Source organism: Zingiber officinale, chromosome 11A (genome assembly GCF_018446385.1).
Source record: "Zingiber officinale cultivar Zhangliang chromosome 11A, Zo_v1.1, whole genome shotgun sequence".
Taxonomy (NCBI): domain Eukaryota; kingdom Viridiplantae; phylum Streptophyta; class Magnoliopsida; order Zingiberales; family Zingiberaceae; genus Zingiber; species Zingiber officinale.
The window spans coordinates 62,056,974-62,129,062 of NC_056006.1; the positions used below are offsets into that span (position 1 = coordinate 62,056,974).

Sequence of the window (72,089 nt, forward strand, 5' to 3'; positions counted from 1 at the left end):
TTTCTTAACAGAAATCTACTTAAGGATGTGTACATGACATAACCTGAGGGGTTTTTTGATCTAGAGTATGTTGGAAAGGTATGTAAGTTGCAACGATCCATTTATGGATTAAAGTAAGCTTCTAGAAGTTGGAATCTTCAATTTGATGATGCAATCAAAGCATTTGGTTTCATCAAGAATGATGATGAACCTTGTGTCTACAAAAAGGTTAGTGGGAGCATAGTCATCTTTCTCATACTGTATGTAGATGACATACTTCTCATTAGAAATGATATCCCTACTCTTTAGTCAGTGAAGATTTGGCATGGGAATTGTTTCTCAATGAAGAACTTAGGTAAAGTAGCCTACATTTTAGGCATCAAAATCTATAGAGATAGATCTAAGAGATTGCTTGGTCTAAGTCAGAGTACATATATTGACAAGGTGTTTAAACGTTTTTCCATGGAGCATTCCAAGAAGGGATTCCTGACAATGTCACACAGTGTGAGTCTTTCGAAGACTCAATACCCCTCTTCAAAGGAAGAAAGGGACCACATGAATCAGATTCCTTATGCATCTTCTATAGGGTCTATCATATACACCATGGTTTGTACTCGCCCAGATGTCTTGTATGTGTTGAGCATGGTGAGCAGATATCAGTCAGATCTAGGTGAAAGTCACTAGATAGTAGTCAAAAGTATAGGGGTGAGCATTCGATTAATTCGGTTAATTTGATATTAATTTTGTATAAATTCTTTTTATTGTTATTTTAAACAAATTTAGTTAATTCGGTGTTAACTAAAATAGCTAATTCGGTTAATTAGTTTTAGTAAAACTTTGATTTGATTCGGTTAGCCAACACTAAATCGGTTTTCGGTTAATTCGGTTAATTTATGGACCGAATTAACTGAATGCTCACCCCTATAAAAGTATTCTTAAGTACTTTAGAAGAACTCAAGATTATTTCTTGATTTTTGGAGGCGATGAAGAGCCTGCTGTAAAGGGTTACACTGATGTTAGCTTCCAAACTGACATGGATGATTCCAAATCGCAGTCAGGGTATGTATTTTACTAAAATGGTGGTGCTGGGTATTAGATACTACATCGGTTCCATCTTATTCGAGAGATCATCGATAGATGAGATGTGAGGATATGTAGAGTATCAACCAATGCTAATATTATGGATCCTTTGACCATGGCTTTGGCATAGAGGAAGCATGATGGTCACACTAGGTCAATAGATATTTAGATATTTCAGTGATTAACACTAGTGACATAAGTAGATGGGTATTTTAGTAATTGACTAAAATACTAAGGATCTTAAGAATAATGGGTTACTCCAAAGTGTTGGTGTCATCTTTGTAATGATTGACACTAGTACTAGTAGGAGATTGTTAGTATTAGCCCTAGTATCAATTATGAGATGATTGTAAATGGTTCCTTTTGTATCATATTTCATTATTAGTAAAAGGTAAAATTGGTTATTATATTTATTTCAATTCCATGTCGAATGAATAAATATAATAATGTCCTAGAGTAGGAGGTTCTAATCTATAACATATCAATTAGTTAAATTAATAGTGAGATATTGTAGATATACATAGAACACTATTTTTAACTATTCCTAGTCAAGCGTTAATATGGAAGAACAATATTAATGCGTTGAAACTAGCATGTAGGTCAACGAATGACTTAATCTCACAAGTCATGGATATGAGATATCAGGTTGACACATGGGTATATATTAGAGAATATGTACTGAATGACCCGCCATGAGAATATTTCATGGATTATTATATGAGTGTCATAAACATTCTCATGTGACTATTGGTATGAATAGTCCTTAGACCTGAACTCACTACGGTTCACTACATAAGGCGTTGGATACTTTGATATCGACAAAAGTCACTTGTAACAGAGTGGACTATAAAATCGATAACTAGGTATGCAATAACTTATGCGGAGGGATGTGAGTGATGTAGATGAGATCTATCCCTTCTATATGACGGAAGTGATATCTATGAGCCCCTTAATTAGTAGGACACAAGAAAGCATGGTCATGCTCAAATGAGTTAATATGAGATATTGAACTTATTTGATTGAGTGTGTCTACTTAAAGATCAAGAAACACAAAGATTGATAAGAGGATGACACGGTCTATGCCTCATTGATCAATCTAGATATCAAGGATAGAAGGACCAATTCATATAAGATAATAGCCATGGAAAGGTTATGTCAGATCTCGACATTCTCATCACTTGGGTAGCAATGATGTCTTTCTAAATGCCACTCATTGTTTATGTATCTAAAATATTGATTTGGATACATTGTCAACGTTATGAGAACCTATTGGGTCACACACAAAGAACAAGTTGATTTGGAGATGGGTTCATATGATGGATCATTGGATTAAGTCTAATCCGAATTAGACTTATTGAGTTAGACTCAATTAGATCCAATTATTGGATTGAGTATAATTTGAATTAGATTCATGGAGTCAATTTGGATTGACAAGGTTCAATGAGTTAGACTCATTGGGCAAACTTGAAGTCACCATGGAAGATGATAGGTCAATTTTGAAAATGACCATTGACTCATGAAGAATACAAATGTTGATTTGAATTCTAGAAGGAAGACCAAAAGACTTTTCATGAAGGATGATTAAGATTAATTCATGAAGGAAGATAAAAAGGCACATAACCTTTGATATTCATTAGATGGATATAAATAGAATTTTTGAATGGAATTTTCATTAGATGAAAATTTGTTGTGTCCATTGAGATTCCTCCTCCTCATCTTCTTCCTCCTTCTCTTGGCCAAAATTCAACCTTGTGGTTGCTAGCACAATCAAAGGTTGTTTCTTTCTTCAATTTGTGAGTTTGTGAGACAAACGAAGGCTTGTTCGTGTGGATACCATAGAGGCATGGACACATGATCGTGCTGAGATCCTAGCTGTCGAGAGATCGAGTACACGCATCAAAGGTATAACCCTCTAATTAAACTTAGTATACATTGTTTTCTTCTTTCGCATGGATCTTCTGGGAGAGGATCTAGTAAATTTTCTACTGTATTTTTGGCGTGTTTAGCGCACTAGATCCCTACACTTAATGGTATAAAAAAATAATGCATGAATAATATACTGACAGTAGATCAAAGGATGCAGTCTCAGGTAAAATACTTACTAACCAACGTAGGTGTCCCAACATACTCACCAGCTAACAAAAGTATAATCGATAACACTACACTTTACTAACCTGCTCAACCAAGTATAACTAACAAATTGGGAGTACATATAGTACATCCAAATTTTCATGAATAAATACATGACCGACATATAAAAAGCACATAACAAATACTAACTACAGGAGAAATGCTCTATCACGGATGGTCCCATGGGTAGTTAGGATAAATGATTAGTCATTGTCCATGGGAGAATGCTATGTCAAGGATGGTCCTGTGGGCGGACAGGATGAGATAGCTATCTAGCTCCCCTATCATTAACTGCGGGAGAATGCTCTACCATGGATGGTCCTGTGGGCAGTCAGGGTATGTTACTAGTCACTATCTGTGAGAGAAACCTTTACCACAAATGGTCCCATGGGCAGATAGGATATATACCAACGGTTATTAATGACTCTTACAACCACGCATGGGAGACAGAATATACTAATGGTCGTTAACGACTCTCTCTACCACGAATGGAAGACAATAGTCGATAGGATATAATAATGATTACTTACGACTCTCTCAACCATGAATGGGAGACAATGGTCGACAAGATATACTAACAGTCACTGATGACTCTCTCAATGATGAATGGGAGATAATGGTTGACAGGATATACTAATGATTGCTAACGATTTTCTCAACCATGAATGGAAGACATTGGTCGACAAGATATACTAGCAGTCATTGACGACTCTCTCAACCATGAATGAGAGACAATTATTGATGGCATATACTAACGGTTGCTGACGACTCTCTCAACCACAAATGGGAGACAATGGCCGATAGGATATACTAACGGTCGCTGACAACTCTCTCAACCACGAATGGAAGATAATGGTCAACAGGATGTAGTAACCAAGGGTATAGTAGGATTCTTAAAATACTACACTATGGTATAATCTTACTAATGTATAGACATGAGCCTATATAACAAATATGGTCTACTAGGATACTCAGTATCCTATACTATGATATAATCCTATTAATATATAGGCAGGAAATAGATAATCAGGTTCCCAAATTGCTAGCTATCTAATATTAATATCTCAACTAATTCCATGGTATCATCATACGTATAATAAACAACGGAGTCAAGATCAAGTAATCCTAGGGGTTGATCTGAAGGAAATAGCCTAGTGGGATACATTACCCCTCCGTTAGGGAGTGATTCCATCAAATATAGGTCAGTATAATCTTACTAACATATATGCCCTCGCACCAGTTTACAATTATAATACAAACAATATCAGTGACCTATAGGTACGAGCCTAAGTATATAATCATACTACAATACAAATGCACGAACATAAGCTTATAACTAGACTACGATTTGGTAATATCATGCATATATATAAATATAGTCATGAATAACAAACAAGACTGCATAGCTATCAATAACAGGTCAACATATAAGGACAAACAATAAGGTATCAAACTCAATAGCAATATATGATAGATTTAAGGTAAGCGAGTAACTGTGACCTAATTAAAACATGGCAATAAACAATCATACACTATAATCAAAGCTCTCAAAAGATAAGTAGTATTTACCCACCTCAAATGTAGATCATGTCACGCCCCAGAGGAGTCCCTGTCCAAAGAAATTTCGGCAGCATCTCCCCTGTACGGCAGACAATCTGAAACTTTTCTACAATAGTATATACCTCAACCACATGCGGCTGGAATAAACAACAATAATAAATAGACAATCACCACGCAGTTAATATAATTCTCAGCCTCTGGCTGACACAACCACGCAGTAATAAGATGACTCGAAATCAACCCTACTCAACTACACTCGTAAATCTCAAATCCGAAGAACTCACCTCTTCTGCCGTCCAGGCAGGCATGTAGTAGAATAAATCCAAATCATACCAAAAATCCATCAAACGATAAGAATCCATACAATATCCATAAGTAAAACAATACAAGACTAAAAACAAAGTTTGATAGAGAAACTAAGATAAAATCACAACTCAAGACCAGCAAAGGACTAGCACTACGTGCAGATGGGGACTAGCGACTGGAACTGCTCCGGACAGCCTCAACCTGAAAATATAACAACAATGGAGGCGGGGTGAGTCCAACACTCAGCAGGTAAAACTGATATGCAAAATAAAGTAAATAACAGACAACACTAATCATGCGTGCAGTCTCCTGAATACGAGAAGGATAAATGCAACTGGAATAAAAACAGGAGAAAACTGTACTAACCAGGATCAAGGTATAAAGGTAACTGGGTCATCAGACCGAGAGTGTCATAATCCTGTATGCATGTCAATCATATGCATCCAATAAATAACATGTACAGCAAACCACAATAAATCGTATCATATGATGCCATGACAATAATGGTCACCCACGGCTCGACCATCTCACACAATGGTGAGAGTATAGTGCGACAATCGTGCACTGACATCTTTGCCTATGGAGTGGCCAGGGATGCTTTCGGAGATTACACATACCCGAAATAATAAATGGAGCTTGATACTCTCATCGTACATTGAGGAGGACTCGTGCCATTAGTCTACTCCTACCACTCGAGGCGGACCACCGGGCCCAGACAAAGTCAGCACTGCCATAACTACTTCTACACTAACACCAGCGGATCCAAACTGTTTGGGATACACTCGGAGTCACGGACCGCGGACAGCGAAGCCAAGCAGACACATGCACTCTGATATACCACTAACCCATGAGTGGTGGTGTATGCATGTCGGTGATGTGCTCACAATAATAAAGCAGACAATGCATCATCATCGCAAATGATGCATGACACTAAACATGACAATCTAATGAACAACACAAATAATCATATAAATAAATACAGTGTGTACGGGGCGATATATCAAATAGAAGGTACACAAGTCGGATAGGACATCAAATAAACACTAGGTCACCTGAACATAATGTATAAAATGGTTGTGTCACTACCTCTAGAGCATGTACGATCGGGTAAATAATAGCGAGTGCATAATAAGTAAACAAGCAATATGTATCCGATCATGTGACCACAAATAAATGGAAACACAATCATTCATTGTATGTTAAACACTTTATTATGCATATCGAAGACATAAGTCAAAGTACCCAGCTCGATAAAGTGGTACATCGAGACTCGAGATACTCGAATCTCGCGTCAAGATCTGTATTACCAATTGCATATATTTTTTATTTAGCTACATTCTCATAAATAGTAACTCTCTAAATAACTCTCCCTAAATAGGGCAAACGACCAACACATAAACCCAACCCTATTACATGATCAATAGCATATATATTCCTCTACAAACAGAAACTTAGCTGTTTATCCTTTGTTGGAAGTAGGATCGTCTTCACTGGAATCTACTTACGCATCAGCGATCGATGTAAGAAAATATATTCACTACTGATCAATCCCACAATACAACACAACATTCTAATAAAAAAAACAGTAGATAATCAAAAGGGAAACAATTCATCAAATCCTTGAGTCTACATAATTCCCAACCAACAATTGAACCTCACCGTGGACTGATCAAGAGCAGTGGCAAGTTTGGTGGCCGACACAGAGGTGATCGCTGAAAAATAGAGGGAAGAAGCAATTTCGCTCGGCAGTGGCAGCAAGCAGAAGAACTAGGGCTTAGATTCCACACTAGGGCACCCTCAAGAGAAGTGTGTCTACGCTAAGGCACAGATAGGGCCGGCTATGCTCGGATGTCGCCATAGAGATGGGTGTCGCGGCTGAGGCTAGGTCACCTGCAGCAGGGAGAAGAAGACCGGCCCGACGCTAGGGCACAGGAAGTCGGCTCGCGGTGTGCAACGGGGAGGAGCGGCGGTGGTGGCTCACTGCTCTCTAGGGCACAAGAGAAGAAGAAGAAAGGCGCGGTGAGGACACGGGGGGAGAAACCGCCAGCGCCGGCGGTTAGGGCTTTTCGGCGTCGGGTTCGGGAGTGAGGGAGAAGAGAGGCACGGGTGAGGGGCTCGGGCACGCAGGGCTTTCGGCGAGGTAAGAAAAAGAAACAAATAAGGAAAATAAAGAAAAAGGAAATGTAATTATAAACATTTCCTCGCTTAAATGGGGTAGCCAAAACAGGCTTTTCCGGGCCCCGTTTTTATCCCCGTCAACTCGTCCGTACGAGCTCCGAAAAATTCCTGAAAATTTTCCAAAAATTCCGGAAAATTACCTTATTAATATTCGCCTATTTCCGGTATTTTACATTCTCCCCCACTAATAAAAATTTGGCCCCCAAATTTCGTTATCTACCATCAGCAAATACTAATAACAGGTAAAGAGTATAAATGCTGAACGGTAAACTAAATCACATACCTCAAGAGAAAAGATGGGGATATCGAGCTCGGATTGTATCCTCAAGCTCCCAAGTAGCCTCCTCATCCTAATGATGCTGCCATCCGACTTTAACCAGTCGAATAGTCTTGTTCCGCAACTAACGCTCCTTCCGGTCGAGAATTTGTACCGGAACCTCCTCATAAGTAGCATCAGGCTGAATGGGAACTGGGATATCTGTCAGCACATGCGTCGGATCAGGTACGTATCTCCACAGCATAGATACGTGGAATACATCGTGGACGCCTGCCAGGGACGGTGGTAGTGCTAGCCGGTAAGCTACCGCTCCGATCCTCTCCAAGATCTCAAAAGGGCCAATGTACCGCGGAGCTAGCTTACCTCTGGGGCCAAATCTCTTCACCCCTTTCGTGGGTGAAACTCGCAGAAATACATGATCACCAACAGAAAACTCTAGTGGTCTGCGTCTCCGATCAGCATAACTCTTCTGGCGGTCCTGCGCCTCTGACATCCTCCGTCTGATAGTACGGACCAACTCTGCATCCTGCTGAACTCTATGAGGTCCCAACAACTGGGCCTCTCCAACCTCATCCCAGAGGACGGGTGTCCGACAAGGTCTACCATACAACACCTCAAATGGTGCCATCCGAAATGAATAGCGAATGAAGGCGTTATTAAACTCTGCTTTATAAAATCCGAATGGTGCTCGCCTCCGAAATCATAACACAAGACCTCATGAAGTCCTCTAAGTCTGAATAGCCCCGATGAAGGCATCTTGAGAAAGCAGGCATGCGCCCAGCCCTCTCTCTTGGACTACTGCCGAGCAGAGACATAAACGTGGATCTCTATCCGAAATGATACTCAGCAGACACCATGTGTGCGATAATCTCCAGACAATACTCAGGCGCGATCGATCGATCGAGAGGATCGATCCTCCCGAGCGGTTAATCATCAACGTTACCCAAATCAGCGTCGTCATGACCTCGTCGTGTCCTCGGCAACCCTACCACAAAGTCCATGGTAATGTGATCCCACTTCCCACTCGGGAATAGGAATCCCAAGTAACCCAAGAAAGTGCTCGGCCTTCACAAGACATCTAGCCTACATCCGATGTCTTTCTTCATGTCGTTCCTCAATGGGAACCTCAAGTCTCGATACATGAATTCGCTTGGATGGATCGCATCGAGGTGTGCCTCCTGGAGTAGCTCTCTGTGATCGATGTTGAGGGCCAGGCGCATGATAATCGCCTCGGAAGTATATACCCTCGGTCTTTCGTGTAAACTGGATCAGCTAGAAGCTATCATTGCTAATGAGCGCAAATCTTTGATCACCGGGCCTATGCCTCTCGGATCTTAAGTCCTGATCGACGATTGAGCAACCATAGTAACAAGAATACCCTACTCTGTAGACCTGCTCCTCGGTCTAACTGGAAAACTACTGAATCAAGTCATGTGTTGAAGTCAGATGGCAAGCCAAAGTCCCTCTGGACTTCTGGCAGTGCATCGGCAACCACATTAGCTTTCCCGGGTGGTGGCTAATGGTACAATCGTGTCCTTCAGGAACTCCATCCATCTCCTCCTCATCGGAGATTAAGCTCATACAGGTAAAAATGTATTCGTCTTATGATCGTGAGAGTCTCAAATGCATGTACCGTATAAATAAATGTTGTCCAAAGCTTGTAGCAAAGATGCCAACTCTTCATGGAGTCGCTGGTAGTTCTTCTCATGCTCCTTGGGCAGTTGAGAAGCATAAGAGACCACTACTGCCGTCGCGTCGAGCACCCCAAACCATAGAAAGCGTCGGTGTAGAGTACAAATTAAGTCTTCTCGAGGAAGGTAAAACCAAAAGCTGGAGCCGACACTAATCGCTTCAGCTCCACAGAAAGTTGGTCTCGCAATCCCGTAAACTTCACGCCTCAGTAAGGCATGTCGGTATCACATGGCAATACCTTGAATAACCTCAAAAGCGTCGGTAATCTCACCAATCCCGGAAAATTGTGGATCTCTGATGACACCGGTCCACTGGTAGCCGATCTCGATCTCTGCTCGAGGATCAAGCGTGAAATACCTCTACTTGCGAGAAACCGTAAGAAAACGTTGGGCACACTTGTCGAACTTGACTAAGGTGTCTGATGCTCCTCCTCTAAGAATCTATACGAAGATGTTGTGCATGCTCCTCCTCGAAATCTGGTATGTCATCAATGAAAGCGATAACAAACTAATCCGGATACTCCGGAAAGATTCGGTTCTACCAAGTCCATAAACACACGTGAGCATTGGTAAGCCCAAATGGCATTACTAAACTCAATAACGAACTGACAGTGTGGAGGTAAGCGTTCGAAGTATGTTCTCGATATACGAGTCTCTGCGACTCTCGGATGATGGCAGGATCGACATCAATCTTAGAATACACCGATGTGACCTCAGGTGATCAAACAAATCCTCGATCCGTGGTAAGGATATTTATCGGCAGTACGCTCAATATTATCGTAGTCAATACATAACCTGTAGTATAGCCCTTTTTTTGACAACATAATAAATTGAAACCCAGGGAGAAACACTAGATGAATGAATCCCTGTCTAAAAGCTCCTAGAGTTGACTTGACCTGTTCAACTCTTTGCCACTCACGACTGAGCTCTTTTGATTCGGTGCGGTCCCGACTGGGCGCAATAGCGAACTACATGCTGACCTCTAGGAATACCTGGCAAACTCTGACCGAAACTGGGTAATCGGAAATACTCATCAGGAGAGGTACTGAGAACGTCGATCAGCTACTCCTCGGTCTTAATCAAAGATACACAGACCAGCCCTCGACGAGCTACGAGCTCAAATGATCGATGCGTCATCTCGTGCGGGAAATCCACGGAGGTTGGTTAGGAGGGCTGGAAGGTGACCCACCCTACCACAAATCGGCAATCAACGGTAGCATGATATGCTTGATCCATGAATGATATCAAACTCGACCATCTCAATACTAGAAGATCTCTTAGTATCATGTTGCCAAAGTCTGTGACGACCTCCTGACCTCTGGTGGCGTCTAAAGTATCACCGGATGGTAGGAGACAGGTCCCTGTTAAAGTAGGTAATCTATCCCGCATAAAGGTGCGGGATATAAAGAATGCTAACTACTAGTATCAATCAATATATCATCACGAAAATGCATAAATGGAAATCATCATACTGCGGAAAATGGATCCAATCGACGCATCCTCCCCGCTCCGTAGACATGAACACGCCAATCTCTGGCGGAGGAAGAGGTGGTAATGTCGCCTGCCTCTGCCGAGCAGGTGGCCACTAAGGCTTGGATAATGTGCGAAGAAAGGCGGGATCATGCGATGCTGACGCCGCACCGAGTCGCATCGCCTAAAGGCGAGGCGCATCGATACTACCCTGCGTCGGATAATAAAGTCCGGAGCGGAACTCGAGGTGCTATGGAAGCACCGGAGTACTCTGTCCAAGCATGCCAAATCTTGTGTATTGCCAGGGTGAAGCACTCCATTGCGGCCATGCAAAGGTTGGGCTCGTCGCCCTCCTCGATAAGTTCCGGATTTACCGGACTGTCCTCCATGATCAGACCCTCCGGAAGTCATATCTTGAGTCTTCTGCGGACAATCTCGGCTCGTGCCCGTGCAATTTGCAATGGAAACAAAATGCCCGAGAGAACACCGAGGTGATGTGATCTGGACCCACATCTGAAATAGCGAATGTCGCTGGCGGGTTGTTTCGGTTCTGCTGTGGAGACCGGAAGCGTCTAAGAAGTGCCACGATTTCGAGGCCTCGTGATACCCCAAAAGTACCCCGATCTGACCGATTACGCTTGCTGTGTGGTGTAGCTTTGAAGTCTTGGATCCATATATACATCCGGTTGTTTCCTTTTTCTATCTGGAAAAACTCTCTACTGAGCTGACTCAATAATGAGGGCTCTGTCCAACATCTCCGCATAAGATGTGATACCAAGACCGACAAGTCTTAGTTGCAAATGTCCATCCAGCCCCTGAATAAACTGCTGCATACGTGAACTGTCCTCAGCAACTAGCTCTGGACAAAATCTGGCCAATCTGTCAAACTCTGTACTATACTCTGTCACTGATCGATTGTTCTGTCGCAAACTCAGAAAATCCTGCCGGCGAGCCATCTGATAAGCTCGTGGAAAGAAACGGCTCTCAAAAGCCTCTCTGAATCTGGCCCAAGTGATGTTCTGCTCACCGATGATAGAATGCTGAGTAATCCACCAGGTGTTGGTCGAGTCCCGTAAATGAAAAGCAGCCAGCTCTACTTTCTCCCACTCGGAGCAAGCCATATAAAAGAAAGTCTACTCCATAGTCTCAATCCAAGACAGGGCCACACTCGGATCACGGTATCCTCAGAAGAGTGTAAATCGACTCTTCATCGACTCTACCAACACTGGAATCCTGGCTCGTGCCGCAAAAATGTCAGTGAGATGTGTCGGAACGGCTGTCGGGACTGGCGGAAACACTGGAGCTGGTGCTACAGGTGGTACCGGTGCATAAACCGGAGGAGGTACTCCCGGTGCTACTGAGTAAACTGGAGCATATGCCGTCGGTGGCACTGTAGGGTGAACATAGGTGGTCGCGGCTGGATGTACGGTAGGCAATGATACCAGATGTGGAGTAGCCGGTATCCCTAATGCAGGTACTGCTGGGTACACCGTATGTACTGGGAGCACAGGTGTCGCTGGTGTCGGGTACACTGTAGGCCCAGGTGGCGGTAGTGCATATGCCATATAATGCTGGGTGGGCTGGTGTCGGGTATGATGGTACCCTGGTGGTCAAAATCGATGTGATGGATACTATCGGTGCCTGGTGAGGTAGGTACCTCTAAGGGAGCCATCGGAGTCTGTCCCTAGCTGACAGGCTCATCAACAGAAGGCATCTCTGGCGTATCCAGAGATCCCACGGTCCTCGTACGTGGTCGTCCAGCACCACGTCTCGCAGCAATACGTGTAGATCGCCTCATATCTGTTCAATTATATCACAGATATTACTACAAGTGTCAACAATTACTAAAATAATTTCATACCTAATTGCTGTCTGGAGATGTTCCGTCGCTGTCCAGTCCCCAAATTGACCTCGGAATTCTATACGAGAAAATCATCGGAAATCCATAATAAAATCCGAAACGAAAGTCCAAAACATATACGTAATGGAAAATCCGTGCAACCAAAATAACTACCCAGTTTGACTCGCAAACTAGGGCTAGCACAACATATCCAGAATACTAAAAGTAGGTATCACACCCTGCTTTGATACCAATAAATTGGTATCAGTTAAATCTCAAAAATCCGTAACACGAAAAACAACAAGTATCGCCAAACTTTGGCGTTCTGATACCATATAAATTGGTATCAGGTTATCCCAAATATCCAAAATACGAAAACAACGATCGTAAAACTTAAGCTCTGATACCACTAAATTGTCATGCCCCAGAGGAGTCCCTGTCCGAAGAAATTTCGGCAGCATCTCCCCTGTACGGCGGACAATCTGAAACTTTTCTACAACAGTATATACCTCAGTCACATGCGCCGGGAATAAACAACAATAATAAATAGACAATCACCACGCAGTTAATATAATTCTCAGCCTCTGGCTGACACAACCACGCAGTAATAAGATGACTCGAAATCAACCCTATTCAACTACACTCGTAAAGCTCAAATCCGAAGAACTCACCTCTTCTGCTGTCCAGGCAGACATGTAGTAGAATAAATCCAAATCATACCAAAAATCCATCAAACGATAAGAATCCATACAATATCCATAAGTAAAACAATACAAGACTAAAAACAAAGTTTGATAGAGAAACTAAGATAAAATAACAACTCAAGACCAGCAAAGGACTAGCACTACGTGCGGATGGGGGCTAGCGACTGGAACTGCTCCGGACAGCCTCAATCTGAAAATATAACAACAATGGAGGCGGGGTGAGTTCAACACTCAGCAGGTAAAACTGATATGCAAAATAAAATAAATAACAGACAACACTAATCATGCGTACAGTCTCCTGAATACGAGAAGGATAAATGCAACTGGAACAAAAACAGGAGAAAATTGTACTAACCAGGATCAAGGTATAAAGGTAACTGGGTCATCAGACCAGATTCATAATGTCACATGTATGCATGTCAATCATATGCATCCAAATAAATGCAGAAAGTAAATGCAAACACAAACAATAAATGCATCATGCATATGATGCAATGACATGGTCACCCCTGACGCTACATCACCATCTCACACAATGGTGAGTCCAGGTGGGTGAAATTGTGACAACCGTGCACTCGACATCACCACGATGGTGACCGAGTGGACGGGATCTGTCGGAGTACACACATACCCCTACAATAATAAATGGGGGAGCGCGAACCTTATCTTCGGATGCTCATCACACGATGCAGGAGTACTTCACCTCACACTACCCATGAGCGGACCAGCGAGCAAGTCCAGCGCCTGCGCTACTACACACACAGCGGAGCCCTAGGCACTGCGGAGCTGCAGCAAGATCTGTCACAACCGGAACCGGGCCAGCAAGCCAAATAAGCAGAAGCCACACACCACACCGCCACTATAACCCTAACTAGTGGTGGTGTGTACAGTAGATGGCGATGTGCTCACAATAATAGAGCAGACAATCGCACATCATGCAATCATGCAAGATGATGCATGACACTAAACATGACAATCTAATGAACAACACAGCAATAATCATATAAATAAATACCAAGTGTGTACCACAGGACGATGTATCAAATAGAAGGTACACAAGTCAGATAGGGCATCAAACAAACACTAGGTCCTGAACATAATGTATAAAATGGTTGTGTCACTACCTCTAGAGCATGTACGATCAGGTAAATAATAACATGCAGTGCATAATAAGTAAACAAGCAATATGTATCCGATCATGTAGTGACCAACCGAAATAAATGAGAAACACAATCATTGTTGTATGTTAAACACTTTATTATGCTTATCGAAAGACATAAGTCAAAGTACCCAACTCCAATAAAGTGGTCCAAATCAGACTCCGAGATACTCGTCTCGCGTCAAGATCCTGTATTACCAATTGCATATATTTTTATTTAGCTACATTCTCATAAATAGCTAAATAACTCTCTAACCCTAAATTAGGGCAAATCCCTGACCAACACATAAACCTAATTCAACCCATACATGATCAATAGCATATATCAAATTCCTATGCCTTACCTGAAACTCACAGCCGTTTATCACTATTGGAAGTAGGATCATTTGCTGCTGGAATCTACCTACTGCCGGAGATCAAACGATGCTGCAAGAAAACATTCACTACCACAGTGATTAATCCCACAATACAACACAACATTCTAATAAAAAAACAGTAGATAATCAAAAGGGAAACAATTCATCAAATCCTTGAGTCTACATAATTCCCAACCAACAATTGAACCTCACCGTGGACTGATCAAGAGCAGTGGCAAGTTTGGTGGCCGGCACAGAGGTGATCGCTGAAAAATAGAGGGAAGAAGCAATTTCGCTCGGTAGTGGTAGCAAGCGGAAGAACTAGGGCTTAGATTCCACACTAGGGCACCCTCAAGAGAAGTGTGTCTGCGCTAAGCCACAGATAGGGTCGGCTGTGCTCGGATGTCGCTGTAGAGATGGGTGTCGCGGCTGAGGCTAGGGCACAGGAAGTCGGCTCGCGGTGTGCAACGGGGAGGAGCGGCGGTGGTGGCTCACTGCTCTCTAGGGCACAAGAGAAGAAGAAGAAAGGCGCGGTGAGGACACGGGGGGAGAAACCGCCAGCGCCGGCGGTTAGGGCTTTTCGGCTCGGGCACGCAGGGCTTTCGGCGAGGTAAGAAAAAGAAACAAATAAGGAAAATAAAGAAAAAGGAAATGTAATTATAAACATTTCCTCGCTTAAATGGGGTAGCCAAAACAGGCTTTTTCGGGCCCCGTTTTTATCCCCGTCAACTCGGCCGTACGAGCTCCGAAAAATTCCCGAAAAATTTCCAAAAATTCCGGAAAATTCTCTTATTAATATTTGTCTATTTTCGGTATTTTACAGATCATCCTAGCCATCTTCATGTCAAAGGATTTGCCTCAAGCTTAAATCTACAAATATAGGATACAAAGCAACATTAAGCAGCTCTAATACGTGTTTAAATTAGTCTACCCATCCATTCAATAATTTCATGACGACTACTAAGATAATTAAATTAATCTCATAGTTAGTTGATTAATCCATCAGCAATAATTAATCAAATCTTATCTAATTTATCAAAACCAATTAAATATGTTACTAAACATTAACTATTTTTAGGGATTAATGTGATTAATCAATTAATGTGTTATGCTAGTAATTCAATTATCATTTAATTAACTTATTAATCACAACCAATTACTTACTAACCTGCCACTGCTTTCAACCACAACATTACTTATCTAATACTAAACTAATTTCTAATAAAACTCAAATTAAACTTACCTTCGACTTTCTTCGACAACTTCTTCTCTGATAACGTGATAGCCACGTTGAGAAGATGGTGGTGGTTGGAGGTTGTGGTAGAGGGTTAGATGTAGCAGCAACAATAAGGGAAAGAGGGCACCTAGGTCGGAGTCGGGCCTTGGTTGCTTGGCGTCGGGTCGAACACACAACACTATCGCTATTTCGAACGCAAAGCACCGCTGTTGTTTCTGAAGGGGAGGTGCATACTACTCATGAAGGGGAGAGAGAGTGGTGGTGATCAATCAACCAACACTGGTCATAGCCGCAGCCTAGTGCCACAACGACGACATCTCATCCCTGGCGGTTGTGCCCAACGGTCATCGGTGGGGAACGGACGACTCGGCAAGGATCTTGGTCGACGGTGTTGACTGCCTCCCCTATGCTTCGGTGGTGAGGGAGGCGGTCGTGAAGGCTACGCAGTAGGTGCGACGATGTTGGCAGTAGCAGCACACGTTCATCGCATGCGCGAGGAGGAGAGAGATGGCACCTGCAAGTGGGAGGCTGGACTCAGCACCGGCATCCGCTTCTTGCCTGAATAGTGGAGCAACACCGGTGATCAGTGCACAAGGGCGACACCGATCGCTCGTGGCACTAAACAGTGTTGCGTCGTGTGTGGAGGGGAAAACAGCGGAGAGGAGAAGGAAAATAAAAACCTAGGGTTTAATTTAATGGAAACCTATGTTTATTTCAATTATCTCCCACTTTAAATGGGTATTCTCAAATAGACTTTTCTCTTACCCATTTATTCCCATAAAATATTAAAAAATATTTCTTTAAAATCCATAAAAATTCTAATAAATTATATAAATTCATATAAACTTATTTGCTCTGATACATTATCTAATAAAATATATTTATTTTCCTTAAAATAGTTTAATTATGTCACATTTTTAATTAGTTTAAATCCTTAGCTATATTTTTGGTATATTACAAGTCTAGTAGAAACTTCTACACTACAAACTTTTATTGAGCTCTCTTAAGCTAAAAGACATCCATAAAAAGTCACCTCCTATGATAATTATAGTTCATCAAGTAGAATTTAGCCTTAAACTCAAATGCTAGAAACAAAGCCCAACCTGTGAAGACTATATAAAATATGAATGCCCCTGTCAACTTCTATACTCTTTCATAAAGCTAACTTAGACTATGAAGCTTATACAACAACCTCTTATAAAGGCAAATTAATTACTCCATTTACTTTAATAGACCATGGGCTTTTTTATAAACTTAGGATACATCACCCTGATTCTATTAAAGATTTCCCAAAGAAATTGGGAATCATTATTTCTCTTGCCTTAGAAGAAGAGGAAACTTTCATAGTCTATACTTTTGGCAGTTCTCTTTGTAAGTGGATTGTTCTTAAAATAGAACTAGCCAGACATCTAGTCAAAATTGACATTAATGAAGTTAGAGGATATCAAGCTGAATTAAAAGATTACCCTTCAGCTCTTGATATTGAATGGAAATCTCCTCCTACTTTTGTAGATCAATTAAAATACTAGCGTGCCTCCGCACAAGGAACAAATTGAGCTTGGGATCGCATAGAAGATCATGAAAATTACCTCTTAGTAGGCGAAACCTATACTAAGAAAATCTACTGGCACAAGAACTTGGGAACAATATTTTTTTCCTTATTCATTTAAAACACAACATTTAACTATGTTTCAACATTATCAGAGAAAGATAGAAAGATTCTACAACAAACGATTAGCAAGCTTAGCTCTCTCTACTAGAGCATACAAAGTTACCCTACATAGAAACTTAAATTCAGCCCAAGCTAGCAGTTCTTAGACTCCTTTTCTAGACCACACCAACAAAAATAATTTAGATTACATGATGAAATCTTGACTTTGTTTCCAACTTTACCCTACAGAACTCTTCAACAGTACTTCCACTTTTTAGAATAGTAAAACCCTACAATACCTCCACTCAACCTTGAAAACGTTAGTCATGACGATTTTGAATACCACCTGTCTTTCACCAAGCCTCTCTTTCTAGACCCTTCTCTTTTCTCCTTGTCAGCTAGTGTCACGCCCTATGACCTAGACGCGTGATACTGGCGTTGCTCAAGAATATAAATACTCGAAAATAAAAAGCCTCATAAAGTGCATACCAAACCAGTAATAATATATTAAAAATATTGTCTTTACAATCCAAAAGCGAAAGCATATAAAGAAAGATAACATGAACTAAACGGACCAATCACTTGGACACGACTTCATTACCATCCCCAAAACATCTCTTGCTCCTCCTTCTCGACTTGTTCGTCATCTTTATCTGGGATGGGAGTAAGGGGGGTGAGTGCTTGGGAAAACACTCAATAAGTGGGATTGATCGAACATAGCATGACAGAATACAAAACATAGTAAGACATTCGGAATTCATGATGAAAACATATTTCATGAAACATGACAGAAATAATACTTAATTGAAAACATACACTTTTAGCAAGACATTCAGAATTCATGACATAAATATATCTTAATAAAAAACATAGCATTGCTAATCATCTTATTTTCCATGGTATTACTGATCAGTCCCCTATATGTAATTTCTCTAAGGGGTGAGGCCATATATCGGTTATTATTACCCATCGCATCAGGGCCATATATCAGTTATTATTACCCACCGCATCAGGGCCATAACTTGTCATATTTTATCATACTTTCGAAAATTCCCTTTATCATATCTAACTTGAGTCATAATAGTGCATCTTGGAATAAAAAGAAATGAATTTGCAATATAAAATGATGAAATGTAAACATATTCTGCAGCTATACTCAAAACGAAAAGCCCACTTACTTGGTCAGAAACTTCTTTGGTTTTGGACAGAAACGTTACGGAACTTGAACTTGCATTTGTTAATCGGAACTTGGGCTTGGAACTTGCATAGAAACTTGCACAAAGGTTTAAGTACCCATTTGAAAGACAATGCATTGGCTATTTATAGGTATGAAGGGGTGGCCAAGGCATATGAAGAGATGGCTAGATAGAAGGTCATTCATTAAAAAGACTAGGTGAAATGCCATGGCTAGATGGAAGTTACTGTTGGATCGAGACGCGCTAGAGGGGGGTGAATAGCGCTCGCAGCTAATTCGTTTGATTCGTAAAACACTCGAGTAATTAAAACACAGCGGAAAATAAGAAAGCAAGCACACAGAGACAGGAGGATTTACTTCGTTCGGAGCCTTGATCGACTCCTACTCGAAGGCCCGCGATCCTTGATCGCTTCCGTGGGCAACAACTATAAGCTCGTAAAAACTATTACAAACTAATTACAATTCAAAGCAGTAAAAAGATTATACCGACAACAAAGGACTAAATCTGAAGCTCCGGGTTGTCGGGGTGTCGTTGCAGCACTTCGGGATCGTCTCGTAGGCAGCTTGTAGCAGATAGTTCACTTGGAAGAAGATATTTCAAGCTGCTGGTCGAGATGTCCTTTTATTGGACGTTCAAGGAGCCTCTAGTGCCAGTCAAGGCGCCTTGAACCCCAAAATTTATCCCTGTTCCTGCGCTGTGATAACCTCCGCTGACTGCTGCTTATCCTAACTTGAAGGCGCCTTCATCAAAGCTCCAAGGCGCCTTCAATGGTCCAAGGCGCCTTCAATCCCTATGAAGGCGCCTCCAGCTCCACTTCGCAGCCAGCTTCAAGTTTTGCACCCGAGGCGCCTCCAAGCTCCATGGAGGCGCCTCAGACACTGTTCATCCGAGGGAAAACATCATTATTTTGTACCTGCAAGATATGTTAGTCCCAAACAATATCCTGCAACACAAAGTTAGCATAAAACAACAGTATAAATATGATAAAGAATATTATGGCTGATCGGATTCTGTCCGACTTCGATTTCGACCGGAAACCTAGGCCGACCCGAGCCCTCTGTTCCTCTACGGGACGCGCGTCCTCACCTACTCCACTCGGAAGATTTACCTGTTGCCAATCGATCCTCCGATCGTTGGACTTTGCTCAACGCCCGGACTTTGGACTTCCGACTGGACATCAGCTTCCAGCCCACAGCCTTCCACACGTTGCGACTTTACGACACTGGACTTTCTAGGTTACCACCCCTGACTTTTAGGACTGAAGTTACTCTGCCCCGACACATGAGACTCTCCACTTGTTAATTACCACTAGGGCTTGGAACTTGCGTAGGAACTTTCACATAGGTTTAACCCTTAGGAAGACCATCCATAGGGTTTTTATACCTATGAAGGGTGACCAAGATATGATGAGATCTAGATTGAATCTTTGCCATTATCAAAACTTAGGTGAATGGTCATGGCTAGATGAAGTTACAAGTAGATGGAGGGTCATTCATTAAAAAGGCTAGGTGAAAAGGTCATGGCTATATAGAAGTTACAAGTAGATGGAGGGTCATTCATTAAAAGGCTATGTGGAAGGTCATGGCTAGATGAAAGTTACAAGTAGATGAAGGATCATTCTTTAAAAAGGTTAGGTGAAAGACCATTGCTAGATGAAAAGTCATCCATTAAAAAGGCTAGGTGAAAAGTCACCATACCATTACAGCTTAGTACATGAAACATAGGCATAGGTAGAACAAGTCCAAGTTACATAAAAGGGTTAACACATGACTTATTATGTTATCATGATAAAACCAAAAGAAACATAGGTATAAAATTTTAATATATGACTCACTATGTCATCTTGTTAGAAAGTAAGAAAAACATAGATATAATTAGAATAAAAATTTAAAACATATAAAATTAATATGTGACTTATTAAATTCTCATGATGAAGAGCATAGAAGAAACATATGAGTAATTAGACCGAACATCCAAAATCCCTAAGATCTAAACCTACACATGACACAAAGTAATCATAAACTTGGGTTCAATTTTTATGATATTAAGATTTCTAGGAGTCAAACCTAACTTAACCTTCAAAGGTATCTCCACTAGTGTCCATCATCATGTCCAAAATCGGGTCTTCACATCCCACCCTTCTTATTGGAAGTTTCATCCTCGAAACTTGAGCTCGCTTGATCTTCGAAGAGATATGGGTAATGCTTGCCTATCTTTTCCTCGGGTTCTCAGGTAGCTTCCCTTTCAGTGTGATTGGATCATTGTACTTTAACGTACGAGATGGTTCTTTGTCTAAGTACTTGACCCTTGGTGTCAATAATTCGAATGGAAACTTCTTCATACTTCAATTATTCATTCAAGTTCCCTCCGACTAGGAGTGGTCCAATTTCCAGAATATGGCTCGGGTCTGCAATGTATCTTCTTAGTTGGGAGACATTAAAAATATTATGAATCCTTGACATATCCGGTGGTAATGGTAGTCTGTAAGCCAGTGATCCCACTTTCTCTAGAATCTCGAAAGGCCCTACATATTTAGGATTCAGTTTCCCAACTTTATTGAATTGAACTACTCCCTGCATTGGCGAAATCTTTATATAGGCCTTATCACTTATTTCGAATTCCACTGGTCTTCTTTTTAAATCAACCCAACTTTTTTGCCGATCTTGAGTAGCCTTGAGTCGTTCCTTGATGACAGTCACTTTTTCTATCATGGTTTGGATAAGCTCAGGTCCAGTGATAGCTTTTTCTCCTACTTCATCCCAATATAGAAGTGACCGACACTTGCGCCCATATAGAGCCTCGTATGGGGTCATTCCAATGCTACTATGATAACTGTTATTATAGGCAAACTCGATTAAGGGCAGGTGCTCACTCCAATTACTGCTAAAGTCCAAAGCACATACTCTTAGCATGCCTTCGAGTGTCTATATTGTCCTCTCAGTTTGGCCATCAGTTTGAGGGTGATAGGTCGTGCTGAGAGTGACCTTAGTCCCCATAGTTTTTTGAAAACTTTACCAAAAATGGGACACAAATCTTGGGTCTCTGTCAGATAGTATGCTTGCTGAAACTCCATGCAACTGCACAATATTGTCCATGTATAGAGTAGCCAACTTATCCAGATTATAACTCATGCGAATGGATAGGAAGTGTGTAGATTTTGTGAGTCTATCCACCACTACCCATATTCCATCATGGCTTTGTCTTGACTTTGGCAATCCCACCATAAAGTCCATGAAAATGTACTCTCATTTCCACTCTGGAATCTCTAAAGGTTGAAGAAGTCCTCCAGGTTGTTGGTGTTCGACTTTGACCTGTTGGCATACTAGGTACCTAGAGACGAATTCCCAACATTCTTCTTCATTCCGCTCTACCAAAAGTTCTTTTTCAAATCCCTATACATCTTTGTACTGCCAGGGTGGACCGAGAATTTTGATTTGTGGGCCTCAGATATTACTTCTTGTCAAAGATTATCAATGTCAGGCACCCACAACCTTCATTTCATCCATAAGATCCCGCTATCATTTATTTGAAGATCAGGTGCTTTTCCTTTTTTGATCTACTCTGTAAGTCTTGCTAATGTCGGGTCTTGCTTCTGCTTCAACTTGATTGTTTCTCGAAGGCATGATTGTGCTGAGAGTGATGCCAAAACTATCTTGCCCGTACTCTTCTGACTTAATGCATCAACTACCTTGTTTGCTTTGCCTAGGTGGTAGCTTATTATTAAATCATAATCCTTTGAGAGCTCAACCCATCGTCGTTACCTCATGTTTAATTCTTTCTGCATAAATAGATACTTGAGACTCTGTTGATCTGTAAACACTTCGCACCTAGCACTATATAGGTAGTGTCTCTAAATTTTTAGTGCGAATACTACTGCAGCTAGTTCGAGGTCATGTGTTGGATAGTTTTGCTCGTATGGTTTCAGTTGTCATGAAGCGTAAGCAATAACCCTTCCCTCTCGTATGAGGACGCACCCCAGACCTCCTTTTGATGCATCACTGTAAATAGTGGAAATCCTTATACTCTGCGAGTAGTACTAGTACTGGTGTAGATGCAAGCCTTTTCTTCAAGGTTACAAAACTCTTCTCACATTCTTCACTCCAGTTAAATTTGGAGTTCTTTTGTATGAGCTTGGTGAGAGGTATATCTATCGAGGAAAATCCTTCAACAAATTTTCAATAATAGCCGGCTAGCCCTAAAAAGCTTCAAATCTTTATTACTGTCTTTGGTCTTGGCCAGTCTAAAATTGCTTCCACTTTCTTGGGGTCTACAGAAATTCCTGCTTTAGAGTTTATGTGACCCAAGAAGGTGACGCTTTTTAACCAAAATTCACACTTCTTGAATTTGACATATAGTTCCTTATCTCTTAGTGTCAGGAGGGTAAGGCGAAGGTGCTCTTTGTGGGCTTCTTCACTAGGTGAATATACGAGGATGTCGTTGATAAACACCACCATAAATTTATCAAGATATGGTCTGAACACTCTATTCATGAGATCCATGAATGCTACCGGGGTATTGGTTAATCCGAATGGCATTACTATGAACTCGTAGTGTCCATACCTAGTTCTGAAAGCCGTGTTTGGTATATCTTCTGCCTTAACCTTCAGCTGGTGATAGCCTAATTTTAAATTGAGTTTGGAGAACACAGTAGCTCCTTTAAGTTGGTCGAAGAGGTCGTCTATCCATGGAAGGGGGTACCTATTCTTGATTGTGATTTTGTTCAATTCTCGGTAATCGATACATAATCTCATACTCCTGTCTTTCTTCTTCACAAATAAGACTGGGGCTCCCCATGGAGATGCGCTCGGTCTGATTTACTTTTTGTTTAACAACTCTTGAAGTTGTTCTTTTAGTTCTTTGACTTCTATTGGGACCATTCGGTAGGGTGCCTTTGATATTGGCGTCGCACCTGGTGCCAAATTAATTTCAAAATCTACTTCACAGTCTGGAATTGTGCCAGGTAGTTCCTCGGGAAATACATCTGGGAAGTCTTGAACAACTGATATTTCTTCTAGCCTGGCCTTGGTCTTCTCTTCCACCACACTTATCATAGCTAGATAGATTCCATCACCGCTCCTCATGGCTTTCCAAGTTTGAGATGCAGACAGGAGTAATCTCTTTTCCTTGGCCTTGCAATGGTAGATGATTTCTTCTTGGCTTGAAGTCCAAAGTTTGACGATCTTCCTGTGGCAATCCACTAATGCGTGGTTCTTGGCCAACCAATCCATTCCAAGAATGGCATCGAACTCAACCATGTTTAGTTGAATCAGATCAGCTTCAAATGTATGATTACCAATACTGACCTGACAGCTTCGATGCAACTTATGAGTTTTGATGGCCTTATTAGTGGGTGTAGCTACTCTATATGGTTCACTATAGGGGTGGTAATTCGGTTCGGGATGACGGGTTCGGGTTGGCAGGTTGACGGGTTGGCAAATGATAACCTGAACCCGACTTGATTATTAATTCGGGTCAAACTATTCAACCTGAACCTGATCTGTTTATTTGCACTTGACCTGAACCCGACCCGTTTGACCCATTTAATCCATTTGACTCGTTTAACCCGAACATGACCTGAATCCATTAAAGAAATTTTGTATATTAAATTAAAAATTAAAAATAGCATTTATCTCCATAAATTGAAAATTCATATCATAAAAGATAAGCCATGGCAACATTGCAATCAATAGCATATCTCTATGTTTATAGTTTTAACTTTTTTTAAATTTGTAATTTTAGTTTAAATTTATAATTATTTATAAACGGGTTCGCGGGTTGTAATTGGGTCATTTCAGGTTAACCCGAACCCGACCTGTTTATTAATTGGGTCAATTGGGTTGACCCAATTTCGACCCGAACCCGAAACTACCCAGCCCTAACCTGATTTTTTCGTGTTCGGTTCGGGTCGTGTTTTCGTGTCGGGTCAAAAATGTCACCCCTAGTTCACTAAGTATTTCAGCTCTGAGTCCTAACTTCATAGTGAATCTTTTAGATATAAAAGAATGAGTGACACCACAATCAAACAATACATAGGCAATCATTTTGTTGATTAGAATGGTACCTACCACCACATCGTTTGCGTTGCCCACCTCTTCTTGAGTCATAACGAACACCCGAGCATTGGACTTATTCTCCTTTGGTTTATTCTGGACTGCAACAGAATTTGATACCACCCCTTGTTTCTTGGGTTTAGGACAATCCGCAATTCGATGCCCCATCTTCCTACAGTTGAAACATGCACCAGAGATCCTACGACATTCTCCAAGATGTCTGAAGTTACAAGTAGGATATGACTTAATGCTTTGGGAGGGCAAAGTGAAAGAGGGTCCTTTGGACTGGCCACTTGATAGGTTGAGCCGTTTTAACCTTTGTTCACTTCGGGAAGATTGACTCGCGAGGGGTCACTTGTTCTTGCCTTCTTCTTCATGCCGTTTAATGTCCATTTCAGCTCTAATGGTCGCTCCCATCAGATCGGTGAAGTTAGTTGCCTTGTAGATTGCTAATGCTGATTGAATTCGGCTACTCAAACCCTTCTTGAAGCGATGTAGCTTCAGGGTGTCATTTGCTATGATGGTAGGGGCATAGGTCCCGAGCGAGTTGAACTTTGAGGTGTACTCCAGTACGGATATACCCGAAGCCTGAGTAAAGTTTTCAAATTCACTCAGCTTCTATAACCTGAACTTAGTTGGATAGTACTGCTTCAAGAACATCTCTTTAAATTATTGCCATGTCACTAGTCCAGCTTCAGTCATTGCTGGTGAAATGATTTTCCACCACTTGCGTGCCTTATCTGTTGGAGCAATCCCAATGGTTCGTGGGACCATGTGTTTTGGTGTTTGGGCAAAGGGTTTAAGTTAGGTTTACCCTTGTTATTTGATATGTGTACTTGAGTTGTGCAGGACTGCAGGTGACACATGTGACTCAGGTTGACGGCTTCGGGTCCGGTGAAGGATGGAGCATCCGAGGGACCGTGGACAAGGCAGCAAGGACAAGGGCCGAGGGAAGCGACTTCGAGGCATACGCGAAGGATGGCATTGGAGACAAGCCGCGGCCTTGGATGCATTCGAGGGACGAGAGCCAAAGGAAGTAGGCTTGAAGGCAAGAGGTCAAGGCTGCAAAGAAGAGTCAAATGAGTCGTGAGGGTACGAGTGCATGAGAGATTGTACTCGGAGTAAAATCCTAGTTTTAGGGTTTTACTGTAGCGGCACTGTAGCAGTTACTGTAGCGTACTGTAGCATTTACTGTAGCGTACTGTAGCAGTCGACTGGTGTATGGACCAGTCGACTGATGCACTGTAGCAGAGCCGTTGAGATAGCCGTTGGGCTGGCACCAGTCGACTGGTGCAAGGACCAGTCGACTGGTAACGGGCAAATCAGGTTCTGATTTGTTCCAAGCTCTATAAGAAGGAGCTTGGTATGGCCGGCCAAGGCGACGAAATTAGACTTGGTTAAGGTCTAAATAGTAGTCTACAAGTGCTCAAGTGTTTGTGGAATCCAAGAGGTCTTGGTGTGTTGTGGTGAGGTTTCTCCACCCACAAGGAGCGACTTGAGATAGCCGGAGTTTCCGGGGGCTAATCCACCGAAGGATCGGGATCGTCCACCTTACGGACAGCCGTGGAGTAGGAGCATCATCTCCGAACCACGTTAAACGAACGTGTATTGGTTTGCTAGTTCTTTTCTTTCTTTAGCTTTCGTATTCATTGCTTTAGTATTTGTATTTCCACTGCGCAAGCTAACAATAGTGTAGGAAGCTAACGATTTGGGGGTGCCGTCTATCCAACCCCCCTTCAAGCCGGCCACCGATCCTCCAACATTATCTTCTAGGAAGGGTGTTACGACATACACTTTAAACACATCCGGGATTTCCAGTAGTCAAAGTTGAGTCTCGATATTCTTGAGCCAGTTTTGACCAACTTCTAGGTCGGGGTTGCCATCAAATGTCGAGGCTCTATTCTTCTGAAGGGTCTCATAGTAGTACTTAATGGCACGTGGTTGGGCTTCTGGTACCAGGTTGGGATTCTGGTTAGCACTTGGGGTCGCTAACCCTTGCAGTGTGGTTGCTACGATGGTAAAGATGGCCATTAAATCTTCTCGGCTTAGGCTAACTCTTGGGGGAGGGCTTGCATCTTTATTATTGTTACGGTTGGTACAGTTGGGGTTATGGCTGTTCCAGATGGGTCTGTTGGTCATTTCCTAAAATCAGATAAGCGAAATGGTTCATGATAATTCCTATGAGAAGTTATCGGAAATTGGAAACTTTCTTGAAATGGCAAAAATGTGATTTCGAGGCCTAAATAATAGAATTCAGTAGAAAAATGTCATGCGAGAATTCCGTAGAGAAATGGCATGCGATTTTTGATAGTTAGGCCATTTTGGAGGGTGCTAGCCATTTGTCGAAAATCCAACTTCGTTAGATTTACGTACAAAATATCCCAACCGGATTAAAACCTAGCTCTGATACCACTTCAATGTCACATCCCATGACTTAGGCGCGTGACACCGACATTGCTCACGAATATAAATACTCGAAAACAACAAGCCTCATAAAGTGCATACCAAACTAGTAATAATATAATGAAAATATTGTCTTTACAATCCAAAAGCGAAAGTGTACAAAGAAAGATAACATGAACTAAACGGACGAATAACTTGGATGCGACTTCATTACCAGCCCCAAAACATCTCTTGCTCCTCCTTATCGACTTGTTCCTCATCTTTATCTGGGGATGGGAGTAAGGGGAGTGAGTGCTTGGGAAAATACTCAGTAAGTGGGATCGATCAAACATAGTACAACAGAATAAAAAATATAACAAGATATTCGAAATTCATGACAAAAACATATTTCATGAAACATGAAAGAAACAATACTTAATTGAAAACATATACTTTTAGCAAGACATTCAGAATTCATGATAGAAACATATTGTAACGACCCGGCCCTTTGGCCTCTTGGGCGGCCCTTGTGGCGGCCCAACTGGCGGCCCTTATGTCGTCGGCCCATTTGGCGACCTCTAATGTCGTTGACCGACGACCCTTGGCCGTGTCGTTACTCACTAGGACTTTCCACCCCTGGTCAGTGGATTTTTGCCTCCCCCAGGATTCGAACTCTAAACCTCCAGGCTTAAGTATTAGAGTTTATGAATCCTGGTAACCAAGTGAGATGATCTCACTTGGTTACCAGGATTCATAAACTCTAATAGCCTGAGGTTTAGAGTCCTGAGGCAAAACCACGGGGTGGAAAGTCCTAGTGAGTAACGGCACGACCGACGGTCGACGACCCAAGGGTCGCCAAATGGGTCGGGTCGTTACACATATCTTAATCGAAAACATAGCACTGTTAATCATCTTGTTTTCCATGGTATTACTGATCAACCCCCTATATGTAATTCCTTTAAGGGGTGAGATCATATATCAGTTATTATTACCCACCGCATCAGGGCCATAACTTGTCATATCTTATCATATTTTTGGAAAATCCCTTTATTGATCAGTCCCCTATATGTAATTCCTCTAAGGGGTGAGGCCATATATAGGTTATTATTACCCACCGCATTAGGGCCATATATCCATTATTATTACCCACCACACAGGGTCATAACTTGTTATATCTTATCATACTTTGGAAATTCCCTTTACTATATCTAACTTGAGTCATAACAGTGCATCTTGGAATAAAAAGAAATGAATTTGCAATATAAAATGATGAAACATATTCTGCAACTATACTCGAAACGAAAAGCCCACTTACTTGGTCAGAAACTTCTTCGGGTTTGGACAGAAACTTTACGGAACTTGAACTTGCACTTGTTAATCGGGACTTGGGCTTGGAACTTGCGTAGAAACTTGCACAAAGGTTTAAGTGTCCATTTAGAAGACAATGCATTGGCTATTTATAGGTTTGAAGGGGTGGCCAAGGCATATGAAGAGATGGCTAGGTGGAGGGTCATTCATTAAAATAGCTAGGTGAAAGGTCATGGCAAGATGGAAGTTACAAGTAGATGGAGGGTCATTCATTAAAAAGACTAGGTGAAAAGGTCATGGCTAGATGAAAGTTACAAGTAAATGGAGGGTCATTCATTAAAAGGCTACGTGGAAGGTCATGGCTAGATGAAAGTTACAAGTAGATGGAGGGTCATTTATTAAAAATGCTAGGTGAAAGGTCATGACTAGATGAAAAGTCATCCATTAAAAAGGCTAGGTGAAAGGTCACCATACCATTATAGCTTAGCACATGAAACATAGACATAGCTAGAACAAGTCCAAGTTACATAAAAGGATTAACACATGACTTATTATGTTATCATGATAAAACCAAAAGAAACATAGGCATAACATTTTAACATATGACTCACTATGTCATCTTGTTAGAAAGTAAGAAAAACATAGATATAACTAGAATAAAAATTTAAAACACATAAAATTAATATGTGACTCATTAAATTCTCATGATGAAGAGCATAGAAGAAACATATGAGTAACTAGATCCAACATCCGAAATCTCTAAGATCTAAACCTACACATGACACAAAGTAATCATAAACTTGGGTTCAATTTTTATGGTATTAAGATTTCTAGGAGTCGAACCTAACTTAACCTTCAAAGGTATCTCCACTAATGTCCATCATCATGTCCAAAATCGGGTCTTCACAGCTAGAAAGCCACAATCACACCTTTACTTTTTTCCCAAGAAACCTCTTTCCTTCCTATCCAAGAAACACTTCTTTCTCTTATAAAAAACCCTCACCTTCTCAGCTATTAGAGAGAGAAAAATAGTGTACGATATCTTAATCTATCTACGATCTATCCTAAGTATCCTTACCATTATCTCCTACACACCCTATGTATCTCACTCTCAAACCCTATGAGATATATATATATATATAGTGAGATGCATAGGGTGCATAGGAGATAATGGTAAGGATGCTTAGGATGATGAAGAAAAAATTGAAAGATTTCTCAATGTCACATACTAAATGTACCCTATCGTTTGTTTAATTATCTTCTAAGAGATCAATAATGTCTTGCGCCAAGTTTCATCTCATCAAATTAATTGTGCATATAAACAACAAAATTAAGTATGAATAATATTAGCAAGACTTCGAACACAATATCAAAGATTATCAAGATATAAAATAGTAGATTGAGGATGACAATGGAGGTCAAAGAGCTAAAAGCTAGATTTAAGCAACCTACAAGGCATCATTGGTTCATGGTGCTTCTTTATGCCCTTAGCTCAGTCATGGAAACCCTCCATAAGTGCTTCTTTCAATTGTTCCACCATCACAAAACTCTAAGAGAGCAAAATGAATGGACAAAAATTAAAAGATTTTTTTATGTACTATTATTAAAATGGTACTTTATTTTGCCCTATTTTATTTTTTTTATTTTTAATGTGGGTGTGGCAACTATGAAATCTAAATTGTTATATAATTATAATAATTATGATTTTACAATCATTATAATTTTATAGTTGTAATAGATATGATCTTGTAGCTATTATAATATATATCGATTAGAAATAATTTAAGACTTTATGCTGTAGTAATTATAATTTCTTATTAGTATAATATAATATTGATCAATATTAATAAAAAAATAAAGTGCCCATATTATAAATATTATGAATTATAATTGATACAATATAGTATTATTTGTGTTGATAGAATTGAAATGTTTATATTATAGTAACTATAATTCCATAATTACTAGCATATCATATGAATGAAAATAAGGTTATTTTAAAATAAAAATGGGTTAAGGTGAGATAGAGATAAAGCCTTATTTTAATGATAAATAAAAAAATCTTTTTAATAATTCATTTTTATTTTTTTTCTAAAATGGATTCATAGCCGTACGTGTGGCCCTTGCTGGGTCAAGTTGGATCCCAACATAAGAAAAGTATTTTAATGTTTTCAATATTTTGTTTTTTTTTTTTAAACTATCTGAATCTAGGGGCTCCATTTCATTTTTGGCATTTGTGAGTGGCAAAAATCTAGTGCCATAACTTTTAATATAGAAATATTTTTTTAATATAAAATGTATTCTAATAAATTTAATAATAATTTTTATTTACTCAAAACGATGAAATTTCAGCTTAAAGAAATTAGGAGTGTTTTAGTGATTTTGAAAGTTTAAAAATGCGGAAAAGAAGATGGATCAGAGGAAAGCAAAGGAAGTATGAGCCACACCTTCTCGTCTCCCTTCTCCCTCGATCTCTCACTGCAACTGATACGGCTGCTACTTGTACTCCCCCTCCTTCCCATTTCCATTGCCGGTTTCTACCCCGCTGACCACTTCCTCCTCGCCTGCGGAGCCCCCGGCCCCGTAGCTCTTCCCGACGGTCGTGTCTTCCTCCCCGATTCCTCCCTCTCCTCCTCCTCCTCCTCCTCCCTCTCCTATTCTTCCTCCACTTCCATCCCCCCTCTCTACCGCAGTGCTCGCGCCTTCCCCCGCGCCTCCTCCTACCTCTTCCCGCTCCACCCCTCCGACGCCCGGTCTGGCCTCGTCCTGCGCCTCTACTTCCACCCCTTCCCCTCCTCCTCCCTCAACCTCTCCGCCGCCCTCTTCAACGTCTCCGCCGATGGCACCGCCCTCCTCTCCCTCTTCTCCCCGCCGCATGGCCTCTCCCACCCCCTTCCCAAGGAGTTCTTCCTCAAGACCGACGCCTCTTCTCTCCGCCTCACCTTCTCCCCTTCTCCCCCCTCCTCCCTAGCCTTCGTCAACGCCATCGAGCTCTTCTCCGCCCCCGATCGCTTCGTCTCCGACATGTTTACCTCGATCCCTTCCGATTTCTCCTACTCCGGCTCCCCGCTCTCTGACTACCTGCTGGAAACCCTCTACCGGATCAATGTCGGCGGCCCGTTTGTTACCGCGGAGAACGATACCCTCTGGCGAACATGGGAACCCGACAACGAATACCTCCAGACGCCGTCGCGAGCTAAAGCCGTCGCATTTAACAGCGAAATCAAGTATCGACGAGGGGGGGCCTCGCCAGAGACCGCCCCTGAGTTCGTTTATGGAACTGCTAGGGAGATTAATACGGGTAACTCATCAAATTCTACATTGCATTTCAATCATTTCAACATGAGCTGGAATTTTCCAGTGCCCAACTCGGTTCATGGATACTTCCTTCGATTGCATTTCTGCGACATAATTAGCACAGCATTGAATGAGCTTTTCTTTGATGTGTATGTCAATGGCTATTCTGCTTGTAAGGATGTTGATCTCTCATCACTATCCAGATACACTTTAGCTTCACCATACTACATAGACTTTGTTGTTGAGGATAGAAGCAACAGAGGAGGCATTACAATTAGCGTTGGTCCTTCTGCTCGTAGCCCTCCATGGAAGATCAATGCTCTATTGAACGGCCTGGAGATTATGAAGATAAATGGGGTCGTTTCGATATTGAAGATCAACAAGAAAAGGATGCATGGTGGAACCCTTATTTGCTCTGTTCTTGGTAGCTTAACCTTTGTTTGTGGATTAGTGGCCTTGGCTGTAGCTTTAGTTCGCCGGAAGAGAGTGACAGATCATATGCCTCGGCTCCAAGAGGTTGTCACTTGGTCTCCATCTCCCATGTGTACTGGGACTGGGAGTTCATACCCTAGATTGACAGAATTAGCAAATGTCTCCCCATCCACCAATCCTAATCATCAGTTTAGGGTGCCTTTTGTTGAAATTGTTTTGGCTACGAAAAATTTCGATGAGAAGGCTCTTATTGGGGCAGGAGGATTTGGGAAGGTATACAAAGGTGTTCTTAGAGATGGAATCGATGTCGCTGTAAAGAGATGCACCCGTGAGTCTCAACAAGGGTTGGGAGAGTTTCAGACAGAGATTGAGGTCCTATCAAAGATTCGACATCGGCACCTTGTTTCAATGATTGGATATTGTGAGGAGCAGTCGGAGATGATCTTGGTGTATGAGTTCATGGAGAAAGGTCCCTTGAGAGACCATCTTTATGGTTCAAGAAAGCCATCTCTGTCTTGGAAACAAAGGCTTGAGATTTGCATTGGTTCTGCGAGGGGTCTGCATTACTTGCACACTGGTTCTGCTCAGGGGATCATTCACCGCGACGTTAAGTCCTCCAATATCTTGCTGGATGAGAACTACACCGCCAAAGTTTCAGATTTCGGTCTGTCAAAGTTAGGCACTCATAGCAATCAGACTCATGTCAGCACCGGGGTTAAGGGAAGCTTTGGCTATCTTGATCCTGAGTACTTCAAAATGCAACAGCTTACTGATAAGTCTGATGTGTACTCTTTCGGTGTTGTGCTTCTTGAAGTCTTATGCGCAAGACCTGTCATTGATCAATCCCTTCCATGGGAACAGATAAATTTAGCTGAGTGGGCAATGCCATGGCAAAAGAAACGGCAACTTGAGAGAATCATTGATCCCGCGTTGAAGGGTAAGACTGATCGGAAGTCATTGAAGAAATTCGGCGAGACTGTGGAGAAGTGCTTAGCACAATATGGAATTGATAGGCCAGCAATGGGTGATGTTCTCTGGAATTTGGAATATGCTTTACAACTCCATGAAAGAGCAGTGCACCAAGAACCACACAATGATAGTTCGTCATTAAATACACATCAGGCTGGCACAAGTTCGGTGACATAGTTCGTCATCAAATTCACTTCAGGTTGGCACAAGCATGATAACATCTAAAGAAAACGAGTTCAGGTGATACAGCAGTTTTTCTTCTCGGTCAAGTGTTCACGTTACTGATATTGTGTCTGGCTCCTATTTGTGTAACTTGCTATTGCAAATACTTGCCCCCAATGAAATCAAAGTAGTTTTAATTGCCAAAATGTATTAACCCAAGCATCGAAACTGAAGATTGATGATTTCTTCTCATCTCAAAAAGGTTGCATGGTTCATAGCAGAAAATGTCTTAGTTTCCAAGAAGTATATCTCTGTTTGTCTTATGAAGCATCCTTCAATGTTCTTCCATTGTTGAATCTATGTTGTTTTCTTCCATCTATTCGTCTGTCTCGGCAAGTTTAGCTTCCGATCCGCAGACTAACTGCTCGAATCGACCGGACACTGTTGCCTCTAGCTGGTGGAGTGTGGAATGATAACTCGGTGAACATTCTTGTTGACAAGAAAGTCAAAGGAGTAAGACTGGCAACGTGCATTTGCGCCTTGTAAGCTTATCTGTTCAGCATTATTGCTAGAACCAAGCACCGCGTTGCCCTACTGCCTTTATTTGTGATTCCCCACCGGCTTTATATTCTTGAGTTATATTTTAAACAGTAGGAACACATAATTAATCAATGGTCAAGTATTATTTTCAAAACAACTAATTGGATTGCAACTATCAATATATGTTACGTTGGTTTGTTAAAAATTCTTGATGGATATGCATCTCGTCAATCTTTCTTGTAGAAAACTGTAAGAATTAGGAGTATATTGGTGACGTATAATTTGTGACTATGATAAGTATCAATACACTGACGAGGTATAGTTTGTGACTACCAGTATAGCATTCCATTAACCTTTCTAGTTTGACCGCACGCTAACTCTGTAAAATATCGAAAAATGACAAATAGTCATAAAGAAAATTTTTCAGAATTTTTTGAAAATTTTTCGGATCTCGTATAATGAATTTAACGGGGATAAATAATGAGTCATGGGAAAATCTGTTTAGGCTAGGAAAAGTTGGATTTTTCCTTTCCTTTACTTTCCTTTTCTTTTTCTATTTAATTTCTTTTCCCTTTCCCGTCTCCGTTTTCTCTCCTCTTCCCCTTTTTCTCCCGCGACACTGAAATGCCTCTTCCATTTCCAGTCGACGGCGCCGCCCCTGCGTCGGTTCCGTTCCCCCTCCGGTACAAAAGCAGTGGCCAAGGAAAGCCTCACCCTCTCCCTTCTTCCCCCCGTTCCCTTCCTTTCCTCCGCCTGTCACCTACTCGTGTAAAATATCGAAAAAATGGCGAATAAGAATAAGAGAATTTTTCAGAATTTTTAAAAATTTTTCGGAAATTTTTCGGAGCTCGTATAGATGAGTTAATGGGGATAAAAACAGGGGTCGGGAAAGCCTGTTTGGGTTACCCCATTTAAACGAGGAAAAGTTTTCTTTTCCTTTTTACTTTTATTTTTTTTCTTTCTTTTCTTTATTTCCTTTTCTTTCTGTTTTCCTTCCTCTTGCGATGCCGTGCCCTCACCCGAGCGATCTCCCTGCCCTAACCGCCCGCACACGCGGCAGTTCTTCTCCTTCCCTTCTATTTCTTTTCTTCCTCCCGATTCTTCTCCTCTTCGTCCTCCACCCGACGGCGCCACCTTACTCCGCCACCTCGCCGAGCCGCGTGCCTATCTCCCTTCTTTTCCGACTACACCACACGAGCGCCGGCTGAGCCTTCTTCCCTCACGAAGCCAGCCCAACGACGCCAGCCGATCGCTGGCCCCTCCTCTGTGCTCGTGCCCTAGCTAGCCGCCGATGTCGCCCGGAGCAGCGCTGCTCCTCACTATGCCGCCTCTCTTCTAATCACCTCTGCTCGTGCCCTAGGTCTGATCTCACCGCCAGCCTTGTCTCCCTTTCTCGGAGTCACCCTCTGCACGGAAGAAGCAAGCCCTAGATGAGCCCCTGCCGATCTCCGGTTGCCAGCCACCGAGATTTTTCCTAGCCGGCCAAACGTTTCTGCCCTAGACCTCACCACCGGGTCCTCCTTCGCCACCAACCGCCGGCAGAGAGGGAAACAAGGGGTATCAAGTTAGGTAAGGCAAAAAGAGGTATTTGGATTTTTGATTTGGATCCTGTGCTGAATTTGTTGGCTGATAACTGTGGAACTTGTCACTGTTTTTCCCACAGCAGCTTCTCCGGATCTCAGCAGTAAGTTCTTCAGAATTTGAGCAGTGCTGAGGCATTGGAAAATTTGGATAAGGTTTTGTGTTAAGCTAAATACTAAGAGGATAAGTTAGGTATGATTTGGATTTAATTTAGGTAGGTCGAGGAGGTTGATTTAGGATTTTGCCCTAAATAGTTCTTAAGAATTTATTTAGCTATTTATGTAAATTGTAGCTAAATAAATTATATTTATTTATTTGTGACTTAGGGTTTTGACGCGAGACAAGCATCTCGACGTCGTATTTGGACAGATTAGACTTTTCGCTTGGAGGCGGGTACTTCTGACTTTATGTCGTTTGATATGCATAGTAGTGAATTTAACAAATTACAATAATTATGTTTCTTATCTGTTTCGGTTAGTCACTACCCGATACTTGTTACATGCTTGGTTGATACTTGTTTTGCATCTCATTTTATTTCTTACCTGCTTATACATGCTTATAGGGGGTAGTGATATACCATGCTTCACCATGTTCAGGACCTAGGTTTTATACCTTATCTTATTTGTGTACCTTTGATTTGATTCATTGACCTAAGGTGCACCTTCTATATATATATGGATTAGCTCAGGATATTTCTATGGTTAGTGCCATGCACCATTCGCATGATTGCATGTTGTGCGATATTCTGCTCCATTATTGTTAAGCACATCGCCAGTTACATGGATCTGCACTCACCACCACTCATGGGTTAGTGGTCGATTCAGGCAGAGTGTGTTGCAGCAGGGACTTTGTTTGGCTTCGTTGGTCTACTCATGGGTAGTGTGACGCAGCGTGGTAGCCGACAGAGATTCCTGCCCATCATCGTGTACCGGGATTTGGGGTAGGAGGATAGGTGTACTCCGACAGCATCCCGTCCACTCGGTCACTCATCAGGAGTAGTGACGACAAAGTGCACGGTTGTCACAGCCCTACCCACTCGGTCTCACCATTGTGTGTGAGATGGTTGACTGGCGTTAGGGGTGACTAGGACGAATCATTGGCATCATACGCATTGATGCATTTGTTTCTTGTGATTATGTTTGCTGTATTTATTTGCTGCATTTTGGTTGGATGGCCATGCCTGACATGCATACAGGATTTCTATACCTCTCGGACTGTTTATCCTTGTACCAGGTCCTGGTTAGTATAGTTTTCTCCTATTTACTACAGTTGCATTTTATCCTTCTTATATCAGGAGACTATACGTATGATTAGTACTAGATGTTATTTCTCTACTATGTATATCAGTTGTTACCCGCTGAGGAGTTGACTCACCCCGTGGATATTTACTATTTTCAGGTTGATGTTGTCATGAGAGAGTTCCAGTTGCTAGTCCCCTGCAGCCCACGAGGATGTTTATTTATCTTTTGGCTTTATGTACTAGACTATGTTTGAACTTGTTTTGTTTTGATACTTGGAGCTTGCATGTATTGTACTTGTCGATGGGTTTTTAATTGGATTTGTTTTACTATATGCCTGCTCAGTAGGCAGAAGAGGTAAGTTGATTTGATCGTCGGATTTGTGTTTTATGAGTCTAGTTGAGTAGGGTGGATTTTGAGTCTTATTATCATTGCTTATTAAACTGCGTGGATGTTTATATGTTGTGGTTTGTTTATTATTGTTATTTATTCCAGACGCATGTGGCTGAGGTATATGGTGATGTAGTAAAGTTTTAGATTGTCCGCCGTACAGGGGAGATGTTGCCGAAATTTCTTCGGACAGGGACTCATCAGGGGCGTGACAACTCGTCGTAGAGATCCCAATCGCGCCAGTAGCCACAGCCGATCCTTGCCCTAATCACCCTCTCTTCTCACCGGCACCAACTGTCCAAGCCTTGATCCGGCCGTCGTCTGTTTGTTCTTGGCCGTGATCACTCGTCGGAAGCCAAGCGCACGGGTCTCCTCTTATGGCTATGCCCTAGCCCCGATCTGTCGTCGACTGAGCTTTTTACCTCCTCCTCTGGCTTAGGACCGAATTAGAGCAGTGGATGGTGTTACCCGAGAGCTTGTCGGCAGAGGATCCCTAGCATTTTTGTCCACCTCATCGACTGTCGGTGCCACTCTTTCCCTTTAGCAGACATTATTGATGCCCTTGTCTTCTCCTGAGCCATCGCAACCCTTGCGTTGGAGGGCAGATCATAGCCTCACCGGTTGTGGCATTTGTGAGCTGCTTGCACAGATTTGTTGATCACCAGTTTCGACAGTTCCATTGGTTGTCGTGAGTAGTCATCGGAGAACAAGAAATGAAAGGTAACCAAATTCTTAACCTAAACATGGTTACCCTATATTAGTTCTGTTGAGAGTTTGTGACTGTTTATTAGGAGGAGAAGGAAGGGTGGGCAGCGATAAACCTTCAGTTGGCATTCCCCGGTAGCAACTGCGATTTCTGGCCGTAAGTCAAGTGGTTCAAGTTGAGGTAAGTTGTAGAGAAATTTAATCCTTACTGCTTACCCCTAGAATTGGAATCAGGAAGATTTGGAATTTGTTTTAGAACATGTTATTATGTGATCATTAGGGTTAAATCAGTTTAATTATAGCTTGGGTGGTTAATCAATAATCGCATTCGATTATGATTATCCTAATTAGGTTTGAGGATTTGATTTAGCTATTTAACTCATAAGTAAGTAGCTAAATCTGTATGTTATGATTTATAGGACTCTGATTCGAGACGGCATCTCGACGTGGGATCTATTTCGGATTGGATCGTCTATTTGAGGCGGGTACCTTGACCTATCTATTTTGATATGTCTTGTTGATATATTTAGTAAATTTTAACAAGTAGTACTAAATATGTTTATATCTGCATCGGCATGTCACTATTTGTTTTCCGAGCATATTTTGTTTGTTACTTATTTAGCATTCATGCCCTGTTTACTACTTATGTTATAGAGGTAGTGACATGTCATATTTTATGATATATCGAACTGGTTAGATACCATACCTGACCTGTGTGCCTAGATCATATTATTTGATCCACGTATTTAGTACATGATTTTATGGAGGTAGATAGGATCAGGATATTTCTATGCTTAGTGTCATGCATCTGTTAGTTAGAGCCCTAGAGCCAATCATTTGATGATTGTATGGACTCATGTATATCATATTCTTGTATATTAATAATGACATTTGTTTGGTTATTATACTTATTTGTATTAGTGTCAAATAGACTAAGTATAATAGCGTCCTTGAGTAGAAGGTTCATACCTATATCAATCGATTAGTTGAATCGATAGTGAGATGATATAGGGAACACTACTCTAAATCATTCCTAGTCGAGTATTAACATTCAGGGACAATGTTAATGCAATAAGACTAGCATGTAAGTCAGTTCGATGACTTGATCTCACAAGTCATGGATATAGAGATATCAAGCTGACACATGGGTATACATTGGAGAATGTATACTGAATGACCCGCCATGAGAAAGTATCATGGATCTTTATATGAGTGTCATATACTTTCTCATGTGGCTATTAATATGACTATTAGTCCTTGGACCTGAAGTCACCATGGTTCCCTACATAAGGAGTTACATACTTTGGCTTCGTCAAACGTCACCCATAACTGGGTGGACTATAAAGGCGATTACTGGGTATGTAACGAATTATGCGGAGGGATGTGAGTGATGTAGATGGGATCTATCCCTCCTATATGACGGGAGCGGCATCAATATTCTTGATAGAGTTAGACCACGAAGTGCATGACCATGCCCAAATGAGTCAACATTAGATGTTGAGCTCATTTGATCGAGTGAGTCTACTTGGAGTTCAAGATTTAGATTGATTAGAGGATGACACGGTCTATGCCTCATATTGATCAATCTAGATGTCTAGGATAGAAGGACACTTGTCATATATTGTGAGGAGTCACAATTAGTAGTCACAAGGTGATGTCGGATCTCGACATTCTTGTAACTTGGGTAGTAATGATATGTTGCTAGATACCGCTCATTACTTATGCTCCTAAATGGGTTTAGGGCATTGCCAACGTTACAAGAACCTATAGGGTCACACACTAAGGACAATTAGATGGAGATTTGGTTCATATGATGAACTAAGAGGATTAGATTCATTTGATGAATCATATTGGATTAAGAGTAATCCAAATTGGGCTAATTGAGTTGGACTCAAGTTGATTAATGTATTCAATGAGTCTAATTTAGATTATGACTCATTAAATCAACTTAATTTAATGAATTAGATTTATTATATTAAGTTGGCTTGAATCATATGGTTGGATTAGATCAACCATGAGAGAGATTTGATCAAGTTTGACTTGATTTGATAGGAAGAGAAAAAGTCATGTTTGACTTGACTTTTTGCCACATCACTAGTGAGTTGGCAAGATGTGGACCAATATGATTGCTCCACATCATCAATGTGTGCCACCTCATGGAGGTTACAAGCCTCCATAGCATTTAATGTGGCCGACCCACATTAAATGAGGAGTTACACTTGTTGCCATGTCATTTAGTGAGGTGGCAAGATGTGGACCAATAGTGTTGATCCACATCATCCTAGAGTGCCACCTCATGGGGGTTACAACTCTTTAATGACTCCACATTAATTGCACTTAATGTGGAAATGGGAGTTACACATGTGAAGGTGGCCGGGCACTTGAATGTGTAGAATAATTTTCATTTTGAAATTATTCTATCATTTATTCCTTCTTCTTCCTCCTAGAGTTCTTCTTGCACTCTCCCTCTCCTCCTTCCTTGGCCGAACCACATAGGTGCTAGCACACCTTGGTTTTTGGTCACCTCCATCTAGTGTGTCCGTGTGGATACTTCTAGAGGACCTGCGGCCGGCGGTCTTGAGATCCGACAATATTTAGGACGAGCGGGATTCACGTGGGCGCTCATCAGGGTAATGATCTTAACTTTAGTGTAGATCTAAAGTTTTACAAACTCGTACAAGAAAAGGTTTTTCGAAAAGTTTTGTTTCTGAATCTTCACGAGATCCATGGCTTGGTGACTGGGTTTCATCGTGTGCCGCTCGTCATGGTGAACCCAGGGTATCGGATCACGTGCAAAGACTTGTCGAGTTCGTTTGTATTTTATGAAAAAATACCTTCTGTGATTTTCTGTAAAAATTGAGTTTTAGAGTTTTTATGATTAATTTTTCAGAGGCTTCGGCTACTGGGAAGTTTTTCTTTAAACGGCTTCGTTTTGCCCCAAATCCGTTTGGGATAGCGGGGTCGGGTGCCATTAGATCGCAAAGGAGTAACTCACGATGGTTAGATCGTGGGTAGGGCATTGCCCCTAACCCCATAAGGAATTTGCTCTGATTGCACGAAATCGCTAAAAACCATACCAGGAAGATTTTCCCGAAGCGGCAATGTCTCGACCCAAATCATTTTGAGACAGCGGGTTTAGGTGCTGTTGGATCGCAAGGAACCCTCGCGATGGTTAGATCGGGTAGGGGACTGGCCCTGGGCCCGAGATAGTTCGATATTAGCGAACCACTAAACGGGAACCAGAAATTTTACTCAAAAATTATAAAATTATTTTAAAATTACAGAAAATTATGAAAATATATAATTTTGAATTATATATTAATTTGTGATAGTCATGGCTCAAAATACCCAATAAGATTGGATTTGTGTTGTAATTCATAATAATACCTGACTGTCGTCATATGATGTGTAGTGTCTTTTTTTTTTTTCACGCCTCGGTAGGCCTTTCTCTTATTCTGGTTGTAAATTAGATTTAGACTCGAATGTAACTCGAGTTTCAAATTGTAATGTACAAATTGGAGTGGAGGGTCCACGAGGCGGAGTTCAGGCGACGCAACCACAGGTCGAGGAGGAGCTTGGAGCTGTTCACCCTAGGTTGACCATTCGATCTTCTCATTGGCTTGAGAAGATCGTAGTAGAACCATGACTAAATCACAAATAGATTAATTAATTGTTATGTATCTGATGCATGTTTAATAATTAATTAATTAATTAGTGCGATTAGATTAGATCTAAGTCGTGCACATGATGCACCCTTGCGATTAGATTAGATCTAAGTTGTGCACAAGATGCATCCTTCTCGATTAGATTAGATCTAGATCGAACCAACTCTAAATGCCCTCTAGTGATCTATCACTACCTCGATCACATGTATTGTTGAATAAAGCGAGAATACATATTATCTTGAAGGTACGGAGGGACAATCTTGGTCCCTATCAGCGCAGGGTGAATACAAACTCAATTAGATTGAGTATTCCTAGTTACTCGGTTGGATCGAGTCAACTATAGGCATTCTTCCAATAGTTGGAAAGGTAGGACAAAATCACGTTTATATTAACTCTCGATTAGCCAAAGCTAACTCAAGTTTTAATATAAATATGGATCTTGATCCTATAAACAAGAGTTGCATAGAGATGTAATTGGTAATCGTTACCTACCGATCATAACTCTTGGGCGTATTAGCCAAAGCTAACTCAAGGGTTAGTATGATGTGGATCTTGTCCCACAAGAATTATAGTATTCATGGCATCTTAGTTCCTCTCCCTAAATTAAATTCGACTATTCGAGAACTGAACTTAACTAAGTGAAGTTGTCACACTCCCCTCTCTCCCTAACTCCCCCCTCTCCCTAACTCCCCCCTCTCCCTAAATGAGAGGGTCTCACTATCTCCGTATATCTCCCAATCTGAACTATCTCCGTATATCTCCCAATCTGAACTATCTTCGTATATCTCCCAATAGGTGCGGTCGATCCCTCATTACATTCGGACATAAATTATATGGTCGAGCATCTTAGCTACAATTCTATCGTCCAGCCTTGAGATATTTGAGATCTCTAAGGCACTATTTCAGTGCAAGATGTCAGACGGGGCTCCTGTAGGTCCTTATGTACTAAAGATGATTGGATACATAGAGAACCTACAAAGACGGGGTTTCCACTTGTCCAAAGGCGGACTTGATCTTGTCTTCCTTCGGATAGCTATAGTCAATTCGTTCTCAATTATAACATGAGCAGATTGACAAGCGCTACCCTACTTAGTATGTTATTCTTTGAGATTAACCTTAAGAAGGTTAAGCCCATTACGATGGTCCCAAGCACAAAGGGCAATGGGAAGCCCAAGGTAGGGAAAGTCCCAAACCAAGGGCAAAGGCAAGAAGCCTCAAAGGAGGTCGGATGCTCGCTCCACTGCACGCCAACCGAAAGAGGAATTGCAAGGTATACTTGGAGGATCTTAAGAAGAAGCGAAGTGAGACTTCCACAGTATATATGTTATAGAAGTCAATCTATCTATTTCTACATCTTGGGTATTAGATATATACTTCTCACATTTGTATTGATGTGTAAGGCTGAGAAATATGGGACATTGACAAAGCGAGGTGGACCCACAGTAGGCAATGGAGCACGGGTTCTTTTCTAGCCTTTGTGAGGTTTACTTTCATCTACCCTCTGAGCTTGTACTAGAGTTAGTCGATTGTTGTTATGTGCTGCATTAACTATGAACATAGTTTCGGTTTCTTGTTTAGACAAGAAAGGATACTCTTTATAATAAAACAAATGTTGTTCATTTATTTAAAAGATATGTTCTATTGTAGTGCACCTCGATAAACGGACTCTACATTCTAGACCTTGAGAGCCCTATCTATAACATAAATACCAAGAGGATCAAGTCGTGACTTGAACCAAACCTATCTCGGCATTGTCGCTTAGGTCATATAAATGACAAGCGCTTATCCACTCCATAAGGATGGTTGCTGGACTCATTTGATTTAGAATCATTTGAGATATGCGAGTCATGCCTACGAGGCAAGATGACCAAGACTCCTTTAGTGGGCACAGTGAGAGGGCTGACTGTTAGGACTTATACATAGTGATGTATGGCCCTTTCAACTTCTAAGGGTTATAGGACTGCATCACATTTTGATGATTTTTGATGTGTGTTATGTGTACTTGATGACATAAGTCGGAATCCTTTGAAAAGTTCAAAGAATTCAAGAATGATCTGAGAACCGATGGCAAGAGTATTAAAATACTTCGGATCGGTGGTGAATACTTAAGCCATGAGTTTCGTGACTACTTAGGCGAGTGTGGGATTTTATCTCAACTCACTCCTCCTCACCACAGTGGAATGGTGTATCGAAAGGAGGAATCGTACCTTATTAGATATAACGATCTATGATGAGTCACTCTGATCTTCCGACATACTATTGCGGTTTGACACACGGTAGCTTTTATACTCACCGAGTTCCATCCAGTCGTGATAAAGACACCATATAGGATATGGTGGGAGAGATGCCTCGGTGTCTTCATGAGGATTTGGGGTTGTGAGGCTTCGACGTCAAGTCTCGCAATGGACCCAAATCGAAGTGCTACTTTATCGGATATCCCAAGGAAACTAAGGATATTACTTCTACAGTAGTTGTGGCAAGACTGGGGTCTTTCTAGGAAGGGACTTTGTTTCTAGAAAGACTAGTGGGGGCCATTCGATCTTGAAGAAGTTCAAGATGCGAACAATAGCTCGATGCTCGATGGAAATTGGCTGGAACCACAAAGTGTTGTGGATGATGTTGTTCCACAAAGAGTTGAGGAACAACAACCGCGCGTTCAAGTATACTACTTAAGTGAGTTAGGGATGGGTGTCGTCGGAGAGATACTCATCTCTTGTCGACCATGATGACATTGTGCTCATAGAGGATCCTCACACCCCTGATCGAAGTGATGAGATTGGATCCGAAATGGCTAGAGGGCCATGGGCTGAATCTTCGATCGATGATGCGATCAAAGCAGTTTGGTTTTATCAAGAACAAAGATGAGCCTTGTGTACAAGAAGGTTGTAAAACATAGTTGTCTTCCATATTGTATGTGGATGACAAACTACTCATTGGGAAGGACATCCTTTAGTCTGTCAAGACCGACTAGGGAGTTGCTTATCAATGAAGGACTTAGGTGAGGCATCCCACATTCTTGGGATACAGATCTATAGAGATAGATCTAAGAGATTGCTTGGCCTAATTGCTCGTTTTAAGTATGCAGAACTCCAAGAAGGGATTTCGCGATGTCACATGGCGTGAGTCTTTTGAAGACTCAAGGTCCCTAGAGGAGAGAGACCGCATGGATCAGATCCCTTATGCCTCGGATATAGGATCGATCATGCCCATATGCTATGTCTCGACGATGTCTCGTATGCTTTGAGCAGTCGATCGGTGAAAGTCCTTTGGATAGCGGTCCAGAATATTCTTAAGTACTTAAGGACTAAAGAATATTTCTTGATATATGGAGGCAATGATAAGCTAGTAAAGGGTTATAGTGATGCTAGCTTCGCAACACCAGGATGACTATAGATCGCATGATCGGTTCATATTCTACTTGAATGGTAGTGGCATAATTGGCGAGTTCAAGCAATTCTACAACGTTCCATCTTATTCGAGAGATTATCGATAGGAGATGTGAAGATTTGTGAGTATCTATAAGCTAACATCGGCATCCCTTGACGAGGCTTTGTACGGAAGGCATGATGGTCACACTAGGTCATTAGGCCTTAGAGCCTATCTTGATTGGCACTAGTGCTAGTGGGAGATTGTTAGTTAGACCCCTAGAGACAATCATTTGATGATTGTATGGACTCATGTATATCATATTCTTGTATATTAATAAAGGCATTTGTTTGGTTATTATACTTATTTGTATTAGTGCCAAATAGGCTAAGTATAATAGCATCCTTGAGTAGAAGGTTCATACCTATATCAATCGATTAGTTGAATCGATAGTGAGATGATATAGGAACACTACTCTAAATCATTCCTAGTCAGTATTAACATTCGGGGACAATGTTAATGCAATAAGACTACATGTAGGTCGGTTCGATGACTTGATCTCACAAGTCATGGATATATATAGAGATATCAAGTTGACACATGGGTATACATTGGAGAATGTATACTGAATGACCCGCCATGAGAAAGTATCATGGATCGTTATATGAGTGTCATATACTTTCTCATGTGACTATTAGTATGACTATTAGTCCTTAGACCTGAAGTCACCATGGATCCCTACATAAGGGGTTATGTACTTTGGTTTTGTAACTGGGTGGACTATAAAGCGATTACGGGTATGTAACAAATTATGCAGAGGGATGTGAGTTATGTAGATGGGATCTATCCTCCTATGACGGGAGCGACATTAATATTCTTGATAGAGTTAGACCAAGTGCATGTCCATGCCCAAATGAGTCAACATTAGATGTTGAGCTCATTTGATCGAAGTGAGTCTACTTGAGTTCAAGATTTAGATTGATTAGAGGATGACACGGTCTATGCCTCATATTGATCAATCTAGATGTCTAGGATAGAAGGACAATGTCACATATTTTGTGAGTCACAATTGGTAGTCACAAGGTGATGTCGGATCTCGACATTCTTGTAACTTGGGTAATGATGTGTTGCTAGATACCGCTCATTACTTATGCTCCTAAATGGGTATTGCCAACGTTACAAGAACCTATAGGGTCACACACTAGGACAATTAGATGGAGATTTGGTTCATATGATGAACTAAGAGGATTAGATTCATTTGATGAATCATATTGGATTAAGAGTAATCCAAATTGGGCTAATTGAGTTGGACTCAAGTTGATTCATGTATTCAATGAGTCTAATTTAGATTATGACTCATTAAATCAACTTAATTTAATGAATTAGATTCATTATATTAAGTTGGCTTGAATCATATGGTTGGATTAGATCAACCATGAGAGAGATTTGATCAAGTTTGACTTGATTTGAGAGGAAGAGAAAAAGTCATGTTTGACTTGACTTTTTGCCACATCACTAGTGAGTTGGCAAGATGTGGACCATTAGGATTGCTCCACATCATCAATGTGTGCCACCTCATGGAGGTTACAAGCCTCCATAGCATTTAATGTGGCCGACCCACATTAAATGAGGAGTTACACTTGTTGCCATGCCATTTAGTGAGGTGGCAAGATGTGGACCAATAGTGTTGATCCACATCATCCTAGAGTGCCACCTCATGGGGGGTTACAACTCTTTAATGGCTCCACATTAATTGCACTTAATGTGGAAATGGGAGTTACACATGTGAAGGTGGTCGGCCACTTGAATGTGTAGAATAATTTTCATTTTGAAATTATTCTATCATTCATTCCTTCTTCTTCCTCCTAGAGTTCTTCTTGCACTCTCCCTCTCCTCCTTACCACATAGGTGCTAGCACACCTTGGTTTTTGGTCACCTCCATCTAGTGTGCCCGTGTGGATACTTCTAGAGGACCACGCTTAGCGGTCTTGAGATCCCAACATTTGGAGACGGGATGGCGTATGGCGCATCAGGGTAATGATCTTAACTTTAGTATAGATCTAAAGTTTTACAAACTCGTACAAGAAAGGTTTTTGAAAAGTTTTGTTTACGAATCTTTACGAGATCCATGGCTTGGGTGACTCGGGTTTCGCAGTTAAAGCGGGTTTTCGGTCTAACCTTGCGCATCATTACGCATGATTTCATGCTTAGCGATTTACTCCATTATTGTTGGGCACATCGTTTACATGGATTCTCACACAACCACTCATGGGTTAGTGGTTTTATTTCAGGTGTGTTGAGGGGTTGCCGCTCGGTCGGGTTCATGGGTAGTGTGGTGACGTGATGATGGCAGGATCCCTCCTCGATTGTCTCGGAGATGAGAGCTATGCGCCCCCACTTATGATTTGGGGTAGGAGGATATGTGTACTCTGACAGCATCCGTCCACTCGGTCACTCATCGGGAGTAGTGATGATAGAGTGCACAGTTGTCACAGCCCTACCCACTCGGTCTCATCATCGTGTGTGAGATGGCTAACTAGCGTCAGAGGTGATCAGGACATGTCATTGGCATCATATGCATGATACATTTATTGCTTGTGTTTGCTGCACTTTATTTGCTGCATATTGAATGGATGCATATGATTGACATGCATACAGGGACATGTATTTCTGGTCTGATGACCTTATTATCTTGATAGGAGGTCCAGGTTAGTACATATACTCCTTTACCTTACAATTTTCCATATGATATTTATTCAGGAGACTGTACGCATATTTATTACACCTGGTTATTATTGACTATACATGTCAACTAGGTATCCGCTGAGTGTTCGACTCACACCCCGTTATTACTATTTTCAGGTTGAGGCTATTCAGGAGGTTCCAGTCGCTAGTCCCCCACCACTTCGCGTTGCGACGAGTTCGCACATTTTGGTTTTTCTTATTATGTTATTGTCTATGATTTCAGACTTGTATCTTTTGGCATTTGGAAATTTTTGTACGATCCCTTATTATCGATGCGTTTTCGTTTGGATGTATGCTGGTGATTTGTGTTTTATGGGTGTAGTTGAGTAGGATATCAGGTTTGTGTTTTATGGGTGTAGTTTAGTAGGATATTTGAAATGATTTTTCTTATCGTTGCTGTAGTTTGGTCATTATTATTAAACTGCGTGGGTGCTTGCTTATTTTCTTTATTATATTGTTCCGGCCATGTTGGTCGAGGTATATGTGGCTCTGAGGGCATTGTAGGAAGTTTCATATTGTCACCCGTACAAGGGAGATATTGCCAAAATTTCTTCTGGCAAGGACTATCTGGGGTGTGACAAACTCTATTTGAGTTAAATTGACTAGGTTAGTCGATGGAGCTAGTTAGGTTGATTGGATTAGATGGATCTAGCAAGCTAGGTAGATCAGATAAATTAGTCGGACAAATTAGCTGGGTTAGTCAAGTAGCGATATGGATTGGAGCTTGGTTGAAAGATGTTGGAAAAAATTCAAAAGAGCACCCACTTTTATTAGAATGAGATATTCCTTTTCAATTTATTATAAAAGGCATCTCATCCTGCCTCTATACACTTTACTTTCCGAAATTATCCTTATTTTATACTATTATAGTAACTACAAGATCATAGCTACTATGTAATTATCTCGTGACTACTATGGTGGCAAAAGGTGAATACGCTTGCCCCCAGCGCCACCGCTAATCCGTCCTAGGGCTAACACTGAGGAGGTAAATCATAGGCGGCTATTAGTCTTTGAAATAGTGACTGGCACATAAAGAAGACATTTACCTCAGCTTTGTCGAGATTCGAACCCCATGGCTACTATGATCCTATAGCTCATAGCTGTTATAACATAATATTGTATTGATAAGAAATAATCTATCTATGTTGTAGCAGCTATGATTCATAACAGCTATAATATGATGTTTGTATTGATCAAATTTAGATTTTGACGTATGACAAAAGTTAAAGTTAGACTTATTTTCTAACCCGTTTACTAAGTGTGCAGGACTAAAAGACTTGATGAAACCTAACACTAAGTTGAAATTCAGTTAGGTATGGAGGACTTGATATCTAACATAGGAAGACTAGATAGGTTGATATCTAGCAGAAAGTCCAATTGGGTCCGCGAAACCTGATAACTAGCTGAAATTCAGATAAGGCATCTGAAGTCCTGGTGGGTTAAATATTGAGTAAGTTGGCAAATGATAAGTGAGGTAAGTACTGGACGAGAGTGATCCAGTGAGGGCGAGCCCAGTGAGGCTATAGGCGCTGACTCAACTTAAATTTATTTTAGAAGTCTAAGTTGAAACCATTACTAGATTTTGATCATGGTAAGACCAAATCTAAGTCATAAATTTATTTATTTTATTCATGTGGTAACTCTATTTTATAGGGTATCTTTGTTATCTGGACTAACATATTTTGTAGGAGTTAAAATGCAAAAGTTAGCCTCGAATGAACAGTGCTCGAGGTGTCTCAGAGTTATGGGGAGGTGCCTTGGAGTTGAATGGAGGTTCCTTGGATAGGGTGGAGGCGCCCTCGCACAGATAAGGTTTGAGGATAGAGTTTCATCGCAGGGAGGTACCTTGAAATCCATTGGAGGAGCCTCGGAGCTGATAGAGGCGGCCTCACATAGATAAAGACATGAGTTTGCAAATTGGATAAGCACTATTAGAGGTGCCTTGGACCCTTGGAGGCGCCTCTAACACTATTTAAAGAGGGTTTCGAGCATAGGCTTAACTACAGATTTACTATACAATTACTCGATCTTCTTACTACTTCAACTTCATACTGCTACATTGTCTACTGCCTTACTACTAGATGACTACATCCGACGCTGTCAGTAGACCGACACCAACACACCAACACATCCATTTCGATATCTTCGTGTTAGTAACAAATCTATTATTGTGCATGCTTATTATTATATTTGTATAGGAAAGTGTAGGATGTTATTCTTATCCTCATATTTTGTATTCGATATTCGAATTTAGTGAATTTCCCATTGGAAAGGTTTAAAGGGCCTGAGTACTAGAGCAGGGTCACTCTAAATTAGTGAAACCAACATAAGAACATTTCATTTCTTTTTCAAAGAAAATATATATTGTTCTTGAGTAAAAAATATTCTTATGCCTTTTTTTGAGTTTTACATTTTCTTTTGTTTTCATCATTAGTCAGAATTGTAGGATCATTGGGCTAGAGGGGGGAATAACGCTCGTGGCTTTCATGTTCGTTTAAAAATTTTTGAGAGATAAGTGGCAGCAGAATAAAGAAAAGAAAACACAATGCTAACAATGTCAAGATTTACTTGGTTTTGAGCTTGTGACGACTCCTACTCCAAGGCTCACACTCATTGATTGCTTTTGATGGACAATCACTATCAGTTTGAAATAGTACAAGTAGATATTTACAACTTTTGAGAAAACTAAAATAATTTAAATGTAACGATGATCTATAAATTTGAAGAATCGAGCTTTCGATCGTCAGAGCAGCATTTGGGCATTGTAGAAGCATATCAGCGTGAAGGAGAGAAACTTCTTTGTAATGATGTCTTGAAGCTGCTGAGTGAATCCTCCTTTTATAGCCCCTTTCGGATGCTTGGATCCCCTCCCGAACACATAGACTGTACTAATGTGGCAAGCTCTCATCAAAACTTCATTCCTGAAGTTTATCCATGTCTGGGCACCCAGACCCTCTCCGGGCGATTGGACTGCTGACGTGGATCGACCACTCATCGCGCTCTAGCCCAGCAAGAAGATGAAGTTTTGGTCGTCGGGGTGCCTAGAGCACCTCCGGGTGCCCGGACCGCCTGGGTGCCTGGACAGGCACCTGCTCGGGGCTTCCTCTGTGATGAAACCTGTCCGGGCGCCCATACCAACTGTTTCCTAGCTTCGTCTTCCTATAAAATAAAGTTAGTCTAGGAAAATAATATAAAGTGTTGGTGAAATTGACCTCCAAGGTTTTAATGAATATGTTTAATAGAGCTTGATCAAAAGAAAGTCCTAGTCGCATCTAGGTAAGGGTGAGAAGTCAACCGAGTGACTATTCCTAATTACGATTAAGCAAGGGAAGTCCTAGTTGCGGCTAGGCAAGGGAAATCTCAATAGATTGTGGAAGCCAGTAGAAGGATTCGATAGGTCTGGAGGACTCGATATCGAATCCCTGGTGGGCGGATACAATCTTGAGTTTTGGTAAGTGAAGCCAGGTGGAGAAAACCCTAGAAGGAGGTAACTCTAGGTTCTGGTGAGTGAAGCCAGGTGGAGAAAATGATAGGAGGAGGTAACCTTAGGTAACGGGAAGTCTTGGAGGAGTGAACTCTAAGCAAAGTTGATCGGATAGTTTCGGGAAGCCAGACTAGCGGATCTCGGTAAATCTAAGTTTCGTTTTACCATAGTGTTCTATATTACTATTATTGCTATTGACTAATGTAGTATTACAGGAAAAGTCTTAGTGGATCAGGGATTAAACATTGAGCAAGCAAAGTCCAAACAGGTCTGGAGAACCAATGTTTGGTAGGTAGGTTGAGGTAAGCAATTAGAGAGGAGCGACAGTGAGGTTATGTTCCGGAAAGGAACAAACCTTAAGTCGCTGATCCAACTGAAGAAACCGGGAAGGTTTCTAAATTGAGATAAAGACATCGTTACTGTCAAATACTACTCATGCATCATATAACTGTGTTAACCTTTTGTTTTGCAGGGATATATACTGTTTAACTCTATTTTGTAGGAATCGGCCAATTAGTCAATCGAACAAGATAGACTAAGACCAGAGATCAGACTAGAGCAGAACAAAGTAGAGTCTGATCAAAGCTTGATCGGTTGACTGGACTAGCAGATCGGCCAACCAAACCTTGATGATATGGCACTGGGAATAGATCAGAATAAGCCAAAGCAAAGAAGGAAGCCAGGCTGATCGATCGACTGAATCTGGGGATCGGTCGACTGAACGATCACCTCATTAATGATGAATTAAGTGCGAATCTCAGCGAACAGGGAAAGTTCACTATTCAGTTGACTGAATAAGGTGATTGGTCGATCAAACCATTAAAGCTTATAAATGCGTAAGGAACAGAACTCAGTAAAGAAGGAAAGCACAGGGTTCAGTTAACTGATAGGAGGTTCGATCGACCGAATGGATCAGTCAATCGATAGGTTTATCAGTCGACCGATCTATGCTTATAAAAGGAGAGCTAGAGGTCTAAGGTAGTAATGAAGTTTTCTATTCACCTCTGTCCAAAGGCTCTGTCTGTTCTACTGCTCTACAACACATCTTCAAGTAAGCTACTGCTCCAACAAGGCGCCGACAATCTTCATCTATACTCTTTTTCAATATACTTTAATTTAGTTTGCGTTGTACTTAAATTTAAATAGATAGTAAACTGTTACTATCGCATACTTTTCATCAGTACGAATTGTAACGACCCAATTTTCCCTATTTCGAGTTCTAAATATCTTCAAAAAACATTTAGAAATACTTTTAAAATATTCTAGAGATTTTTAGGAATTTTTAGAGTATTTTTATGTAATTTTTGGAGGTCGTTTAGTATGTTTACAAAAAGAAAGAAGTTTTGACCAAAAATGTGGAAGTTGAGACTCGAACCCAAGACCTCCGACCAAACCCGACTTAACCGAGCGCAGCCAACCAACCGAGCTGCGAGTGTTTTGTTAATAAGTATGAAGTGAGAAATATATATGTTATAATTGATAAATAAAACCCTAGTTTTAAAAAGACCTAATTTCTTTTCCCCGAGACCAAAACCTTTCCTACCTTTCTCCCGATGCGTGCGACGGCGCTGTGCTTGGGCGAAGACGAAGCCGAGTTAGGGCTCTTCCTCCGGCGGCCGGCGAGGGGGTTTTTCAGAGAATCCTTCTTATCCTCGTGACCTCCTCGACGTGGAGAGCACGTAGACGCGAAGAAGGTGCTGTGATTTTGAGTCTCGCCGAACCCTAGCAGCCCTTTCCTTCGGCTGTAAGTCCAAGAAATCACTGTAAGTACTACTCACATATGGTAGGAGTTGCTCCGAACTTTTGGATTTTGTTTCCTTGCTTCCGGATCTTGCTGTGCCAAGTAGAAGTATATGCTAGGGTTTGCGTTTGCTGTGCTAAATTGCTGTGTTAAGGTGTGCTGTACCGAATTTTCCATGTTAGGGCATTAGGTTTTTGGATTTTTATGCTAGGGCTTCCCTTTTGAATAAGCTAGGGTTGCTGTGTTGAAATTTCTACATTAGTTTTCCTTTAGAGGTTGTTGTATAGAATTTACCATGCTAAGTTGTTGTGCCAAAAGTTTCTTGCTTGGGTTGCAGTTGAACAGGATTATAAGCTAGGGTTTTCCCTTTCATTCCTTACCTTCCGTAGCATACATATTAAGCATGCTAATTTATGGTTTGAGTTTAAATGTATAGAAGGAGTTCATTTTAATTCTTAGCAAGTAAGCGCAGTAAGAAATGTTTAGATTACCTGTTATGCTGTTTCCTGCTGTGAGATACAAATTAGTGGCGTAGCTAATCTATAACATTTGCTAGGTATGCTAGTTATTGTTGAGTTTAGTTCTTTTCTAGAAGGTTTGCATGATCTAGATTGCAAATCAAAGTGTGTAAACAGGTTCTATTTATGCTTGCTGATTTTTGAGAATTTTGGCTGTTCACTTTATAGTATTAGTGTTTCATCTCGCTGCCATGTATAAGACTGGGATTAGTATCTTCCTTGCAACTCAAAAAGGCAAGAATAGCCTTTATTTAAAGTATGCAGTATAGAATAGCATGAGCAGTATTAGTTCTTAATTCTGTTTTATTTATAGATTTTTAATGTTTCACATGTGCAGATTTTTAGTATTCATATGTGCAGATTTTTATTAGCCATATGTGCAGATTCATATATGCAGATTTTTAGTATCCATATGTGCAGATTTTTTTATTAGCCATATGTGCAGATTCATATATGCAAATTTTTTTATTAGTTATATATGCAGGTTTTCTAGTGTTCATTTGCTATTATTGAGCACGTGCAGCTTTTAATTGCCATGAGTGAGCATGATCAGTTTTCCTTACTACTAGATACACATGAGCAGTTTCTTTAGTTTTCGTTTGCTATTTTAATAAGCATGAGCAGCCAGGTATTTAGTGGAATGATTATGTGCCCTATTAAACCTTTTTAGAGGATTATGAGAAGTTATGAATAGAGAAAAGATCAAGGTCTAATTAGAAAAGATAACAAGTAATTTAAAGTAAGAGGCTAGTATCCGACTTCCGAAGTTGTCGTTAAACAAATCCAGGTGACCAATTCCGAGGTCTCGGCCCTGGTAAGAACGAGGTCTTTACCCTCATAGGACTGGAGGCTCGCTACCTCAGTCTCTATTAGAGAGCGCGCATAAGATGGTACTAAGCCTTGGCCCAAAGAAAAAGAAGAAGAAAGAAAAAGAAAAAGAAGAAGAAAGAAAAAGAAAAAGAAGAAGAAAGAAAAGTAAAAGTAAAAGAAATTAAAAGATTAATTTCAAGTATAAAGCAATAAGTAAATGAAACAAGTACCACATATGTTTAGAATCAACAGAAGTTTAGTTCCTTTAATTCTATGCATACAGCATGAGTTTCATCACTTTTCTTATCAGTTTAGTGAGCATGTTTAGTTTTATTTCCAGTATTCAACTTTATTATGGTATATCATGAGTATGCAGTTTATTTGAATACTTTGCTATTAGATGAGTACACGTAGCTTTTCTTTTAGCATTTCAGTTTCAGTATTGTTTGCATTTTTATGCACTTCGAGTTTTTGTGAGATAGTTTAGTACTTACTAAGCGTTTTTTTATAGATTTCTTTTTCCTCCTACTGCAGATAAAGGAAAAGCTAAAGTATGAAAGGAAGGCGACAAGGTGGTGGTGATGAAGGTGTGTGATGGCTGGACTATGGGGAGATCAAGAGTTTGTTAAGGAATTATCAAGACTTTCCTATTTAGAGTTCTTTTAGTTTAAATACTATTATGAAGTTGGGATTGTAATTGAGTTTATTCCGTACTTGTAGCTTGATATGTCCTATTGTTGGAGTTAGATATTTGTTTACTATGGCTAGAATAGTTTTCGTTTACTTACTGTGTTATTATTACTGCATGGGTGTGGAAAAATATGTTCCAGCCGCCTGTGGCTATGTATATAGTCACCGGTACAGGGGAGACTCTGCCGAAATTTTTCGGTAGGAATTCCTCTAGGGCCGTGATAAATCTAAGTGTCGCTAATAATAGCATAAGTGACACTGGTGAGTAGAGTAGTAGTTAGGTAACGGTCAACCTTAGAGAGTAGTACTAGGATGGGGGGTCGCTACAGTTGGTATCAGAGCCAAGTCTCATTCTCCAGCATCACACACACATCAGCATCATCCTTGCCGTCTTCAAGTAAGAAAGTATTTAAGTTCTTTCTTTAATTGCTTTCCTTATTATTAACTGCAGTACAAAGTAATTGTTTATGAATACTTAAGTAAGATATAAGTTATTGTTACTCGTTTCTTGATCCATATATATGTATGTTTAGAAAGGGTAGAGAAGATACCAAGTATTTTTCTCTGTATAACTAGATGTCAAGAAGAGGACATCCCCGTACCGTTCGTACTGAGAACCAAGATCAAGAGAACGAAGAGTTTAGATCAACTGAGCCCAATCTCTCTGAAGTTGTTGCCCAACTCCAGAGACAAGTAGTAGAGCAGCAATAAGTGATTGCCAACTTGATGACCAATTAAAAGCCATCTCCTCCCACTCCCCCAACCATCAATGTGGAGACCCCAGTGGTGACTGAAGTCCCCTCAGCTGCCCTGGAAGTCGCCACAGCATCTAGAAGACAAGAAGCATACCTAATACAGTGGCTAAAGCTAAAGCCAGAAAACTTCTCAGGCACGATTGAGCCCTAGAATGCCCAGGCTTGGTTCAAGACACTAGAGAGCACAATGGAGCTTCTTGACTGGCCAGAAGTCGAGAAGGTTAAGTGTGCCTCTTTCTGCCTATCTGGAGATGCTTGTATGTGGTGGGAGCGAGTTAAGAGTAAGAGAGCAGTCAACCAGATGAGTTGGGTTGATTTCGAGATAGATTTTTATAAAGAGTTCTTCCGCCAACGGATCACCAATAAACATTATGAAGAGCTTATATAATTCAGACAAGGTGACCTACCAGTAGAAGAAGCGGTCAAAAGATTCAACAGGCTAGCTCGTCTTTGCCTAGAGTTAGTAAGTACAGAGAAAGAATGAGTCAGACTGATGCTTCGAAGGCTGAGACCAGAAATAACACTTAATGTGAGTAATGAAACTCACTGACCACAGATTGGTGAAGAGCTGGTCAGCAGGGTATTAGTGAGCACTATCTTAACAACATCAAGGCACAACAAACGCAACACAAGTCAGTCAAGATGGAAGATAAGACAGTGGAGAAACAGGGACCCCAGTCAAGTAATCGTACTCGGAAGGACAAAGATAACAAGAAAGACCCAGGAAGACGTTGGTGATGCATGGAATATCCGGTATTTCGAGGGCTACCTGGACTACCTCCCAACAGAGAAGCGGAGTTTGAAGTTGAATTGGTTCCTGACGCCAGCCCAATTTTAAAAAACTCTGTACCAAATTTCTCTAGCAGAGCTAAAAGAGTTACAAGAGCAACTTCAGGAGCTACTTGACAAAGTCTTCATCCACCCTAGTCACTCACCTTGGGGAGCTCCGGTGTTGTTTGTCAAGAAGAAAGGCGGATCCATGCTAATGTGCATAGATTTTAGAGCGCTGAGCAAAGTAGCAGTTAAGGACAAGTACCCTCATTTCAGAAAAGATGATCTATATGATCAGCTAAAAAAAAAGGGCAATGGTGTTCTCAAAAATAAACCTACGCTCTGGGTATCATCAGTTGGAAGTGAAAGAATGTGATACACCTAGAACAGTTTCCAGGACCAGATCTGGACACTACGAGTTTATAGTCATGCCTTTTGGTGTCACTAATGCACCAGCGGTCTTCATTGACTTAATGAATAGAGTGTTCAGAGTATACCTTGACAAATTTGTCATTGTGTTCATTGACAACATTCTAGTCTATTCAAGAACCCCAGAGGAACATGACACGCACTTGAGGATAGTATTGCAGACCCTTCAGCAAAAGCAGCTGTATGCTAAATTCTCAAAGTGCGAGTTCCGGTTAGATCAGGTGGCGTTTCTAGGTCATATAATTTCTAAAGAAGGTATTCAAGTAGATCCAGCCAAAATAGAAACGGTCAACAACTAGAGTAGACCCAAGAACGCCAGGGAGATTAGAAGCTTCCTTGGTTTAGTTGGGTACTACAAGAAATTCGTGGAGGACTTTTCCAGGATAGCTTCTCCACTAACGGCCTTAACTAGGAAGAATAAGAAGTTTGAATGGTCAGACAAATGTGAGAAAAGTTTCCAAGCATTGAAGGAGAGATTGACCAGTGCTCCTATTCTGACTGTTCCAGAGAGTGACAAGAGTTTTCACATCTACAGTGATGCTTCCAAGATGGGCCTAGGAGCTGTACTCATACAAGAAGGAAAAGTTATAGCTTGTGCTTCCAGACAACTCAAAGACTATGAGAAGAATTACCCCACTCATGATCTTGAGCTTTGGCGACATCATTTGTATGGAGTTGAGCGAGATCTTCGAGACCATCGGAGTTTTGTACTTCTTCACTCGGAAGACTTAAACATGAGGGCTGTAGGTGGCTAGAGTTGGTCAAATTATGACTGAAATCCTCTACCACGCAAAGCTAATTAAGCGGATGCACTAAGCGGAAAATCCAGATCATCCTGATGTCTTTGTCATTAGCCCTACTACCATCGCGAAGGAGTTGTTAGACTTTGATATGATTATTTATGGACAACTCTGCGATTGACCTTAGAGTCAACCTGCTTGAGGATATCAGAAAGCAGAAGATCCGGACATCGGAAGATCAAGCAAGGGATACGAAGAAGACAAATGGAGTTTAGTAGACAGATGAGATTCTTTATCGTGGGAGGCACGTTTGTGTGCGAAGAGAACTGAGAAAGAAGATTTTAGAAGAAGCTCTTACACCTCCATCCTTGGTTGGTTTACCGAAAACCTAGAGGTTCCACTGCATGCAAAATTTTGTACAAAGGTCGAACCTTTTCCTAGCTACCATGTGTTCTTCTTTTAAATTAAATTTTGGATCGCTTGCGGAACTTAACACGTTTGATCCAAAACTTAATCTATTTGTTCTTTTAGGTTTAGACTTGGATCTCCTGCGGAACTTAACACGTTTGATCCAAATCACCTAAGTTATTAATTTCATTAAATATTAATTTCCATAATTGGTTCCAGTCCTTCGTGGAGGCACATGGCCTTCTTGGATATGGAGCAACCACCACCGACTAGACAAAACCTTTTGTGAGCTAATATTTAATTTCTAAAATAACTTTAGGTTAACCAAAGGAACAATCAAATCACAAGGAAAAGAAATAAACATAAGAACACTACATCAAAATAAATTGAAACATTAGAATCGTAAGCCTCTTGTATTTGGTATTATTTCCAAAATAACTAGTATGATGTGGAAAGGAAAATTACTAGTTATACCTTTTAGAAACACCTCTTGATCTTCTACAGTATCCTCTTCTAACCTCGGACGTTGTGTGGGCAGCGATCTTCCGAGATGAAACCACCAAAGCACCTTCTTCTCCTCCTAGCTAGGTTCGGCAAAAAAAAGAGCGTTACCAAGGATGAAGAAAACCACCAACCAAGCTCCAAGAGATGCAAGCTTCTCCTTCTTCTTCTTCTCCAAGTAGTATCCGCCACCACAAGAGCTCCAAGCCAAGAGAGAGGTTTGACCACCACAAAGAAGAAGAAAAGAGGATGGCAGCCACCAAGGAATAAGAGAGGAAGAAAAATAATAGAGGTTGTACCTCTTGAAGGCACCCCAACCCCCTCTTTTATATTCCTTAGCCTTAGTAAATTAGGAAATTTAATTACAATAAAATTTCCTTAATTTTCGTTGACATGAATTAATTGAGAAAAATAAAATAAAATTTCCCAATTAAACAAAACTAATGGCCGGCCACATCAATTAAAATTGCCTAATTTGTCTTTGGAAATTTTTAAAAAATAAAATTTCTCTTCAAAATCCCTTCATGGTTGATAAAAAGAAATTTCTATAATTTTAATTTTCCAACATGTGAATAATTTGTAAAGAAGAAAAATAAAATAAAATATCTTTCCAATCTATAAATAAGGAAAGAGATATAATCTCTTTTCTTAATCTTTTGTAGAAGAGATATTTTAATTTTAATTCTCTCCAATAAATTATATCTTCCACATAAGAAAAAATTAAAATTAAAATTCTTTTTTATTTTATTATGGACCCCCTCTAGCTTGGGTTCAAGCTCATGGCACCCATAAACCCCTTAGTGGCTCGTCACAAGCGCTTGGGCCCCTTTAAGGTGGGTATAGAAGGTGGGTATAGGTGGGTAGTACTCTATAAATAAGAGCTACGATAGGGACCGAGAGGAATTGGTTTTCTCCCGATAAAATTATGCATCTCGTGTTCGCCCTCGCACACAACAATTTTATCAATAATAATTCATTCCACTAGAACTATTATTGAACTACCACATCCCAAATTACATTTTGGGCTCCTTCTTATTATGAGTGTGTCTCCCTGTGTTTAAGATATCGAATGTCCACTAATTAAGTGAGTTCTCGACAACTCATTTAATTAATATCTTAGTCCAAGAGTAGTACCACTCAACCTATCATCATGCGGACTAAGTCCACGTGGGTTTAACATGACAATCATGAGCTCCTTGGCGACATTATCAACCTAGTATCTCTAGGACACAATTTCCTTCTATAATCAACAACACACACTATAAGTGATAACATTTCCCAACTTATCGGACTTATTGATTCATCTAAATCTCACTCATTGATAAATTAAAGAAATAAATATCAAATATGTGCTTGTTATTATATTAGGATTAGAGCACACACACTTCATAACTGAGGTCTTTGTCTTTATAAAGTCGTATAGAAACGACCTCATGGTCCTACTCACTCTAAGTGTACTAGTGTAATTATATAGTCAAGATAAACTAATACTAATTACACTGACCTCTAATGGTTTGTTTCTTTCCATTTGGTTGGAATCGTTTATAATTTATAAAGATGATAACATCATCTCATGTGACACCACATACTATGTTATCTACAATATAAATTAATTGAACAACTACAAACAAATGTAGATAATTTGACCCAATGTGATTCTTTATTCAAAATAAATATTTATAAAAGCTTAGGCTTCCAGTATACACTCCAACAATCTCCCACTTATACTAATGACTAAGCTACCATATCTTCTACCATACATCTGATTCCCCCATCAAAAGCTTTGCGTGAAGGGCCTTAGTGAAAGGATCTCCCATGCAATCTTGGCGATGACAACATCTCCTCGTTTATACGATTCCTCGTGGTACTTGCGCTCTATTGCGTTTACTTGCCTTATAGACTTATGGTTTCTTGAGTTTGCTATTGCACCACTATTATTACAATGAATTGTAATAATCTTGGACAAACCAAATCATATCTAAGTCCATCTTGAGGTTATTGAGTCATTTAGCTTTTATGGCTACCCCGAGGTGCGACTTACTATGGTGGAGTCGAAAAACACCTATGCTTATCACTCTTCCATAGTTATGACTTTTCCTCCTAAAGTAAACACAAAACCCCGAGGTTGACTTATTATTGTCCCTATCTCGATGAAGTCAAAATTGCAACCCACAGTGGACCAAATTAATCGCCTTGCTAGCATATAATCTCTAGTACCCTAAGGTACTTTAATATATCTTCTTTGCAGATCCAATGTCCTTGTCTAGGGTTTCTTTGATATCCATGTAACTATGCCCTTGGCAAAATAGATTTCTAATCTATGTATAGCATACATTAGGTTGTCTAACTTTCAAGCACAAAGAATGTCCTCAATCTCCTTTGATGTCATCAGAGACATCTCTTTAGATAAAGACACTCCATGCTTAAAAGGTAGAAAACCTTTCTTGGAGTTTTGCATGCTAAAACGAGCTTGTTATATAAAGCTTGAGATAAACACAACATTCTTTTCTTGCGAACCTTGTTCCCAAGAATATGTGCTTATTTTCCTAAGTCCTTTATAACGAATTGCTTGGACAACTATACCCTTACTTCCGATAACACCTTGATATTGTTTCCAACTATCAAAAATGTAATCTATGTATAGTACAAGAAATACCACCACGTTTCCATCACACCTTTTGTATACACAAGACTTATCCAGTTACTAAATAAATCCATAGGTCTGGATAACTTTGATAAACCGGATGTTCCAAGACCTTTGAAGCTTTGTCTCAGTCCATAGATTGATTGAGCTTGCACACAAGATGCTCTTAGCCCTTTGCAATGAACCCTTCGGTTGCTTTATGGATGCTTTCTTCAAGATTTCCATTAAGGAATGCCGTCTTGGCATCCACTTGCCAAATAGATAAAAGAAACCAGATAGATTTAAGCATACTACCAATGAAAAGTTTTCCTTTTCATCAAGCCTTCTTTGAAAGTTTCTACCTTCCTGTCTATCCCTCCCTCTTTTCCTATTATAGACCTTTTTATACCCAAAGGCTTTTACACCATTTGGTGGTTCTACAAGCTTCCATATTTTATTAGAATACATATATTCTAATTTACATTATTCATTCCTCTTTGCAAGCTTGATCTTTATCTTGGAGCTTATTATATCCGGAGATCGAGTTCATGTCCTCCGTGGATCGAGTCCAAAAACTCTCCCAAAACATGAATCTAAGTTATGGTAACAACCCACTCTACTGACGAGGCAACTCATATCATTTCTGATGATACGGTTGCGCTTGTGATATTTCATCTTGTACAGTTGGTACTAGGTTAGACATGTCCTTTATTATTTCCTTAAGAATAAATATACTTATGGGCATGTGATTTATTACATAGTCATTTTCTAAAAATCGATCATTGATGCTAACAATGACCTTCTGATTTTTAAGACTATAAATCTACTTTCATTTCTCTAGGATAACTTACAAACAAGTGAATTCCTGTCCAACTTATCATTATCTCTTCATATGTGGACTGTCGAATCTGAATATACTTCAAAATAGGCTTATGCTATTTAGCAATTCTATATGGTAGAGAGTTCGACTTTGAAGGTACTATGTTTACTTTCGAGTATATCCTTAAAATGAATTTGGTAATTTTCCAAATCACTCATCATCAATCTACTTATTTCCATAAGAGTCCTATACCTTCCTTTTTCTACACTATTCAGGGTACAAGGGTGGCGATTAGTTGGGATGAATCCCTACTTTTGATAAGTGACTCCTAAATTCTCCCAAAAAGTAGCCACGAGTAGTGACTTGATACTTTACTTTGTCTTTCTCACGCTCGACTGTACTTTTGAACTAATCAAAACACTTAGTCTTAGACATCAAGTAAATGTATTTGTATCTTGAATAGTTGTCTATAAAATAGAAATATTTGATACTACCTCTTGTCCGGATAGTCATAGGATCACACAAATCGAATGAACCAATTCCAACATATCTTTGGCTCCATACCCCTTAAAGCTTCTTGGTTATTTTCCTTCCAAGTAAGACTCGCTGGTTGAATTCCACTACTAATGAACCCAAAGTTCATCACTACCAATGAATCCTACTCAAGTTAATATAACCTAGCCTTAGATGCCAAAGATATAATTGGTTCATTTCAAAAGTTCCTCTTAAAGTTAGAAGATGTGTTATAATTTCCATTTATTGCATTGTGGAGTTATTGGATTATAAATTGTTAATTGTTACATACCGAATAGATAACTTCTCTATTTTTCTGATAACATTGTCAAAATAGACACAATATCTATTCTATAATAGTTTAGAAACTGAAATCAGGTTCTTTCTAAACTTAGTACGTAAAGATAATTTCTAATAATCCATATTTTATTTTTATCAAAGGATAAACATCTCCCACTACAACAGCTGCCATTTTTATAGCAGTGCCCATGTGGACGGTGTTTTTATTTTCATTTAGTTGCCGGGTTTCCTGGAACCCTGCAATTAATTGCGGACATGATTAATGACATCTGTATCTACACTCCAGGTTCTGGTAGATAATACCACTAAACATGTTTCAACTAATGAATTAAATACACCTATATTGTTCTTAATTCTAAGAAGACAGACTACCTTAATGTCCAAGTCCTATTTCCAATCATTACAATCGGGACTACTAAGTCTTTTCTATAGTATAACAATTAGGGAATTGACAAACATTTAAAATCCTAAGAATCACAAAAATATTTGGTCAAGATCAGTTCCTTAAAATCCCCATGAATTTTGTATGCCACGATAGTGTGGACGTATATAAAAATCAAAGAAGAGATTTTATCCATTAATTTTATTATCTCGTCAACTTTACTTTATGACGAATAAAATTAATAGTTGATCTTTCTTTGATCAAATATTTGATCAAAACTTTTGAATTTAAAATAACATTGATTCCTCAAACAATATTATTTAAATTCACCAACACCTCAAACACCGTGAATTTTGTATGCCACGATAGTGTGGACATATACAAAATTAAACATTTATAAGAGAAGGGTTTTACCCATTAATTATCTTGTCATTAAATCTTTATGACAAATAAAATTACCTCAAACACCGTAAATTTTGTATGCCACGATAGTGTGGATGTATACAAAATTAAACATTTGTAAGAGGAGTTTTTCCCATTAATTTTATTTTCTCATCAACCTGACAAATAAAATTACCTCATACACCGTGAATTTTGTATGCCACGATAGTGTGGACGTATACAAAAACTCAACATTTGTAAGAGAGGGTTTTAATTTTATTATTCTGTCAACTTATCTTTTTGACAAATTAATAGTTGGTTTTCTTCGGTCACACAAATAATAGCAGTGACTCCGATGGGGAGGATACTATTAGACGTGCCTAAGTGTATACCATTACTTGACACTTAGTCCATTAATAAGATTATGCCCCTTCCGATGGGGAAGATCACACCCTCTTAATTAACTTCCTATAGTCATCCAAAATGGAAGTTTAATCTAGTGATCTGCAAACAAGCTCATCCGATATGGAGGAAGGCACTCAGAGCCAACGCGCAAGCTTGTTGCATCACTTATAAACCAGTAATGGAGACCGTGAAATTTATTTAAAATTAAATCCCTCTCCCACTTAGTTATTTAAAGTGAGGAATTTTGACTATGCTAGCCTACTTAGCATGCATACTAACAAGCACACACAACACTGCATAAAAAGGAATAAAAAGGAAAACTAATTTTCAACTATTATGACTTTTATCTATGTCGTCATCCTTAAGTATTAGCCTACATGTTATTCGCCGCAATGGTCTAGTTTCATCCATCTTGCTCCTTGTTCACTGCACGATCCTCAAAGGTTCCACGCCTTGCAAGATTCGATCTGCGATATAAATAGAATTTTACATTTTTCGATCCTATATTCCTCGAAGGAATGTACATGTAAACTAGATCAAACATAAAATAAAATTTACATCCATCGATCCTATATTCCATAAAAGGAATGTACATGTAACTAGATCAAAAAATAAAATCCTAATAAAACTAAATACAGCTCCTGCTGCATTTTATAATACAATCATGCACACACAATAAAATGCCCTTGACATGTTCAAGGGTCCAATCACACACATAATAACTATAAGCCATAATAGTTGGATCCTGCATCCACAAAGTTAGCACATCCTACTATTAACCTGCCTAAATTATGTATGACATGTGTATAATTAAACTAATACCAAATACACAGAGGCAAAACCCTAGCTCTGATACCAATTGTTGGTTGCTACTCGGAAAACCTAGAGGTTCCATCGTGACAAAATTTTGTACAAAGGTCTGAACCTTTTCCTAGCTACCATGTGTTCTTTTAAATTAAATTTGGATCGCTTCGGAACTTAACACGTTTGATCCAAAACTTAATCTATTTGTTCTTTTAGGTTTAGACTTGGATCTCCTGCGGAACTTAACACGTTTGATCCAAATCACCTAAGTTATTAATTCCATTAAATATTAATTTCCATAATTGATTCCCAGTACTGACGTGACGAGGCATATGACCTTCTTGGATATGGGAACAACCACCACCGACTAGACAAAACCTTTTATGGAAAGCTAATATTTAATTTCCTAAAATAACTTTAGGTTAACCGAAAGGAACAATCAAATCATAAGGAAAAGAAATAAACATAAGAACACTACATCGAAAATAAATTCGAAACACTAGAATCGTAAGCCTCTTGTATTTGGTATTATTTCCAAAAATAACTAGTATGATGCGGAAATGAAAAATTACTAGTTATACCTTTTAGAAAGACCTCTTGATCTTCTACCGTATTCCTTTTCTAACCTCGGACGTTGTGTGGGCAACGATCTTCCTAGATGAGAAACCACCAAAGCACCTTCTTCTCCTCCTAGCTAGGTTCGGCCAAAACAAGAGCTTTACCAAGGATGAAGAAAACCACCAACCAAGCTCCAAGGGATGCAAGCTTTCTCTCCTTCTTCTTCTTCTTCTCCAAGTAGTATTCGGCCACCACAAGAGCTCCAAGCCAAGAGAGAGGTTTCGGCCACCACAAAGAAGAAGAAAGGAAGAGGATGGTCGGCCACACCAAGGAATAAGAGAGGAAGAAAAATAATAGAGGTTGTACCTCTTGAAGACACCCCAACCCCCTCTTTTATATTCCTTAGCCTTAGTAAATTAGAAAATTTAATTACAATAAAATTTCCTTAATTTTCCTTAACATGAATTAATTGAGAAAGATAAAATAAAATTTCCCAATTAAACTTATAATGGCCGAGCACATCATAGAGAGACAAATTAGACAAGTTTCAATCAACAAATTAAAACTTCCTTATTTGTCTTTGGAAATTTTAAAAAAATAAAATTTCTCTTTAAAATCCCTTCATGGTTGATAAAAAAATTTCTATAATTTTAATTTTCCAACATGTGAATAATTTATAAAGAAGAAAAATAAAATATCTTTCCAATCTACAAATAAAAAAAGAGATCTAATCTCTTTTCTTAATCTTTTGTAGAAGAGATATTTTAATTTTAATTCTCTCCAATAAATTATATCTTCCACATAAGAAAAAATTAAAATTAAAATTCTTTTTTATTTTATTATGGCCGGCCCCCTCTAGCTTGGGTTCAAGCTAGGGCCGACCACCATAAAGCTACTAGTGAAGCGATTCCAGCCTAGGTGGGTATGAAAGGTGGTATAGGTGGGTATAGTACTCTATAAATAAGAGGCTACGATAGGGACCGAGAGGAGGAATTGGTTTTGGTCTCCCGATAAAATTAAGCATCCCGCGCCGAACACACAACTTAATTTTATCAATAATAATTCATTCCACTAGAGAACTATTATTGAACTACCGCACCAATCCCAAATTACATTTTTGGGCTCCTTCTTATTATAAGTGTGTTAGTCTCCCTGTGTTTAAAATATCGAATGTCCACTAATTAAGTGAGTTACTGACAACTCATTTAATTAATATCTTAGTCCAAGAGTAGTACCACTCAACCTTATCATCATGTCGGACTAAGTCCACCTGCAGGGTTTAACATGACAATCCTTATGAGCTCCTCTTGGGGACATTATCAACCTAGTATCTCTAGGACAAAGTTTCCTTCTATAATCAACAATACACACTATAAGTGATATCATTTCCCAACTTATCGAGTTTATTGATTCATCGAACTAAATCTCACCCATTGATAAATTAAATAAATAAATATCAAATATATGTGTTTGTTATTATATTAGGATTAAGAGCACACACTTCCATAATAACTGAGGTCTTTGTTCCTTTATAAAGTTAGTATAAAAGAAACGACCTCACATGGTCTTACTCAATACACTCTAAGTGTACTAGTGTAATTATATAGTCAAGATAAACTAATACTAATTACACTATGACCTTCTAATGGTTTGTTCCTTTCCATTTTGGTCGTGAGCTACTGTTTATAATTTATAAGGTACTGATAACATCATCTTCTGCATGTGACACCACATACTATGTTATCTACAATATAAATTAATTGAACAACTACAAACAAATGTAGATAATTTGACCAAATGTGATTCTTTATTCAAAATAAATGTTTACAAAAGCTTAGGCTTTCAGTATACACTCCAACACATGCATCCTGGTTCTACCAAGATGTACCAATACGTGAAGCAAGAGGTTCCGTGGTGCGGACTCAAAAGCGTCTATATGCCGACAAGACCTTGGCTGATATGTCGAGAGTCCGAGCGAGGCAGAGGAGTTCTTGACCTCTTCCATAGAGTGGAAGTGGGAAGACATATCCATGGATTTCATACCAGGTCTCCCAAGAACCACAAATGGATACAATGCGATATGGGTAATAGTAGACCGATTGACCAAGTCTGCTCATTTCCTAGCCATCAATATGTCCACCTCGAATTGGCAAACGCGACTATATGTTGAGGAGGTAATCGGACTCACGGAGTTCCTAAATCTATCATTTCGATAGAGATGGGTGTTTCACCTCACACTTTTGGGAGTGAGTTGCACTAGGCAACAAACTCAAGTTCAAACCTTCCATCCCTCAGCATCGAAAGTGCGGTAAATTAGATCTTAGAAGATATGATCGGGGTACCTTGTTCGGATTTCAAGGAAGTCGTGCAAGTATCATATATAGAAGTGTGCCTACAACAATAGTTATCGGTGACCATCAAGATGGCACCATATGAGGCAGTAGTAGGCGAGTGCAAATCACCCATTTGATGGCAAGAAGCGGTGAGAGAAAAGAAATGGGAAGTAAGTAGCAGGGCATTCGTGATAGGAGACTACTCGGGCAGAAAATCATGCGATTGGGCGCCTAGTAGATAGAGTTATCTTGACACACTGAGGCACCATTCAATTCAAATAGGGAGTTCAGTCAAAGGGAGTGATGAGATTTGGCAAGAAGGGCAAATTAAGTCCTTGCTGTATGACGATCATAAAGAGGATTGGGAAAGTAGCTTAAAGTTGATTTACCACAAGACATGTCGCGAATACATAATGTATTTCATGTCTCTATGCTAAAGAAGTGTCTCCACGACCAAGCCAAGTGATTCGCCTCGCGATGCAGGATCATCAAGAGGATCTTAGTGTAGAGAGTGCGATGATAGTAGTACAAGAGACTAGAAATAAAGAAGTGCCACTAGTGAAGGTCATCTGGCAGAACCAGAGAAGCAAGTGGGAGGCACGAGGAGGAGATGTAGGCAGAAGATATCCAGAGCTATTCTAAGTTCGAGGATGAACTTTTTATAAGGTATGGGGGATTGTAACGATCCAATTTTCGCTATTTCGAGTTCTAAATATCTTCAAAAAACATTTAGAAATACTTTTAAAATATTCTAGAGATTTTTAGGAATTTTTAGAGTATTTTTACGTAATTTTTGGAGGTCGTTTAGTATGTTTACAAAAAGAAAGAATTTTTGACCAAAAATGTGGAAGTTGAGACTCGAACCCAAGACCTCCGGCCGAACCCGACTTAACCGAGCGCAGCCAACCAACCGAGTTGCGAGTGTTTTGTTAAAAAGTATGAAGCGAGAAATATATATGTTATAGTTGATAAATAAAACCCTAGTTTTAAAAAGACCTAATTTCTTTTCCACGAGACCAAAACCATTCCTACCTTTCTCCCGACGCGTGCGACGGCGCTGTGCTTGGGCGAAGACGAAGCCGAGTTAGGGCTCTTCCTCCGGCGGCTGGCGAGGGGGTTTTTCCGAGAATCCTTCTTATCCTCGTGACCTCCTCGACGTGGAGAGCATGTAGACGCGAAGAAGGTGCTGAGATTTTGAGTCTCGTCGAACCCTAGCAGCCCTTTCCTTCGGCTGTAAGTCCAAGAAATCGCTGTAAGTACTACTCACCTGTGGTAGGAGTTGCTCCGAACTTTTGGATTTCGTTTCTTTGCTTCCGGATCTTGCTGTGCCAAGTAGAAGTATATGCTAGGGTTTGCGTTTGTTGTGCTAAATTGCTGTGTTAAGGTGTGCTGTACCGAATTTGCCATGTTAGGGCATTAGGTTTTTGGATTTTTATGCTAGGGCTTCCCTTTTGAATAAGCTAGGGTTGCTGTGTTGAAATTTCTATGTTAGTTTTCCTTTAGAGGTTGCTGTGCAGAATTTACCATGCTAAGTTGCTGTGCCGAAAGTTTCTTGATTGGGTTGCTGTTGAACAGGATTATAAGCTAGGGTTTTCCCTTTCATTCCTTACCTTCCGTAGCATACATATTAAGCATGCTAATTTATGGTTTGAGTTTAAATGTATAGAAGGAGTTCATTTTAATTCTTAGCAAGTAAGCGCAGTAAGAAATGTTTAGATTATCTGTTATGCTGTTTCCTGATGTGAGATACAAATCAGTGGCGTAGCTAATCTATAACATTTGCTAGGTATGCTAGTTATTGTTGAGTTTAGTTCTTTTACAGAAGGTTTTCATAATCTAGATTGCAAATCAAAGTGTGTAAACAGGTTCTATTTATGCTTGCTGATTTTTGAGAATTTCGGCTGTTCACTTTGTAGTATTAGTGTTTCATCTCGCTGCCATGTATAAGAATGGGATTAGTATCTTCCTTGCAACTCAAAAAGGCAAGAATAGCCTTTATTTAAAGTATGCAGTATAGAATAGCATGAGCAGTATTAGTTCTTAATTCTGTTTTATTTGCAAATTTTTAATGTTTCACGTGTGCAGATTTTTTTGTTGTTCACATGTGTAGATTTTTAGTATTCATATGTGCAGATTTTTATTATCCATATGTGCAAATTTTTATTAGCCATATGTGCAGATTCATATATGTAGATTTTTAGTATCCATATGTGCAGATTTTTTATTAGCCATATGTGCAGATTCATATATGCAGATTTTTTTTTATTAGTCATATATGCAGATTTTCTAGTGATCATTTGCTATTATTGAGCACGTGCAGCTTTTAATTGCCATGAGTTGAGCATGATCAGTTTTCCTTACTACTAGATACACATGAGCAGTTTCTTTAGTTTTCATTTGCTATTTTAACAAGCATGAGCAGCCAGGTATTTAGTGGAATGATTATGTGCCCTATTAAACCTTTTTAGAGGATTATGGGAAGTTATGAGTAGAGAAAAGACCAAGGTCTAATTAGAAAAGATAACAAGTAATTTAAAGTAAGAGGCTAGTACCCGACTTCCGAGGTTGTCGTTAAACAAATCCAGGTGACCAATTCCGAGGTCTTGGCCTTGGTAAGACCGAGGTCTTTACCCTCATAGGACTGGAGGCTCGCTACCTCAGTCTCTATTAGAGAGCGCGCATAAGATGGTACAAAGCCTGGGCCCAAAGAAAAAGAAGAAGAAAGAAAAAGAAAAAGAAGAAGAAAGAAAAGTAAAAGTAAAAGAAATTAAAAGATTAATTTCAAGTATAAAGCTATAAGTAAATGAAACAAGTACCACCTGTGTTTAGAATCAACAGAAGTTTAGTTCCTTTAATTCTAAGCATACAACAAGAGTTTCATTACTTTTCTTATCAGTTTAGTGAGCATGTTTAGTTTTATTTCCAGTATTCAACTTTATTATGGTATATCATGAGTATGCAGTTTATTTGAATACTTTGCTATTAGATGAGTACATGTAGCTTTTCGTTTAGCATTTCAGTTTCAGTATCGTTTGCATTTTTATGCACTTCGAGTTTTTGTGAGATTGTTTAGTACTTACTAAGCGTTTCGCTTATAGATTTCTTTTTCCTCTTACTACAGATAAAGGAAAAGCTAAAGTATGAAAGGAAGGCGACAAGGTGTGATGGCTGGACTATGGGGAGATCAAGAGTTTGTTAAGGAATTATCAAGACTTTCCTATTTAGAGTTCTTTTAGTTTAAATACTATTATGAAGTTGGGATTGTAATTGAGTTTATTCCGTACTTGTAGCTTGATATGTCCTATTGTTAGAGTTAGATATTTGTTTACTATGGCTAGAATAATTTTCGTTTACTTACTGTATTATTATTACTGCGTGGGTGTGGAAAAATATGTTCCAGCCGCCTGTGGCTGTGTATATAGTGTTTATATTGTTGATTTGGTCACCGGTACAGGGGAGACTCTACCGATATTTTTCGGTAGGAATTCCTCTAGGGCCATGATAAATCTAAGTGTCGCTAATAATTGCATAAGTGACACTGGTGAGTAGAGTAGCAGTTAGGTAATGGTCACCCTTAGAGAGTAGTAGTAAGAAGGGTGGTCGTTACACGAATTACTTTTTTCTGAAGGTTTTAGAAAGAAGAGTATTAGTATATTGTCCAACGGTGTGTTCAAGGATGGCGAGTCTTGGAGTAGGAGTCAATTTGGGCTCCAAACAAAGTAACTGAAGCGAGTGTTCACTCTCCGCAAGTGTACGAAAATGTCGCAAGTAATAAAAAAGATTATCGTATCCAAAGAGACTGGAATAAGCACTAGAATTGTTTCAACACGAGTTAGCCAAACGACTAATCAATTGGTTTCCAAAAGCTAAATGTAACTAATGAAAAGTAAACATAGAAATGAAAGATCAACAAACAAGATTATGGGCTATGATAAAGGAATGTTTTAGGAGTTTTGGTTTCTTTGTAAGATTCCTCAATGTAAATGATCTACCAAACCCTCTTTCTCAGTTGTCCAACATTTATAGAAGGTTGTCGATTCTCTCTTGCAATAGACAACCAACCGGCTTAGGACTGAAATCTATACCTAAATGTGATCAATTAGATATGAACTTGTGTTGTCCTTACACGAGCATGTTCCTGTCACGAAGATCCCTCGGATAATCAACACAAAGATCATACTTCTCAACCCCATAAGATATAAAGATTAATCCCTATATCTATCCTACCCTCTTGAATTACCCTATTTCTCCCTAAATCTTATCCCTCAAACGTCCTTACACGGGCTTCCACCTTTCGTGTGATTCCGTTGGAAAATCGAGTGGGAGATAATCTCTACAAGATCCATAGGACATTCAAACAATCAATCAAGAATGTGAATTAGGTCCACAACACAACGATTCATTTAAGATTGAATTGATACAAACAAGACAATATCATAGAAACAAGGAAATGGCAAATCCACAAGAGTTTACATCAAT

The 72,089-nt window shown here is 40.1% G+C and overlaps 1 protein-coding gene across 1 annotated transcript; it reads left to right on the forward strand.

The window, feature by feature from the left end:
* Positions 1 to 30,940: 30,940 nt before the first annotated feature.
* Positions 30,941 to 33,694, forward strand: LOC122032370 (probable receptor-like protein kinase At5g24010). The gene has a single exon (XM_042591657.1). The coding sequence runs from the start codon at positions 30,991 to 30,993 to the stop codon at positions 33,427 to 33,429; it is 2,439 nt and encodes an 812-aa protein (XP_042447591.1). The 5' UTR covers positions 30,941 to 30,990; the 3' UTR covers positions 33,430 to 33,694.
* Positions 33,695 to 72,089: the final 38,395 nt, after the last annotated feature.

Coding starts and splice junctions, on each gene's coding strand:
- LOC122032370 (XM_042591657.1), top strand. CDS start 30,991: ATGAGCCACACCTTCTCGTCTCCCTTCTCCCTCGATCTCTCACTGCAA.